Genomic DNA, 72,089 nt, shown 5'->3' on the forward strand with positions numbered 1-72,089 from the left:
AGACGCATATATTATATAGAGTCATTACACACAGAGTGATCTATTTCAAGTGTTAATTTAGGTTAATGTTGATGATTATGGCTTACAACCAATGAAAGCCCAAACGTTATCTCAGAAAATTAGAATATTATATAAGACCAACTGAAAAATTAATTTTAAACTCAGAAATGTTGGCGCCTACTGAAAAGTCTGTACAGTAAATGCACGCAATACTTGCTTCTTTTGCATGAATTATTGCATCAATGAGGCGAGCAGGGAGATGATCAGTCTGTGGCACTGCTAAGGTGTTATGAAAGCCCAGGTTGCTATGATAGCAGCCTTCCGCTTGTCTGCATTGTTGGGTCTGGTGTCTCTCATCTTTCTCTTGACAATACCCCATAGATTATCTATGGTGTTTAGGTCAGGCGAGTTTTCTGGCCACAGTGATACTGTGGTTATTAAACCAGGTATTGGTACTTTTGGCAGTGTGGACAGGTGCCAAGTCCTGCTGGAAAATTTAATTTCCATCTCCAAAAAGCTTGTTAGCAGAGGGAAGCATAAAGTGCTCTAAAATTTCCTGGTAGATGGCCGCACTGGTCTTGATAAAACACAGTGGACCTACACCAGCAGATGACATTGCTCCCCAAACCATCACTGATTGTGGAAACTTCACACTAGACCTCAAGCAGCTTGGATTGTGTGCCTCTCCACTCTTCCTCCAGACTCTGGGACCTTGATTTTCAAATGAAATGCTAAATTTACTTTAATCTGAAAACACCTTGGACCACTGAGCAACAGTCCAGTTCTTTTTCTCCTTGGTCCAGCAGCAGTCCACTTCTTGTGAATCTCCCCCAAATTTTTGAATGGCCTTTTCTTAACAAACCTATCAAGGCTGAGGTTATCCCGGTTGCTTGTGCACCTTTTTCTACCACACTTTTTCCTTCCACTCATCTTTCCATTAATATGCTTCGATACAAGTCTTTGAACAGCCAGGTTCTTAGTAATGACCTTTGGTGGCTTACCCTCCTTGTGGAATGTGTCAATGACTGCCTTCTGGACATCTGTGAAGTCAGCAGTCTTCCCCATGATTGTGTAAACTACTGAACCAGACTAAGGGGTACTTTACAGGCTGCAACATCGCTAACGATTGCTAGCGATGTCGAGCGCGATAGCACCCGCCCCCGTCACTCGTCCGACATTTGGCGCTCGCTGCCGTAGCGAACAATATTGCTACGGCAGCGTCACACGCACATACCAGGTTAGCGACGTTGCTGTGACCGCCAAAAAATCCCTCCCTACAGGGGGAGGTGTGTTCGGCGTCACAGCGGCGTCACTAAGTGGCCGGCCAATAGAAGCGGAGGGGCGGAGATGAGCGGGACATAACATCCCGCCCACCTCCTTGCTTCCGCATTGCCGGTTGACGCAGGTAAGGAGATGTTCGTCGCTCCCGCGGTGTCACACATAGCGATGTGTGATGCCGCAGGAACGACGAACAACATCGTACCGGTGGCAGCACCGATATTAAGGAAATGAGCAACATGTCAACAATCCCTGTTTTTGAACGATTTTGCAATCATTGATCGTCGCTCATTAGTGTTACACGCTGCGATGTCGCTACCGGCGCCGGATGTGTGTCACCAACGACTTGACCCCGACGATATATCGGTAGCGATGTCGCAGTGTGTAAAGTACCCCTAAGGGCATGTGCGCACGCTGCGTTCAGTATCTTGCAGAAATGAACGCATCCTCTGGCAGAATTTGTCTTTGTCAAATTTGGTTTTGACCACAAAAACGCTGAAAATACACATGCGTTTTTACCGGGTTTTGACCGCGTTGTACATGCTTTTTCATTGCTTAAATTCAGATGCGTTTTCAATACAAATATACTACTAAATAAAGTTTAAACATTCAAACACTATGAAAAAAAGGTAAAAAATAACATGCTAATCATGCTTAAAATCCTACACAAAATAGCTAATTTTAATAAAATGATAACGGTGATCTAATATTTATGGTTAAAATAACGTTAAATTGTTTTTCATTAATTTAATTATCGGATTATATGTGTGTGAAAAGGGACACATCATGACCTCAATATAATGTCAAAAACGCATGCATTTATTTTGTCAAAAAAGCATGCGTTTTGCATCAAAAAAGCATGTAAAACGCTAGGATTTTGATTTAGGATGCGTTTTGAAAGTTCTCATTGACTTTAATGTTAGCAAAACGCTGCGAAAATGGCAAAAACAATTGACATGTTGCTTCTTTAAACGCAGAGATTTTGACAAATTTTCTGCAATTAAAACGCTGCATTTTTAAAAGCATTGTGCGCACAAGAAAGACCTATTTCCCATACACTTTGCCTGGAAATCAAAACGCATGCATTTTTGCATTAAAACGCTGCAGTTGAAAACGCTGCGGAAACGCATGAAAAAACGCAACGTGCGCACACAGCCTAAGGGACCATTTTAAATGCTTAGGAAGCCTTTGCAGGTGTTTTGTTTTAATTATTCTAATTTTTTGAGATAATGAATTTTGGGTTTTCATTGGCTGTATGCCATAATCAACATTAACAGAAAAAAACATTTGGAATAGATCACTCTTTTTTTAATGACTATATAATATGTTTCCCTTTTTGTATTAAATTACTGAAATAAATAAACGTTTTGATGATATTCTAATTTATTGAGAAAAACTTCTGGGCTATGGGGCGTGTGCTGCCCGGAAGATAAGCTTACCACCAGACTTCATTATACAGAATTCCTCCTCCCCTTTTCTTCCTTGGTAGCCCGGTGACATCAGGTGTGCGGCCGGAAATCTTGTGCCTGTGCATTATGCTTGCCATCCCTCCCTGCACTGTTCCGCCCTTCTGTGGGCACAGACTTCAATTTTGCTGTGCGCAGGCACCAGGGAGTCACTGCTGCATCACAGTGCAGAAGAGAGATGGCAGGCAGAATGCACAGGCGCAGGATTTCTGGCTGCACACCTGACATCACAGGAACTCTGAAGAGTAGGGGAGGAGGAATCCTGTATAATGAATACTGGAGGCAGGCATATCTTCCGTGCAGCACACGCCCTATTGCTCGGAAGATAAAAGAGGATTTTTGCCAAATGACTCATCACCCAGGAGGCATACAGGTATGGCTAACTTCACCTATATGCCACCTTTATGCCCATATTAATAACTATAAAACCACTAAAGGAAGATAGATTCCATTTAAGATCTCGAGTAGATATCCAGCTATCTAATCTATTGGTCTTTTGGGAGTCCCTTATCATCAAATATTTTCATATAGAAGAAAGGATATTTTAGACATTTTCAAATACAGGGTATCCATTCTTCTATCTTTTCCCAATGGATGAAGTCATTTTTTAGAAGGGTTACTTTCTTTATTTGTGTATTACATTACAGGGGAACTTTCTTTTGAATTTACATTCTGAACAGCTTTGGATGGCTATATATGAGATATCCAGCAGCAGGACATCAAAGGTATAGAATTTTTTTTTTATAAGTGTGAGGGGAAAAAAAAAGTATCCTGAAAACAAGGAGTCATTGTCTCTTTAAGATGTTGACGTCCCGCTTGTGTGATTACTTTAACTGCTGTAACAAACTCAACTACCCTGCACCTCTATACAAGAAACTGTCTGCCTCCGTACCTAAAGTATTCCCTTGTAGAATGGCAATCACCAACTGCATTGAGGGACAAATGGTGTCTGGCCACCTCAGTGTCTACAGAACATTGCAAGCCCGTGGCTGCCTTTTCTACTAGAGGACTTCAAGATGTAGCAACCAACTTGATACCTGACACGTTACAGTAGTATCGTAGGTCGCCTTGACGCAGTGTGTTATCTGTATAGCGCTGCTGTTCTCTATAACATTGTGAGTGGTTGTTTATGTAGCGCAGCGCAGCAGTCAAGCATGTCTAGAGCCCAAGCCCTTCTAGACACTATACCATATGTAGAAGGATGTGGGTGGGGGGGTCATTTGAAGGCTAATACAGTGAAATAACAAGCTTGCCTTCAACTTCACACTGGATGTATCTTCTACCCATCCTCATCCAATGCTTGGCAGTGTACATGGTGCTGTAAAGCTTCCATTCAGCTGGTCTCAGATGGGGTAGCAAAAACCTGGTGACAGAGTCCCTTTAACTAGAGATGAGAGAACCCGTGGAAGATTGGTTCATTGGGTTCAGCCGGACTTTAGATAAACTTCGGTTTGGGACATGGACTTGACCTAAACCTCAATGGAAATCATTGATTGGCTGTTCAGGACTCTGCCCACATGAAGCCAGCCATAAACAAAGCCTTTCTGAAGGCAGGTGGGTGGGATTTTTCCATTTTTTTTCTGTTTGGTACACACCACATCCGATCACACTATTATTACCCCCAGTGCAAGCTATTCAAACACTGCAAGCAGCTCACACTGGGCTGAGGACCGAGCGTACCCGAGCACAGCAATGCTCGTGCAAGTGGTCAGCATACGTAAAACACCCAAACAATTTTTTATTTTTAAATTCTGTGTTTGGTACAAACACAGAACCTCAGTTTTGATCGACTCTAATCTTAAAGGGAACCGGTCACCAGTTTTTTGCTCTATAAGCTGCGGCCAAGACCAGTGGGCTCTTATATACAGCACTCTAAACATGCTGTATATAAGAGCCCAGACCACTGTGTAGAACATAAAAAACATTTTATAATACTCACCTAAACAGGTCGCTGTGGTGGATATGGCTCAAATGGGTGTCTTCGTCCTCCTTTTTCGGCCATCTTTGTCCTCCTTCTGAAGGCTATGTGCATGACACTAGAAGGCAAAGGGCCACATAATAAGAGTAGGAAAAGGACAACATGATACACCTTCCTACATGGCACACTCAAAGCATATAAGAACAAGGAGAACAAACAGAGTGTATTGCAGAAATAACAGAATTTATTAAAGCACAGGACTGGCACAATGAAGGATGAGCGGCAACATCAAAGGCATGTGTGTGACAAAAAAGTGTATGAATGATGTTATAACATACAATATGGTATCAATGAGCCACCATGGGATGAAAAAATAAACATGAATTGCTGTGGAGATGGCAACAGAATTGTATATATATGGCCAATATACACATGCAGTAACAGCCAGATACAATGATAAGTGGAGGTAATAATATAAGCACAAAATAAGTGCCCCCCATTAATCATGCATCGGGCATAGCCAAAGCCATCAGCACAACACCCATGATGAATTATCACGTAGCAATTGCAAAGGATGAAACATAAGTGCTTATGGGGAAGTCATAGTAAAATATGTAACCAATGCTAATACGCATAAATGAAGCAGGAGTCATAAACTGTGAAGTAAATACAACAATCCCACATTGCGTAAGCATCACACATAGCCCATAAAAGCACAGACAATAATGCTATTGTAAGCATAGAAATTGCATTTGCATAACAAAACCAGGTGGCAATTACACTGAACCTAAGTCAGACATAGGGTAAAGGCAATGGGCGCAGAACCAGGATGAAAGGCATACCCATAAGCACACACAGCCAGTGAGTGGCAGCAAAGAGGTCCCCCTGGAGACCCCGACGTATACGTTTCACGATCCTATGAGTGTGATCATTTCATCAGGGGGATGACCACGCTGTGAATAAGACATGCTTTTAAGCATGGCGCCATACCTCCCTGGTCACTCCCCCAGCAGCGTCAGCACAAACCGCATCACAGGAAGTCCCGGGCTCCGGAGTCCCCGGCAATCAACGCCCATCAAGACGGTATGCGCATGCGCGGAGATGAGGACGCGTCACTCATACCCAGCGCATGCGCAGAGGCGATTAAAGATGCCGAAGAGACCGGAAAATGTTACCCGGAGGTGCAGCTGTCAGACGCAGGGGGGAGGGACCAGGGAGGGAGCATGAGACAAAGATAATAGCATTGATCACATGGAAGGAAAGTACAATGCAGACGATCTTGTAATCTTGAATGTAAGTCCAGATCCGTGATCCCAATCATAAAGAATGTGAGAGAATGCCATGCAGAGGTGTTCAGCGCTCCTAAAGAAGTGCCAGGAAAAATGTATTACTGAAATTAAAAACGAAAAGATATATAATTAAAAACGAGGCACTTAAAACCAGGGAGACAGGAAAAAAGACAATGCATTATCACAAAAATGGTGCAAAGCTGAGATGTTCATTTAACCCCCTGGGGGACATTGTTCCCAAGGTGTAAATCCAGCGAGTTTCACGTTGGGCTAGAATTTTTCGTACATTCCCTCCTCTTGCGCCCCCATGGATAACATCTATACCCCTAACAAGTAGGGATTTAGGATCACATGCATGGAAGGCACGAAAATGACGTGGGAGGGTCTTAAGGCTGGAAGTATCAACCACCGTCCGGGCCGCAGCAATGTCCCTCACATGTTCCCTCACGCGTTTACGTAACTCTCTGCTGGTAAGGCCTATATATATTCTGCGGCACCCGCACGTAGCATAGTAAACCACGTTGCTGGTGCCGCACGATATATAGTGCCGAATATCGTAAGTACGGACTCCGTCAGCAGAAGTGAAGGATGAACTGCGAAGGACATTGCTGCAGGCCAGACAGTGGCCGCAGGGAAAACAGCCCTTAAGGGGGCTACCAAGGTCCAGAAACGTACTGGGCTGACGTGGAATGTAATGACTCCGGACAAGAATGTCACGGAGATTACGTGACCTACGAGATGTCAAAAGTGGATGATCAGGTAATAAATTACGGAGGGTAGAGTCAGACTGGAGGACCCCCCAATGCCTGTTCAGGATAGATCGCATGCTATCCCATTCATGATTAAATGTGGAGATAAACCGATTTGGACCAGGATTAGAGGAGATGCCAGACTTAGCCGCCCCACCATAAAGCAAGGTTGAACGAGGGGTATGTTTTGCCCGTAAGTAAGCTCTTTTTATGCTCCTGTTGCTATAACCCCGCTCTTGAAACCGAATTGTAAGATCCGCCGCTTGCTCCTCAAACTTGAGGTCGGAGGAGCAAATGCGCTTCATGCGCAAAAATTGACCCGTCGGAATGGCTCGAATAGTAGACTGATCATGGGACGACGAGGCATGAAGCAAGGAGTTAACCGAAGTTGTTTTACGGAAAACATCCGTCTGGATAACCCGATTGTCATCAATTTCGATATCAATATCGAGGAAATCCAAACATCTTGCATTACTCTTGTGGGTTAACTTAATATTACAAGAGTTCACGCCCAGTCGGCCCATGAATTCGTCAAGCTGCTCCGCCTTGCCCGCCCACAAAATAAACAAATCATCAATATATCGCAACCAGCACTGCACATGGGCATCGGCCGGCCCGCCTCCGTCACATAGCAAACCCCTCTCCCAGAACCCCAGGAAGAGGTTTGCGTACGAAGGCGCGCAGGCCGCGCCCATGGCAGTGCCGCGTTGCTGCAAATAATAATTATCTTTAAATAAAAAGAAATTGTGGGTAAGGACAAAGCGGAGCAACTCAAGGATTAAGTCACACATCGAGCCATCCCGACCTGAAGCCAACAAAAAATACTTGGTAGCCTCCAGACCATCCTCATGGCAAATGCAGGTGTAGAGGGACTCAACATCTGCGGTAACAAGCAGTGTCCCCTCATCCACAGAGATACCGTCTATCCTCCTGAGAACGTCCGTAGTGTCACAGACATATGAGGGGAGTGTTTCGACCAATGGTTTTAAGTAATAGTCGATAAATCAACATGTTGGCTCACACAACCCCTCAATGCCGGACACAATGGGACGGCCAGGAGGACAGAGGGCATCTTTGTGGATTTTTGGCAGTAGATAGAAAGTAGATATTTTTGGAAAACGTACTGTGAGTCCCTCTACAACCTGCTTACTAATGATGCCACCATCACATGCTTTGCCAAGGATGGACTGGAGTTGAGCGGAAAAGGTTAGAGCGGGGTTATAGTGGAGGCGATGGTAAGTAACCTTGTCACGTAGCTGGCGAAATGCCTCCCTCTCGTACATAGTAGTGGGCCAGATCACAATGTTTCCCCCCTTGTCCGCGGGTTTGATAACAATATCATCCAACTTGTCCAGGGACTCAATCGCCAATCTATCTCGGTGTGTAAGATTATCATGGCGACGTTTCCTGGACAGTTGTTCAAAATCACTAACAACGAGTTTAGTAAATATTTCCACAGCAGGACAAACGGACAAGGGGGGAAACCTGGTTGATCTGGGTAAAACACAAGATGGAAAGTTATCATGCGTAGTGGGCACGGCCTCGTCTAGCAGCTCCTCAAGATCCCGTATAGCCTGCTGTTCATGAGGGTCCAATGGTTCTCCAGAAAGGTTACGTTTATTATGAAGTTTACTTAAAACAACCTTCCGGGCAAAAAGGTATAAGTCCTTCACTGCTGTAAAGCAGTGAAAGGAATTGGTGGGTGAAAAGGATAATCCTTTAGACAGAACATTAATCTGAGAGGTGGAGAGGGTGTGGTTAGACAGATTTATTACCTGTAATGCTTTACGCTTGCTCGTATTGGGTTGTTGCTGTTTAGACTTAAGTCTTGTCAAGATGCCACTGGGTTGACCAATCTCCATATCTGATTCATCAGTGTCACTGGGAACCATATTAAGTCGTCCAGCTGAGCCAGCACCCCGTATCATGGAAAGTGAACGTGATCTAGATCGACGTCCTACAGCATTTGATCGCCATCTATAGACGCGGTCTTGATGGGAGTCGTTTTGATCCCGTTGGAATTTTTTAATTTTTAAGGTTTTAATTTCTTTTTCCAGGCGTACGAGGTCAGACTCGTTCTGACTAGTAAACTTGGCCAAGGCTTCAACCGACATACTCTCTTTGATTACGGTCAAGAGTTTCTCCATCTCCCCCTCCATCTCCGAGATCGAGGCACTGTCCAATTCACTCAGAAGGCTGAGAAATCCCCTTGAACAGGCATTAGAAAGCTCCTCCCAGCGAGATTTAATGGAATCATTATCCACCTGAAAAGATGGAAATATTTGGACCCTTAGGCCCCTTGGTATGAGCCCCCTCTGTATGTATTTATCCAGAAACGCCCGGTTCCACCAAACCTTGGTGCGTCTGTGGAGCAAATTTCTATAGCTTTGCACATGCTTAAAAGCATGTCTTATTCACAGCGTGCTCATCCCCCTGATGAAATGATCACACTCATAGGATCGTGAAACGTATACGTCGGGGTCTCCAGGGGGACCTCTTTGCTGCCACTCACTGGCTGTGTGTGCTTATGGGTATGCCTTTCATCCTGGTTCTGCGCCCATTGCCTTTACCCTATGTCTGACTTAGGTTCAGTGTAATTGCCACCTGGTTTTGTTATGCAAATGTAATTTCTATGCTTACAATAGCATTATTGTCTGTGCTTTTATGGGCTATGTGTGATGCTTACGCAATGTGGGATTGTTGTATTTACTTCACAGTTTATGACTCCTGCTTCATTTATGCGTATTAGCATTGATTACATATTTTACTATGACTTCCCCATAAGCACTTATGTTTCATCTTTTGCAATTGCTACGTGATAATTCATCATGGGTGTTGTGCTGATGGCTTTGGCTATGCCCGATGCATGATTAATGGGGGGCATTTATTTTGTGCTTATATTATTACCTCCACTTATCATTGTATCTGGCTGTTACTGCATGTGTATATTGGCCATATATATACAATTCTGTTACCATCTCCACAGCAATTCATGTTTATTTTTTCATCCCATGGTGGCTCATTGATACCATATTGTATGTTATAACATCATTCATACACTTTTTTGTCACACACATGCCTTTGATGTTGCCGCTCATCCTTCATTGTGCCAGTCCTGTGCTTTAATAAATTCTGTTATTTCTGCAATACACTCTGTTTGTTCTCCTTGTTCTTATGTGCATGACACGTCTACGTCATACATACTCACCGGTCCCGCGCATGCGCACTACAATACTTTAATCTGCTCTGCTCAGGGCAGATCAATGTGCGCCTGCTCAGGACCTGAATGTCGGCGAGGTGTATGAAGTCGGATGCGTCATGCACCGCGGCTTCAGAAGGATGACAGAGGCGGCACCAAAGATGGCCGAAAGAGGCGGCGCCGGAGGACGAAGACGTCCATTTGACCACATCCACCGCAGTGACCAATTTAGGTGAGAGTATTATAAAGTGTTTTTTATATTGTACACAGCATTCTGGGCTCTTATATAAGGCATTTTAGAATGCTGTATAAGCCTGGTGGTGGTGGCCGCAGCTTATAGGGCAAAAAAATGGTGACAGGTTCCCTTTAACCTTTTCACACCTTCATATTCTGTTAATTTGTGTGTAATGTCCTACCCTAAATGCATGTATGCAAAGTTTGATATTGACAGTCAGTAAAAACACATTTTAAACATAACAACATCCACAAAGATTCATCAAAATATGACTTTACTAGGTCACTTGTTTATAAAGCAAATACAAAAATTATACAATAGAGATAAATACATATATACCATATATCTATCTCACTCACATTTATATAAAGGTCAGATGACAACAACCTCAAAATACAGATTAACAATCTTTATCTAGAAGCAATGTTCATAGCTCTTTGCAGTCATTTCAAAGAAACCATAAATGTGATCCTCAGGGCTAATTCTCTCTATATACAAAATAGCCGTGCAAAGCTAAAACATATTGAAAACTATCTACATAAATGCTCTTGGCTTGTATTTTAATGTCGCCATGTAATCTGTTGCCACTTTGTGACTTCTTCAGACTTCTAATGTTACCATTTGGGCTTAAATTGAGATAAATGTTTTAGTAAGACCGGGGAAGCATTATCATATAGTAAACACACATTAGTTTTAATTCTCAGGTCAGAAGTTCTGCATGTAGGACTTTGTTAAATATCCTACTGACCAACCATTAACAGAATGGTGTTTAACATAAAGGGTTAAAAAATGTTTTGTAGCTACGTGGATCATTTTATAGCATGCAGCCATACATTAAATTACCGTATATGTATGGTATCTCAAGGATTTCCCAGTGTAAACAATGAAATACCTTCTTGGATCCACTAAAAAAAACATATTACATATTATTACATATCACTTAAGTGGTTACTAATGAGAATGTGAATTCACAGTAAATATGACTTATGAATCCCCAGAAGGGCACCAGATATTTGCAATGTGAACAGCATTGCACATTTGGCTCATTTGAAATCTCCTAGACAAAAAGCAGCTTTTCATTAGCCTCCTAAAGTAGGCAATCAATTTGTAGACCAGCAGCCGGCTAGCATATGTGTATTGCATTTTCCAAATAATACAGTACTCTACATAAAAAGGTCAAAGATTCTGCATACCCTGTTCATACAGAAAATGCTGAAAGACAAAAATGAAGATCTGATTTTAAAAATATTTATAGACAATGTAGTTGCGCAGAACATAGTCTGCAGATTGTATGAATAGAGATGAGTGCAATGCTCCTAACTACAATATCAGTTACATATATTGGTCTACTTCTATAAGCTAAGAGGGTCTGATGTAGATTTACAGTGAGTGATTGGTGACACCTCCATTATACAGCTCAATGAAGGCAATATATAGCAACCAACATGGGATCAAATGAGTCATGTAGAAGATATTGGAAAAAGGCACGCTGGTTTTCACATCAAGGGATTTGCTGATTATTTTGGCAATGATTTTGGCAATAAACACACGGCTCCACAATAGAGGTATGCATGATCAAACCCATTGTGCAATACAAACATAGGTCCTGAAAATCCACCAAAAGGGATGCTGTGAGGTGCCTTATGCCCTCCAATCCAAGAGCATTCACATCTGTATGACTACATTCCCTGCTTAATCAGCCCTGTATTCCCTGTCTGACCAGCTCTGCAAAAATGAGTCGCCCGTATGTGCGAGATCTCCATTAGTTGGCGTTGACGCTGGCTCATGGAAATGATGTTATCACGCCTAAAGGGGTGTGATAACATGGAAAGAGGGCTGACTAGTCTGGAGAACAACGCCCCATCGACTAGTCAAGGCTCTTATTAGCATAGAGAAAGTGGATCTTATAAATACCTTTTTAAAATATTGGAGCTATGTAAATAACTTTATACAGGGCTGGATATGCAGGGCATTTAGTCATACAGATCTGAATGCTGCTGGGTTGCAGGGCAGAGAGGACTTGAAATGTATCTTTTTAAGATACAAAAAACCCCTACGAAAATGTAAAATATATATATTCCGTATCTATCTATCTATCTATAGATAAATATGTATGTATGTATATAAAAGAAAAAATACGGACACTTGGGAACATCATAAATACAAACAGTATCTAAATTGATCCTGTCAGGCATTTAGCTGTAGTTCTTGGGAACTTATGTCTACTTCTTGCGGTGTGATGCCAGGACGGAACTACCGTCAATCAGGGATCCTCCCACCACAATGAATAACCTGCAAGTATCCCGAAACTAAAGCACATTGATACGTAAATAACAGTCACTGAAATCTGTCACAACTTTATGTTGACAGGTTTTCTTTACGATTTCTGGTTGAGATTCATAGCTTCAATTATATCTGTATTACTTTGGCTGTTAATAATTCAGGGGGAAAAAAAAAAAAAAAAGCACCACTCTATTTGATTGGTAATGTCTAGTATTAAATACCAGGCCCAATTCAAGTGAGTAGTGTCTAGGCAATACCAAATCCAGTTTATGGGCAAGAGTGGTGTGGCGCCTCCAGGAATATATCGTATTTTCTTTAAAAAAAGAGTAACTTTTTTTATGTCTTTATCCTCCTGGCATTGCAAAGTTATGCTTCTTGTAAAATGCTACATTACCACATTTTGCATCAATCTACCCCAAAAACTACTGTATGCTGTATAAACATCTAGTTTATGCTCCTTTAGTAGCTCTTTTCAACTGCTGCTCAGCTAGATCTGTTCACTATATTCAAGCAGTCTGTCTACAGTACAGGTGCTTCCCTATCTGAGTCTCTCTGCTTCCCTCGCCCATGCTCAAATAGGGAAGTTCCCATACTCTTATTGTTTGAAGATTATTCAGATTATAGTACCTAATGGAAGAATTGACAGGCTATATATCTTAAATTTGCCCAAACCGAATTGATTCATCAATCCATTCCAATGGCTGCTGTACCAGTAGTAAAAATCAATTATAATAATGACTAACGTATCTGAGTGATCTGAACAGAGAACAACCCCCCACACATAGAAATATATACAAAGTAATTACAAAACACAACACTAGCTGCACAGAAGAATATTCAAGTTTTGACATTAAAATATGCACCAGATATTGCACAGTATGGCATTGGTCCAATGAACCATTATCTCATGCACTTTCATGGACTAGAAAATGATTTTTTTCCAAAAGTTGTTCAATTAATAAAAAAAAAGTCTTGTGTTTCAAGTACAATCGTCCAAACCCATAACATCCAGAACAGACTACACATACAACTCTTGGAGATGACCAAGCAAACTGTACTTTGTAGCTATCTGATGGTAGCTTCTTAGGAAAACCCTCAGCGACTTGCAATATCAATCTTATTTCTTCTGTTAACATACTATATTGACCCTCTGATGTGAAAAATAGGGAATGCAAAGTAAACTGACAAGTCCCTAAATATCTATTTACCTGCTTGCGTCACTGCAGTAAATAAGTGCTATTTGACATTACACATGTAAAAATTTGGGGGGAGAGTAAAAGTTCTAAAAAAAAAAAAAAAAAAATAATGAAAGAGGTAACTGAAAACTAACAGATTCCCCTTGCTTCGTAGAAAACAAAGTTCATTATATCCCAAATTGAAGGTGAAAACCCAATCCTTGTGTGGTCATTTTTCTTCTAGTCTTGTGGAATGCTGGAACTACTGAGATGATAAACTGTTGAACTGGGCAAACTCCACAACTGCTTCTCCCACACCAAGAAAGTAGACAACTTGAGCGATCCCAAAAAGGGGTGCAATAACTAATGCCCGACAACCAGATCCCTTCAGAAAGGCTGATGGACCTTCTTTTATCCAGATTTTCCTGCAAATTAATAAAACATACAAGATTAGGTCAGTTCCGCGCATAGGTGGAAGGTGATTAAACAATGGGCCGCACAAACAATCTCCTTACCGGACACAATCTACTATTCCACTGTATGCTTCTTCATTAGCTCCTTTGTTCAATGATTGAAGACGAGTTTTTATCACTAAAAAGGGAAATTAGATTATGGGTCATATATGGTTTGAGTGTAAATAGACATGCACAAATAGGAAAGACATCCCACTATGATAAAAATAGATAAAGGGAGATCTTACCGTCACAAGGATTGACGGCCACAGCTGCCGTGGAGCCAGCAACACAGCCAGCAAAGAACGAGTGATGAAAAGGAGCCTTCCCATCTGGAGAGGACATTCCCAGCTTATTAATGTTGGAGAACAATGGAAAATAGATGACTGAAAATGGAACATCCCTGTAAGAAAAGAGGAACACAACACAAATTAGCAGCAATTGGGCAGTCACCATGCTTTTAAACAATGTAGACGACTGTTGTAATTGAGGCAAAATTATCTGCAGAGAACAAGCTCCATGATCTAAACAACATACACCACAAATTTTACTTTAGTACTTTAGTAGATTTGTGTACATTTGTGTACATTTTTGTGCCAATAGCGGCCATTGACAGCTGACCAGATGCGGGGACCCATTTCAGTGGTCCCCGCTCCCTGGTCGCGGTAATCGGTTAGTCAATTTGACTGAACGATCAAAGCGACCAATCTTTCTGATACCTCCCCACACTCTCCCTGTTGTGGCTCACTAATCTACCACATGAACTGCATCTTTCCTCACCTACTGTCTTCTTCCTCCCCTTCCTTGTTACATATAATTTTATTCCTTATTTCACTATGAAAAACAAGTATGTCAAGCAATGAGAAATAGTAATATGATCTCCAATTGCATACCTCAATAACGTTGCCCCCAGTCCTTTATAAAGGCCTTTTATACCCTGTGTTCTGAGAAGTTCAGAAGCAATCTGTGTAGCCGACAACTTTTGTGTCACAAGCGTTGGCCCAACATTATAAGCCCGAGAGAGCACAGGAATGGTATTCAAATGCTTTGCAGTCTGAGTAAGGCTTTGTATCCCAGTTGCTGTCTTCTGGCAAGATGCTGAAAAAAAGTCATATTAAATTAGTTGAAATTATTTTTCTAAGACAAAAAATAAAAAATAAATAGCAAGGGAGTGGGGACAAGGATAGTTAATAATCACCATTTCAATTTTCAAAACACATTACAGCTTTTAACCAACCTTAGCAGTGCAGGTACACAGAAGTATTACATGTTTATAAGTACATGATAGTTAAAAGAAACAGCCCAGTTAAATGGATATACATGTTTAATGCATAAGGCCTCCTTTACACATCCCTGCAAAACACTAACGTTTTGTATCGTTCGTGATGAAGGTACGCATGTGTGGTGTGTGTTGTTCCGTGTGCTCTCCCTGTGCTATGTGACATCCGGATAGGACACGGACAGCATGTGCTGGTGTACTTACCTGTCTCCGTCGCTACAGTCTCCGGCACTGCTGTTACATCCAAATCCACAGTGAGTACAGTGAATATGCATGAGCATAATGAGCGGGACCCAGAAGCAACAGAAGCGCCAGAGAGAGCAGAGCTGGAGACAGGTAAGTATAACAATTCTTTATTTTTATGTTACCTGTGTTTTCTCCGTTACGTGTCACACAGATTACATCAGTGTGCGGTCTGTCTGACATCTGTGCTTTCGGCAGAAAACAAACATTTCGCCATGTGGAGCACACGGACATGCGTGAGTGCCACACGAACACACGGTCAATGGGAAAACACTGATGTATGACCAAGCCCATTGATATTAATGGGTCTACATGTGTCTGTGTGTCCAGTACATATGAAAACGGAAGTCACATGTGAAGGAGGCCTAAGTCAGGGCCTTAGGAGGCAGCACATACAACAAGAGTTCTTTCAATCACTTAGTCATGAACTGCACCTGCACAAGGTATAACCAAACATAAGTAGTATTTTTTTTCATGTACATTTTGCAGAACTACAACCTTGTACAACCTTCCTAAAAGCGTTAGTGAATACAAATCAATCACATTGTGGGGAGAAAAGATACCTAGTCGTCCTGCATCCTGAAGCTGAATCTTAAGCATTTCCATAGGAGTGGTTATAATAACCTGACAGGTCCCGGCACCACATCCTGCTAACATTTCTTTGATCAGTGTGATCTTCTTGCTAAAAAGAAGAAATAAAATACTTAAACATATTGATATGACAAGTCCATCCAAGGTGTGATTTTATCAGTGCTCTTAGGTGTCAGATAAAGTATACACGGTGATGCTATTTTTGTTCTGGGAAGGAAATCCTAAGACATTTAACAGATGGAGATCGCCTCCAATTTCCCAGAGTGGTAAAAATCCTAAAGGTGGCTGTCAAAATATACTTTACAATGTAGGGAATGGTCAGTTTGGTTGTAGTCTTAAAGGAAAAAAAAAAGAAAGAAAAACCACCACACAGATATAATTCCTCAGGGTAAAGGAGATCTGAAAGCAGAACACAACTTCCACCCCTCACAGCTCACTGCCATTGACTGACGTCTATACGAGTTACAGCATGTCTTAGATTAGAGCCGTATTCCTAACTTTGCTTTTGATCCCACCATGAGCCAACAGCCTGTCAGACACCTAACAATATAGCCAAGCTCCTATTAAGCACCACTCTAGGGTTTCTTGGCAATTTAGCGCCATTTCTGGAACTTGATGTTCTACAAGAAAAACAAACAAACCAAACTTTCCAGAAAGCATACCTCCAGAAGAAATTATTTGAAGTCATTGAGTCTGCCAGGATTGCTTGGTGATTTCAGTTCTGAAACCTGGACAAATATGGTTGCAGCTCTGGAAAGTTTAATGATTTGATGGTATATTTCTAGGAAATGAAATCACTTTATGAATGGTGAGTTCTCCCCTGGGAAACCTCCATTGAGCGCGAAAATAAATGGACTGCATTACTGATTCAGTACCCAGAGTCTTGCACTATAGTATCTAAGCCACCTGCCGTAGCAGTAATTGATACAGAGCTGCATTCAGACTCCTTGTACAGCTGGGTGCACTGGTGAGTCAGGAAGAATAGCAAAAGGTCTTCTTGCTTCTTTATTCTCAAGATAAGGCCTTGTTCACATTAGTGTACAGCATCTGATGTGAGAGCAAAGGATGATATAAGCTAATGACACGCGAGTTGCGAGCGTGAGCCAAGTGTCATTTTACTGTGCTCTCTTGCATGCGAGAGAAGATGGAGAGAGTAATCCCTCCATCGTCTCTATTGCCTGTCTGAGCCTATTATGCTGCACTCTGATGTCAGCTGAGTGCAGTCCAAAGTTTCAAATGCACCCATAGACTAGTTTGATGTACGGTTCCAAACACAGCATGCTGCGATTTTTTTTTCTCATGCCGATTCAGCATGAGAAAAACATCGCAGGTGAATACTGCCTTATTGTTTAACATTGGTGTGAGTGCAATCCGATATTTTATTGGATTGCACTTGTCCGTAGTAAACGCAAGTTGGAGCGAGGCCAAAGACGGGGTATGACATCACATTATAAGGTGGGAATACTTCTTTAATGTAGGTTTTGATTCAGCAACAAAAGAAGATGGAAAAACACAACATGATTTATAAAGGTTACCTGTGTTTAAGCAATATAATACCTATTACTTAGCTATTTAACCTCTTACCCTCCAGTGCCTTTGTTTTGGTGGGTCCTACTAGTCCTATAGTGATGACATGTCCATCACTGACCGCTGCAGTTGACTAATAAACACTGGCTTTAGTAGTCACATGCGAAGCATGCCAGCACCAATGCTGAGGCCACTGATTGGCTGCAACAGTCATATGCGTCATGGATATGATCGGATGACCGGATTGATTGCACCAGAACAGCAAAGGGAATAAGTAGCCGAGTAATATTTGACCGGGAAAATTTTAATGAAACAATCCTTAATTTCCAAATACTTACCCATCTTGAGTCAAGTGGTGTCTAAAAAAGTCATTGGCGGCTAATTTAATGGCCTTCTCTGGAGTTACTAGAGTCAAATTCACTGCAGCACCTATAAAGAAAGACGTCTTGTTACAAAGGGTAATGCGGAGCTGATTTATAGGCAGATATTACAGCAGTGACTGACACTACAACTAAAACAGAATATCTGAAACATCATGGATTTAGATGACAAACTATATAGACACATAAAAGCTTTAGTGCTTTAGGTTGTGTAACTATCAATTTACTTTACAAGTTACATGAATGGTCAACTGTTTTATAAATTAGTGCTCACATATGATATGTATGGTTAGGCTATGTGCGCACGTTGCGTACAGTCACTGCAGAATTTTCTGTAGCGATCTGAAGAGCACATGTGCGCTTCAAATCGCTGCAGAAAATGTCCGTAGAGAAAAAAAAAAAGCAGATTCCATGCTCTCTGCCTGCAGCTCCTGCCATAGACAGAGCAGGAGCTGCCGGCAAAGCGCACGGAAGAAGTGACATGTCACTTCTTGAACGCAGCGCTTCGGGCAGCAGCCGAATCGCTGCGCTCTAAGACGCCACGTGCGCACGGCCCCTGCACAATCTCCATAGACTGTGCAGGGGACGCAGGACGCATGCAGTTACGCTGCGCTACAAAGCGCAGCGTAACTGCATGAATTACGCACACGTGCGCACATAGCCTTACTGTGTAATAAAGCAGTGCAGAAATTGTAATGGTGTTCAGTATAATCTACTCTGTACAGATTATGTGATGTGAATTAGGACACTGCTTATAAAGCGGACCTCAAAAGTCTATCCTCACAGTGTATGCTGTTCTATGAGACAATATATTATCCAGTAAAGGTTAACATCTGAGGGGTTAACAGTCATTACTTCGGCAAGATCCTAAGGTGCAAAGAATGGAGCAGATAATTACATGCCCTAGAGTGCCGACGGCGAAATGCGCTTCAAGGTGGAGAGGTAGTCAGGCTATTGTAATGTGGCATGTCTCAGCTTGGAGAATAATTTATTTTAGTTAACTCTTAATTTTAAAGCTTGCACTTGGCTTGTTGGGAGATTACTATTTAAAGGGTTATTCCCATCTCTAAGATACTATCCTAATATGTAATAGGTGTAATACTAATAATAATATTAGCAAATACCTCCAATTAGAAATGAAGTATAGTTCTTCTGATTCATTATGTCAGGGCATGTGCTGGGCATTGCACGACCTTAGGTAACCGTGGATACAACCACGCATATAGTGACAGTCAGTTAGTTGCTAGAGGTCCTAACCATGGATACCTAAGGTCCTGCAATGCCCTGAACATAAGGTAAGCGACAGTGAATCAGAAGAACTATACTACATTTCAAATTGGAGGTATTTAATAATATTATAATTACACCTACTATATTTTGGGATAGGATCTTGGAGGTAGGAATAACCCTTTAATACTTTTCTGTCACTTTCTGGTTATGACCTAATATTTTGTTTATAAAGTAGCTGCACTTTAGCGAAACAATTTTTGTAATCATTTTTTTAATCATGCAACAAAAGCTGCTGTGATCACCGATCATGATGTTTTTAATCATGTTCAGTTATATTTCTTTTGCTGCATTTATTTATATCTTGTGTATATATTATTTGGTCATATTGTATGGGCATGTTGACTTTTTCGGGAGCGCTTTTCTTTCTAGGGTTATAAGTGATAACATGGACCTGTTGAACAGCAAATGAACTTTAGGGACGATAGAAGAAGAAGCAAAGTAAGATAATAGACGGCATTGAAAATACACGAAACAGAGAAGAATAAACAGCGAAAGCAGAATGGAGCGTGCAAAGTTACTGCTATCACAGGACTTCTATCAAGACAGTTCATGAGTTCAAGTTCAATACTGATGACCATAGTTCAGATTTAGTCTACAGGGGGGAGATCACAAAATTGGAAGAAAAAAAAAAGAAATGATAACTTTATAAAACACATAGATCTACAATGTGGTAGAAAAATACCCCTCTCTCCACCCAATATTAATAACTTGCTATTCTACTGTATCCCCTCCCCAAACTGGAGTTAAGGAGGCTGTCTAATGCTTCTGACGTGCACAACAGCATTCATTGTAATGTCATTTACATACTACCCTTAAGGTCCAGTCACACTAAGCAACTTACCAGCGATCCCAACAACGATAGGGATCGCTGGTAAGTTGCTAGGAGCTTGCTGGTGAGCTGTCACACTGCGACGCTCCAGCGATCCCACCAGCAACCTGACCTGGCAGGGATCGCTGGAGCGTGGCTACACGAGTTGCTGGTGAGCTCACCAGCAACCAGTGACCAGCCCCCAGTCTCCTAGTTACAGCACACATCAGGTTAATTAACCCGATGTGTGCTGCAGCTAAATGTGCACAGAGCAGGGAGCAGCGCACACTGCTTAGTGCTGGCTCCTTGCTCTCCTAGTTACAGCACACATCGGGTTAATTAACCCGATGTGTGCTGCAGCTAAATGTGCACAGAGCAGGGAGCAGCGCACACTGCTTAGCGCTGGCTCCTTGCTCTCCTAGTTACAGCACACATCAGGTTAATTGCCTGATGTGTGCTGCAGCTAAATGTGCACAGAGCAGGGAGCAGCGCACACTGCTTAGTGCTGGCTCCTTGCTCTCCTAGTTACAGCACACATCAGGTTAATTGCCTGATGTGTGCTGCAGCTACATGTGCACAGAGCAGGAGCCGGCACTGACAGTGAGAGCGGAGGAGGCTGGTATCAAAGGTAAATATCGGGTAACCAAGGACAGGGCTTCTTGGTTACCCGATGTTTACATTAGTTACCAGCCTCAGCAGAAGCTGGCTCCCTGCTCACTGCACATTTAGTTGTTGCTGTCTCGCTGTCACACACAGCGATCTGTGCTTCACAGCGGGACAGCAACAACTAAAAAATGGCCCAGGACATTCAGCAACAACCAACGACCTCACAGCAGGGGCCAGGTTGTTGCTGGATGTCACACACAGCAACATCGCTAGCAACGTCACAAAAGTTGTTCGTTACCAGCGATGTTGCTAGCGATGTTGCTTAGTGTGACGGGGCCTTAGATATGAGTATTTACCAGCTATACACCTAATTATCTCTTATTACTTATCTTGGTGAAATTTACTCACTCCTAACGTTCAATGAACTGTCTTGAAGAAGAAAGACATAAATTAACAAACAAAGGGGTAAAGCACAAAACAAAAACAAAGAAGGCCTAACCGATAAAGTCCTTTAAAATAAAAATATATAAAAGTAAAACAAAAAAAAATAGAAACAAAAAGGTATTTTCCTAATTACAATTGGAGTACATTTAATGATCCATCGTGGCTTCGCCACATCGGCTAGCCCTCAAAATCCACGGCGATAGTTCTGCAATATGAAAAACACAGATGCAACAAACAACATTCTACATACAACAGTCTGGCATAGTAAAACTGGACTACAGAAATACCCATGGAATTAAATAACGGCCAAGAAACATTAGCTTTTTAGCAGGGTAAGCAGATTTGGTTTAGAAATTAATTTGCCTGCTGTTACTACTAGTAGTTCTACAATGTAATCATGTAGAATATAGAAATATTAATACCCTGTTTCCTCAAAAATCAGAGCTACCCTGAAAATAATCCCTAGTGGGATTTTTGGGGCTTCTTGGAGTATGCTTAAAATATAAGCCCTACTTAAAAAATAAGCCCTAGTTGCAGTTCCATAAGGAAGTGTCCAAGCAGCTAAAAACTTAAATACAGCTGGACCCTTCATCAAAGAATGAATACACCTCGAAAAGTAAGCAGAGACCCCCAAAAGAAAAAAAAATTGCACTCACCAGACCCTAAATGATAATCACAGTTGGCAAGTTCCGATGGTGCATGGGCTCTCACACAGAAATCTGCATTGCTGTCAGGTCCCTCACCGTTCCAGCTGCATTGCACTGCAGCTCTCACAAACAGATTGGGTACCAGTATAACTCCATGCGAGTGATCCTGCTTCCAGTCACCAGGGGGAGCCAACCCCTGTAGAATGCAGGGAGACTTGACAGCGACATAGATTTGTATGTAGGCGCCCATTCACTTGCTAACTCTAATTGTTTGGGGACTGGTAAGTGCGATTCTTTTAGGAGGTGTCTGTTTTCTTTTGGGTGTAATAAAACAATACATAAAGAATAATAAATGTAAACAGGTAATGTAAACCATTATAAATATGGTATGTACCCACTCCTAAAGGACTGAATCCTAAGAATAATTGATCATATAAGAAAATGTGTATCTGAATCAGCAATAGGATTAACACAATCAAAATGTATTCAAGTATAATCAATCATTCTGGAACGTGATGATATGATTATACTTGAATACATTTAGATTTTTTTTGTTCAAGAATAAATGTGGATAGTTGTTCCTGAGAAAAGACATCCCCTGAAAATAAGCCCTAGGGCATCTTTCGGAGTAAACAATAATATAAGACTTTAGGTGGCTTTACACGCTACGAGATCGCTAAAGCGATCTCGTTGGGGTCACGGAATTTGTGACGCACATCCGGTCGCTTTAGTGATGTCGTTGTGTGTGACACCTATGAGCGATTTTGAATCGTCGCAAAAACGTTCAAAATTGCTCATCGGTGACATGCCCCCCTCTTCCCAATTATCATTGCTACTGCAGTAACGATGTTGTTGGTCGTTCCTGTGGCAGCACACATCGCTATGTGTGACACCGCAGGAACGACAAACATCTCCTTAGCTGCGTCCACCGGAAAAGGAGGAAGGAAGGAGGTGGGCGGCATGTTCCGGCCGCTCATCTCCACTCCTCCTTTTCTATTGGGCGGCGGTTCAATGACGCTGCTGTGACAATGAACAAAGCGCCCCCTTAGAAAGGAGGCGGTTCGCCGGTCACAGCGACGTCGCAGAGCAGGTATGTGCGTGTAACGCTGCCGTAGCGATAATGTTCGCTACGGCAGCGATCACCACATATCGTGCCACCGATGGGGGCGGGTACTATCGCACGCAACATCGCTAGCCGATGCTAGCGATGTCGCAGCGTGTAAAGCGGCCTTTTGTCTTATTTTTGGGGAAACATGGTATATACTTTAGCAACAAATAAGCAGGATTGTTTTATTAGGCTGCACATTTACTCACATCTTTATATCAGCATGCATTTCTTAAGGCAACATACATGAACAGAAAACAGGATGCATTAGTAAATGCTCCGTAGCAGGCTTACGTTCAGTATATAATATATCACTATAAAGAGCAAAATGGTCTCTTGCACAAAATTACCTAACAAATGTCTTTATTTTCAGCACTGTTAGGTACTAGCAGGTTTATTATGTATACTGTCCACTGTATTTGACTAGTAAAGTCTATGTAATCATATCGATCTATGACATACCTCTATACATCCCAAAGTATCCTTCTGAGCGTATAGTCTTCCCCAAACAGTCCCATCTGAAATACACATGTAAAAGGGTTTAGGGACAATCTGGATATAACAAACAATCTTTTGTTTCATTTTATTTTTAAATCCTTTTTACTCACATGCTTTTATATATTTGTTGACCGTTCCTCTGGTTTTGGAGACGCGTCTTGGTCAAGTCAATTGGAAATACGCAAGTCACACCAATAATTCCAGCAATGCCGCCATTGAGGAGCTTAGCGGGCAAGCTAAAAGTAAAACAGTTGGTAAAACTTAGTAATGGCTGCATTATTTAAATACTTTATTGCCCATAGGTTTGTAGACATCTGACTGTTATATATAGGCATCACATTACATACCACTGAAAAAAAGTTCCAGTTAGCTTCTCATCAGCCTAAATTGGCTTAAACACAGATTGCATATGACTGCACAGCAAATTCAGTAGCCAAAATTAAAGTAGTCAACCAATTCAGGGTGTTAACACTATAAAGTAAACAAATCTAGACACTGGCAGAGGTATATTATAGCTGCTTTACAAAGCTCTATATCAGGTAGGCGTCTAGTGACCCCCGGAGATACTATACTTATAGGGGCTTCACCTGTATTAGTCTGACAGAGAAATTATTCTACTGACATCTTAATATCCTGTGACTTTAGTCACATAAATCACACTTGCTTCCAAAATAGGTCAAAAATTTTTAACAAACAAGAAACTTTTCAACACATCAATAAAAAACGAGTTTAAAAGACTTTACCTAATCTGCTTCTCGGCCATTTTCAAGTATCAGTGTCTGGAAGATCGGTTTGGTCACAGGAGTGCAGGCTCTCTACAGCACAGAAGCCCAACTGAGCTCTGCAAAGAGACAGCACAGATTAAAATACATCAGCTGTTGATCTATAAATACTCCACCGGCCTCCGCTCTTGTAGAAAGATCAATGATCGCAAATGACTCGTTTCCAGCTCACCGCACAGACCACTCAACGGCATGTGACGCGACGAATAAAGCACTTGTAACACCCAGCTTAATAGATAAAGGGGTCACATGCCTTCCATTAAGTGCATGAAACACAAATGTGCTGGACTTGGAGTTTACCACGAATAGTAGGAGTGTGGGAAGGGGCTCCATCACAAATCCATAGAAAGATTTAAAGGATATGATCGCATTTGGCAGCATTTTTTGTCCACTTAAATGTATGTAGTTGTGACTAAAAAAAACCTTTTGTAATTTTGTTTCATTAACATTATAAAATCATTTAGCTTCTACCGCCTCAATGTAACACAGTGCATAGCAGAATGAGCTAAAAGTGAAGCGAGCACTGAGCATACTCTGCTTTGGCCTGCAGCCCTAACCTCTGTCCTGAACCCTAAGCCGATATATAACCACATCAAAGTTCAGCTCAACTTTGACATAGTCATAGATAATCTAGTATGGTCAACCATCTAATGTACATGGGGGCTATATACAGATGATGACAGGTGAGGTATGGATGGGCAGTTTGAACTTATTCGCCTGATCGATCTGTTCTTCAGGGCTGATAATTTTCTGTGGCTTACATAACCAAACATTGAGCTGTTTGAGGAAAAAGGAAATGTGCTGTACTTCTGATGAAATTCAATGGCCACAGAACTATTGTATTAACAGCCAGTAAATGACCTGTGATCGACTTCCATATGACTGATCAGCGGTTATTTAACAGCTTTGATTGACCTGTCCAAAGGTGCCATAGCATATACACTGTGAGCCCGATTCATCAAAACTTTTATTACAGAGTTCTGAGGTAAAAGTGTTAAAAAGTAAAAAAAAAATTAAATGCGGTTAATGTTGGGCCTAAATTTTGCGACTTTTGGCATTTTCACACCAGTTTCTCCTAGGTTTAATAAAAGGGGAGAAGCTGGGGCAAGTCACCATAGCTAGGCTAAGTCATGATGAGCTGCAGAGTACCGTACACCAAAAATCGCATTACATTACCCGACTGGAGATTTCTAGCTTAGTGCACTTCATCTGTCAGATGCCTCAGATTCATGAACAGGCATTGTCACGTGGTGTCCGGCAATAGAAGGTCACAGAGTTTAGCTGCACAAAATGCTCCCTGACTTCCTTTTATTCCTGCTGTTAGTATTCAGTGTACTAGGTATAGCATCTGCTTTGTTTTCATCCCTTTCCCTCTAGGACCCTGCGGAGCTCCTCTTCCTTTTTGCTGCTAATCATTTGTATTTCCACTTGGGTTTAAATACTCCCATTTTCCCTGGACTTGTGCTGATGATATTCAGTTCCTTCACAAGCTCTGGATGGAAGCAGGCGGCTTGCACTCATCTCTAGGATTGTTGCTGTTCTTTGCTGAACTTCTTCCTGAGGCATCTGGAGATAAGTTGTTCATGTGTTTTCCCCATGTATGTGTGCTCCTTGTGTCTTCTTTAGTGTCTAGTAGGCTTGATAAGAGCTCACCCACCCGTTCCCCATCTAGTGCCCAGCTCTAGGGTTAGGTATCTGGCTCATCGCAGAGGTGAGGAACCTATCTTGGGTGGTGAGGGACCCCAGGGGCCAACGATAGGTTTAGTCAGGGGTTACCATCTCTCCCCTTCCCTAGAAGCAGGGTTTCCCTTCCCTTTTGCTTTGTACTCCCCCGCACAGAGTGACAGGCATGCAATAAGGCCTCCTGTTCAGAATTAAGTAACTGCGTATTTTGACCATATCATCATTTTTATGCAAATTTTCCAACTCCATGCTGAATAAAATTGAATGCTTACTGGATGAGGCATATCAGGTGATGTGTATATGTGTAGTGATGGAGGATGTAGTCTAATGATATTGACACCATTGATTAAGGTGTGTAGAATTATTATGCAGCTTCTTTTCTTCAGACATAAAGGGCTAAAAAAGAGATTCAAGTGACCCTGAAAAGTTAAAACTTGTTACAAGTCTTGTCTTACACAGGTATGCAGAACTCTGCACACATAAATATTCGAAGACAAAATCCCACTTTTTCTTTCTTAAATAATTGGGTTTTAGGTTTTTTAACCTTTTGAATGACCAACAGCCCTGTAGTTGTAAAATAATAAAATGAATCATCAAAAATACATATTGCTAAATAATTATGCACACAGTCTATAGGCATCATTAAGTTTCTTAAGCAATATTTCTCCTGTCGCTTGTCAAGAAAGCAAATGCAATACATATGTAGTAAACTAAGCATATTACCATTTTACTCTCTATTCTTAGGATTGGATGGAATAGAATGAGATACTGTATTATACGAATCTATCACAGAATTGTATTGGTTAAATCAGAGCGACTGGTTTGCGTGTCCTTATCCTAATACCATATCAATGAATGGAATTTCTATCAAATCCACCGTGAATAGGGAGAACTGAAAACTGCATGCAAGCCCATATAAAGCTTAAGCGTCACATAAACGCTATAAAAACAATGGAATATCACAATTCATTTAAAGTAACATCATCCACTGAACCAGAGACCTAATTTAGGCTTTTCTAGTAAACCTTTTGTTTGGGCCAGTAAAATAAGCCTGTGTTGGGAATGAGGCCCTACATATCTGTCTGTTGAGGTGGAAGAGTAAATAGAGGTGGTCACACGCATATGAGCAATCCCCCGTTCTCAACATAGGAGCCAGGTTACACTGGAATATAAATGTCTGAGATGTAAATATCTCTTTAAAGCGCACCAATCACCAGGATTTTCATATATAACCTAAAGCCAGTGCTATACTGGCACTATCAGGCTGATTGTATACATACCTGTAGTAGTCAGCTCGGATGTTTAGGTTTTGAAATCCGAGAAAATAAAGTCTATAAAATCGGCAGCTTCTTGAGTGACAGCAGCTGAGGATCGGATAATATCTGGGGGGATATTCAAAGTTGTCCCCTCCCCCTGTTAGAATTAGCATAAGAATTATACAATCGATTTACTTTTTCACTAGCAGGACCTGTGGTGAGGTCATATGTGATCAGAAGGGGTGGGGCCTCAGCCAAAGGAAAAATGTTGCTTCCTGGTATCAGCTTTGTTGGCTGAGGCCCCGTCCCTTTTGGTCAAATGGGTATGACCTCACCACAGGTCCTGCTAGTGAAAAAGTAAATCGATTGTATAATACTTATGCTAATTCTAACAGGGGGAGGGGATAAGTATCAATACCCCCCCACCCTCCGCTATTAGCTGCTGTCACTCAACAAGCCGATGATTTTACAAACTTTACTTTATTTGATTTCAAAATCTAAACATCTGATCTGACCACTAAAGATATGTAGAGAATCAGCCTGATAAAGCCAGTGCAATACTGGCACTATGTTATATTTGAAAATCCTGGTAATTGGTGCACTTTAAGGGTTATTCATAGAATCCTATTACTTTTTATAAAGCATGGTAGATGCATACTTCTAGTTAATATGCAGAATAAGGCCATCATAATGTTTCTTTCAAGTACCTGTGTGTTTTGGTTTTTTTTTTCATGTCTTTCTGTTCCTATGTGCCAAGCTTCAGTTAGCAGAATGGGCAGTCCAATCCTTCCTGAATGCAGTAACCAGGATCATATTCCTCTCCAACCATTACACAGATGCCTCCACCTTGTGCCAGTCGTTGCACTGGTTGCCCATGCACTACAGAGTACAATATAAACTTATCACTCTCACCCACAAAGCTTTCGACAGTTTTGCACTGCTCTACATCTCCTCGATCATCTCTATCACCCTACCTGTGCCCTCCGTTCTGCTAATGACCTAAGACTGACATCCTCTAAAATTCAAACCTCCCACTCCCGTCTAGAAGACTTCTCACGAGCTGTGCCAATTCTCTGGAATGCACTGCCCAGAACAATTCGCTACTCAGTTTTAAGCGTGCCCTAAAAACGCATTTCTTTAGACTAGCCTATTACCTCACCTATCTAATTATTCCCGTTTTTCCTTTTTTAATTCAAAATCTGGTCCTTTTTATCATCTGTTTATACATTTTCTATGCACTTAATAGCCCTCTATAGCTGTCCTTGTACACATATTGGCTGGTGACAATTCATGCAGCATTATGTGAGTACTCTATTGATGATTGGACCATACAATACAAGCACTTTTTACCCTTTATCTTTTGTGATTCCCCTATTTCCTCAAAGATTGTTAGCTTGTGAGCAGGACCCTCACTCCTCTTGGTATGTCTGATATTGTATGCATATGTCCCCTTTCAATTGTAAAGTGCTGCAGAATATGTTGGCACTATATAAATATCATCATTATTATTATTTCCCAGCAGCACTTGCTTCTCAGAGCTGCAGGCCCTTCCCCTCTCTCCTGTGTCCTTGTCTAGTCCCAGCTCACTGAGCTTATCACCAAGCCTATAGGTCACTTTATACGCTGCAATATCTCTATGGATATCACTAGCGAGCGTACCCGCCCCCATCGGTTGTGCGTCACAGGCAAAACACTGCCCGTGGCGCACAACATCGCTAAGAACGGTCACACGTAAGGGTGCTTTACACGCTGTGACATCGCTAGCGGTAGCTAGCGATGTCGTGCGTGACAGCACCCGCCCACGTCGCTGTTTCGTCATGGGGGTGATCGCTGCCGTAGCGAACAATATCGCTACGGCAGCGTCACACGCACATACCTGCTTAGCGTCGTCGCTGGAGACCCCGAACAATCTCTCCTTTAAGGGAGCGGTTTGTGCGGCGTCACTAAGCGGCCGCCCAATAGCAGAGGAGGGGCGGAGATGAGCGGCCGGAACATGCTGCCCACCTCCTTCCTTCCTCATTGCCGGTGGACGCAGGTAAGGAGATGTTCGTCGTTTCTGTGGTGTCACACATAGCGATGTGTGATGCTGCAGGAACGACGAAGAACCAACGGCATGCAGCACCACCGATATTTTGATAAGGAGCAGCGTGTCAACAATCAACGATTTTTGACGTTTTTGCGATCGTTGATCGTCGCTCCTTTTAGTCACACAATGATATCGCTAACGGCGCCGGATGTGCGTCACGAACACCGTAACCCCGACGATATATCGTTAGCGATATCGTTGAGTGTAAAGTATCCTGTACTTACCTGTCTAGCGATGTCGCTGTGGCCGGCAAACCTCCTCCTTTCTAAGAGGGCGGTTAGTGCGGCGTCACAGCGACATCACTAAGCGGCCACTCAATAGAAGCGGAGGGGCAAAGATGAGCGGGAGGAACATCCCACTCACCTCCTTCCTCCCTCATTGCCTGCGGCCGCAGGTACAGTGATGTTCCTCGTTCCTGCGGTGTCACACATAGCGATGTGTGCTGCCGCAAGAACGACGAACAACCTGCGACCTGCAACAGCAACAATAATTGGGAATAGAACGACGCGTCAACGATCAACGATAAGTACTTTCACGTTTCACACGCAACGACTTCGCTAACGAGGCCAGATGTGCATCACGAATTTCGTGACCAACGACATCTCGTTAGCGATGTTGTTGCGTATAAAGCGGCCTTAAGTGTAGGCAATCTAAGTGTAGAGCTCACCTAATGCTTTGTGCTCCTACACAGTACCCTGCCTCACAGATTTTATCTTCTGCCATCGACACCAGTATAGCTGCAGTGTGGTTTTACAAGATTAGCTGGTTCAAGCAAAGCTCAACTCTCCTACATTCCACCACAACTGCAGTGAACACTTGTGTTTGTTGCCCGCTACAGACAGATTAGTGATGTGAAACAGTAAATGCTGCTCTGTTGATTAATACGAGAATACTTTGTCGTATACATTAAGAGACATATTTGGGGGGCGTGGCTTGCTGATGGCCGAGTGAGCTGCACTTGCTGGGAGCTCTGTCCTGAACTTCCCCCATTAGCCTCTATTAGAGCACATTAACATCTCCCTGCTTATGGGCAGATCCAGGAAAGTCACCGGACACCGAGGTGAGATAAAGGAGACAGTGAGCAGCATGGATCGTTTCCTCAGCCAGAGCACCTCAGCAGCCGTCAGGAACACTAGATCAATGATGGCGTCTGCCTCCCTCATGGAAAACTCACAGCCCCGGGAAAGTCAAACACAGACACAGCAGGAGCTGGGGAAATCACAGCAGGACTTCTCCAGCTAGGAGGACAATGAGGGAGATCTGCCTAATCTACATGAGATAAGTAAATCTATCAAGGCTTTGCCTACAAAAAAAGATTTGGACAGATTTGCTAGCAGGCTTGAGAATACTTATAAGAAAGAGCTGCAGGCACTGAAATCTGAATTCACATACAGGGTAGAGGAAGTGGAGAAGTCCCAGGAAGCCATCACTGCTGAGTTGTCCCTACAAAGGAAAATATTACTTAGCCACTCAGCAAAGATTGATGAGCTCACTTCAGGGCAAGAGGACTTAGAGAACCGCAATCGGCGAAATAATGTCCGTATCCGTGGTATCCCTGAAAGTATTGGCACGCCTGAACTGGAGGCCATGGCACAGAAGCTCTTTGCTCAAATTCTGGGAGAACAAAGCTCTGGGCCGATTGAGTTAGACCGCATACATAGGGCCCTGGGTCCCAAATCCCCTCCAGATTCACGTCCAAGAGACATAATATGTAGAGTCCACTTTTATAAGGTAAAGGACTCCATCATGTCCGCGGTGCGGCAGGCAGGATCCATCAACTACCAGGGGTCCCAGGTCCAGATATTACCGGATCTGGCTAGACGCACTCTGCAGCTGCGAAGAGCATTAAAACCCCTGCTCCAACACCTCCAGGACAGAAACATTCCATATAGATGGGGTTTCCCCTTCCAGCTGACAGCGCATAAGGATGGGAAATCAGCAATCTTTCGCAAACTCGGAGATCTGGCTAAGTTCTTGGGGACTTTCGAGCTTCCTATGGTAGCACTGCCGGATTGGCCCTCAGGCCCCCAACTCCCTGTGGAACCCCCAGTATGGCAGCCAGTCCGTCGCCATGGGAGACAAAGAGGTCCTGACAAGAGCAATCCGACAGGGTAGCGGTCCTGTGTAGCACCCCTGTTTCCTACTGGGGATAACCTTCATGGGCCCTTCCAGCATGATAGCCAATTATCCCTGGAGCCACAGGGGAGGGCCTTACCATGAAACTGCATCAAAGGCATCGTTGCAAGTTACTGTGATTTGTTGAAAGTCTTTCTCCTGTCACCTAATATTGCTTCTTTCCAGACTAGCATTGTGTTATTTCACAGGTGTTATCAGAGGTTCTGACATTGGGTCAAGTACTACTTAAACCTCATAGGAGGAAGCAGTAAACTGTTTGTGTTATACATCCACTTGGACCCTCCACCTGGTGGACCTGGTTTGGAGTGTCTTCCCCTAGCCTTTACTGACTGGACCCTGTGGGGCTGGACCGTCTAGAGGCGAAGATTTGGGCCTTTTGAGAAATAAGCCCGGGAGACCCATGTGATTTTCTTGTTTTTAAAGCTGGTGTCACACTAAGCGACAGCGACAACGACGTCGCTGTTACGTCACCATTTTCGGTGACGTAACAGCGACCTTGTAAGTCGCTGTTATGATCGCTGCTTAGCTGTCAAACACAGCAGAAGCAGCGATCGTAACGTCGCTGTGCTACATGTGCAGAGAGCAGGGAGCCGCGCTTAGCGCTGGCTCCTTGCTCTCCTAGGTACAGTACACATCGGGTTAATTAACCCGATGTGTACTGCAGCTACATGTCACAGTGCAGAGAGCAAGGAGCCGCGCTCAATGCTTAGCGCTGGCTCCTTGCTCTCCTTGCTACAGTATACATCGGGTTAATTACCCGATGCATACTGCAGCCACATGTCACAGTGCAGGAGCCGGCACTGGCAGCAAGAGCGGAGGCTGGTAACCAGCGTAAACATCGGGTAACTAGGGAAAGGTCTTCCCTTGGTTACCCGATGTTTACGCTGGTTACAGCTTACCGCAGCTGCCAGTGCCGGCTCCTGATCGCTTCATTTCGTCGCTCTCTCGCTGTCACACACAGCGATGTGTGTGTCACAGCGGGAGAGTGACGACCAAAAAATGAAGCTGGACATTCAGCAACGACCGGCGACCTCACAGCAGGGGCCAGGTCGTTGCTGGATGTCACACACAGCGACAGCGACGGGACGTCGCTGCAACGTCACAGAAAATGGTGACGTAGCAGCGACGTCGTTGTCGTCGTCGTTATGTGTGACACCAGCTTTACAATTACTAGAATCTTGTCCCTGATCTGAACACTTTGCTCACCTACCGGGAATGCTGATTGGGGTCAATGCCTAGAATAATAGCCTGTTATGATGTTTACTTTTCTTTAGATGATAAAGTTTTAGCGGGAGCATATAGTTAATGCGCTTTATAATGATATATCATATTGTATTAGAGGCGGGGGGTAAGGAACGGACTCGCTGCCGTTCTTGGCTTCCTCTAACCCCCCTTAGTGCAAATGGCAATCCATTGCCATGGAAATTTTGCACCACTTAATACTAGGGTTCCTTACCCACCTTTTAGGTCCTTTGACCTAAACCTTGCTCTTTCTTTTCTCTGTCTTTCTTTCTTCTCTATCCTTCCCTCTCACCTGACTGGACCAGCCCCCAGATACCACATCATGCTTCCAGCTGACCTGCATTATGGATAGTGTCAAGTTTTGCTCCTTCAACGTTAAAGGTTTGAATGTCCCTGAAAAAAGAAAACAGATAGCATATTCCTGTCATAAGCAACGGGTGGCCATCTTGATGCTTCAGGAAACTCACTTTAGGTCAGATGCAATTCCTAAGTGTTCCTCGGCTTACTACCCGATTTGGCACCATAGCTCGAATCCTGATGCTAAGTCTAAGGGGGTTTCCGTGGCATTTCATAGGTCCTTCATACCAGAGGTGTTAGACTCCTGTATCGACCCCAAGGGAAGATATATTTTCTTAAAGCTTTCTTGGAAAACCAATATCTTTGTTATTGCTAACATGTACTTTCCTAACCAGGGGCAGGACAGATTCTGTGCAGACGGGAGGAAAATTCTGGAAGATTTTGCGGACTCCTCTCCGGTGATATTAGGAGGCGATTTTAATCTACCAATGAACCCGGCCCTCGATGTGTCCTCGGGTAAGTCGTCCTATCCGGCCTCAGTCATACAAAGGGTCAAAAAGCACATGCATGGTCTGAGATTGGTGGACATATGGAGGATTCTTCATCCGGACACCAAAGATTACAGCTTCTATTCCTCGGTCCATTCTGTCTATAGCAGAATTGACTCCTTCCACATTTCTCATGCCCTCCTAGACATGACAGTAGAAGTGACCATAGGTAATATAATATGGTCAGACCACGCTCCCATTTACTTATCGATTCAGTTAGGGCCTCGTGTCAAATCAAATTTCACCTGGCGACTGAATGAAAACCTATTACAGGATCAGTTATGCAAAGCGGACCTTACCCAGTCAATTCATAACTTTATTAGAGATCATGAATGTGATACCACTTCTCCTGCAATCCAGTGGGAATCACTGAAATGTGTATTAAGGGGCATTTTGATCTCACATGGTACCCGCCTGAAAAAAGAAAGAGCCATTGAAATAACGCAGTTATCTAACCAGATTGCCTCACTAGAAAGCAAACACAAACGGGACTCATCTCCTACAACCTACGCACAACTCTCTACAACCAGACATAAATTACTAGAGGTATTAGACCAGAAATCCAGGGGCTTAAGAGAACGTCTCAAAAGCCGCTTTTATCAACTGGGAAATAGAAGTGGGAAGCTTCTTGCAAGGGCCCTCCATCCCCGCTCCATGAATACTTACATCCCTTTCATAAAAGACCCAGGAAGTGATGGTCATTTGCATAGCAACCAGGACATTTTAGCAGGCTTCCGCACATACTACAAGGCGCTTTATGATATTAGGGGACAATCGGGACACATAGCGACATATGGGACTCAAGATGATGTTAAAGCTTACCTGAAATCCCATAATCTCCCTTCCATCTCAAATGATACCTTACTGGAGCTGGAAGAGGACTTCTCCCTGGAGGAGGTCAATGCGGTAGTCTCAGATTTGAAGTCAGGGAAAAGCCCAGGTCCAGACGGGTTCTCAGCGGGTTTCTATAAACAATTTTCAGAACTTCTAAATCCTCTGTTCCTATCGGTCTGTAGATATATATCTGCAGGGGGTGCGTTCCCTCCCCAGGCGTTGATGGCCCACATCACAGTTATACCAAAACCAGGGAAGGACGCATCTCTTTGCTGCAACTATAGTCCGATCTCGCTCATAAATCTAGATATCAAGCTTTATTCTAAAATGATATCAAATAGGTTACGAGACCTTCTTCCCAGACTGGTAAATCCAGACCAGGTGGGTTTCGTGCCCAGAAGAGAAGCCAGGGACAACACCCTGAGGACCATCTCCCTGATTGACGGCGCAAGATGTCACAGGATCCCCATGTGCATCCTGTCGGTAGATGCAGAGAAGGCGTTTGACAGGGTGCACTGGGGTTTCATGTTTCAGGTCCTTAAAAGCATAGGGTTGGGAGAGCACATGATGAACAGAGTTACAGCACTCTACTCTTCACCCACAGCACAAATCAAAATAAATGGCTCCCTCTCAGATTCCTTTACAATATGTAATGGAACAAGACAAGGGTGCCCCCTTTCCCCATTATTATATATTCTGACCATGGAACATCTGGCGGTGGCATTGAGGAGCAATATATCAATTAAAGGGGTTACATTTCACAAACAGGACCATAAATTAGCTTTATTCGCAGATGATCTGCTCCTGTACGTTACCTCTCCACTCATTAGTCTACCCAACATAATGGCTGAATTGCGGAGGTTCGGATCTCTGAGTAATTTTAAAATAAATACTCATAAATCCGAAATACTGAATATATCTCTTCCTCCAATGCTGGTGACTCAGCTCAAAGCCTCTCTCCCCTTCAAATGGCAGGTGGATTCATTGACATACCTAGGAATTAAACTGACGGCAGATCCCCTTGACCTCTTTAACCCTTTAGTGACGGAGCTAATTTTCACCTTAATGACCAGACCAAATTTTGCAATTCTGACCAGTGTCACTTCATGAGGTTATAACTCTGGAACGCTTCAACGGATCCCGGTGATTCTGAGATTGTTTTTTCGTCACATATTGGACTTCATGTTAGTACCAAATTTAGGACAATATTTTTTGTGTTTATTTATGAAAAAAATTGAATATTGGCAAAAATTTTGAAAATTTAGCAATTTTCAACTTTTGAATTTTTATACCGTTAAACCAGAGATTTCTGTGACACAAAATAGTTAATAAATAACATTTCCCACATGTCTACTTTACATCAGCACAATTTTGGAAACAAAATTTTTTTTTGTTAGGAAGTTAGAGGGGTTCAAAGTTTATCAGCAATTTCTCATTTTTACATCAAAATTTACAAAACCAGTTTTTTAGGGACCACATCACATTTGAAGTGACTTCAATAGGCCTAGATGACAGAAAATACCCAAAAGTGACACCATTCTAAAAACTGCACCCCCCAAAGTACTCAAAACCACATTCAAGAAGTTTATTAACCCTTCAGGTGCTTCACATGAACAAAAGCAATGTGGAATGAAAAAAAGCAAAAATTAAATTTTACCTAAAAATGTTGCTCTAACCCAAATTTATTCACTTTTAGAAGAAATAACACAACAAAATGGACCTCAAAACTTGTTACCCACTTTCTTATGAGCGCGCTGATACCCCACATGTGGTCAGAAACCTCTGTTTGGACAAATGGGAGGGCTCGGAACAGAAGGAGCAATATTTGAATTTTGGAAAGCAAATTTGGCTGAAATAGATTGCGGGCACCATGTTGCATTTACAGGTCCGCTAAGGTACCTAAACAGAAGAAATCCCTCACAAGTGACACCATTTTGGAAACTAGACCCCTCAAGGCTTCTATCTAGGGGTATAGTGAGCATTTTAGATCCACAGGTACTTCACAGATTTTGTTAACGTTACGTTGTCATATTGAAAATTTTAATAATTTTCTCAAAAATGTTGCTTTAGCATCAATTTTCTCACTTTTTCAAGAGGTAATTCCAAAAATTTGACCTCAAGGTTTGTTAACCACTTTTTTATGAGCGCGGTGATACCTCACATGTGGTCTGAAACCTTTGTTTGGACAAATGGGAGGGCTTGGAACGAAAGGAGCAATATTTGAATTTTAGAAAGGAAATTTGGCTGAAAAAGATTGCGGGCACCATGTCGCATTTGGAGGTCCTCTAAGGTACCTAAACAGCAGAAACCCCGCACAAGTGACCCCATTTTGGAAACTAGGCCCCTCAAGGAATTTATCTAGATGTTTGGTGAGTACCCTGAACCCTCAGGTGCTTCACAGAATTTTATAACGTTGAGCCATGAAAAAAAAAAATAAAATTTTACCACAAAATTGTTATTTCAACCAGGTAGCTTTTTTTTTTACAAGAGTAAAAGGAAAAAATTCAGCATAACATTTATTGTGCAATTTCTCCTGAGTTTGGTGATACCTTATATGTGGTGGAAATCAACTGTTTGGGCGCATGGCAGGGCTCGGAAGGGAAGGAGTGCCATTTGACTGCAAAATTGGCTGGAATCAATAGCGGACGCCAGGTTGCATTTGGAGAGCCCCTGAGGTGCCTAAACAGTGGCGGTCCCCCAAAAGTGACTCCATTCTGGAAACAAGACACCTCAAGGCTTTTATCAAGGTGTATAGTGAGCAGTTTGAATCCACGAGTACTTCACAGAATTTGATAAGCTTAGGTTGCCATATTGAAAATTTTCATTTTTTTCACAAAACTGTTGCTTTAGCATCAAATTTCTCACTTTTTCAAGAGACAACAACAAACCGTGGACCCCACAGGTTGTTATCCAATGTCTTATGAGCACAGGGATACCCCACATGTGGCCAAAAACCTCTGTTTGGATAAATGGGAGGGCTTGGAATGGAGGGAGCACCATTTGAATTCTGGAAAAGCTGAAATAAATTGCGCGCACCATGTCACATTAGCAGGGCCCCTTGGGTACCTATACATCAGAAAACCCCCACAAGTGACCCCATTTTGGAAACTGGATTTTATTCAGGAGTATAGTAAGCATTTTGAATCCACAGGTACTTCACAAAAATGTTGCTGTAGCAACAAATGTCTCACTGTTAGGCTATGTGGCCATGATCCAGCGACACGGCATCTAGTACACAGTGTCAGCCTTCCTGCAGAGATGTGAGTGTTGTCCACGGGAGAACGCAGCTGCCCAAGCCCACGATTTGGGTTCAGGCCGCTGTGGAGCTCTATGCTACCTGCAGAGAACACTCATCTCCGCAGCATAAATTGACATGTTGAGGCTCGGCTAGCTGCGCCACAGGTCGGTTTATGCTGCGGAGAAAAGAAGCACATTGGGCATGGGATTTCTAAAAATCCTTCCACTGTGCTTCTACTGCACAACGCAGCGCTATGGACGCAGGGAAAACACTCTGCGCCCAAAACGCTGCAAACCCTGATTGTGGGCACACAGCGTAAAATGCTACAATGGATGAATGGATAGATGTCAAACAAATATAACGTCCCATTCCCCTGCATATTCTAAGCTGGCGCCCTTTAGTGCCTTTCATGTGGCACTAAAGGGTGCCTAGCCTTGTATTTAGCCCCCCAAAAAATTAATAATTAAAATAAACGACGTGGGGTCCCCCCTATTTTTGATAGCCAGCTAGGGTAAAGCAGACAGCTGTAGCCTGCAAACCACAGCTGACAGCTTCACCTTGGCTGGTGATCAATTTGGAGGGCTCCCCAGGCGTTTTTTAAAAAAAAAAAAAAACGTGGGGTCCCCCCCAAATTAGATCACCAGCCAAGGTGAAGCGGACAGCTGGGGTCTGGTATTCTCAGGGTGGGAAGAGCCATGGTTATTGGACTCTTCCCAGCCTAAAAATAGCAGGCCGCAGCCGCCCCAGAAGTGGCGCATCCATTAGATGCGCCAATCCTGGCGCTTCGCCCCAGCTCATCCCGCGCCCTGGTGCGGTGGCAGACGGGGTAATATATGGGGTTGATACCAGCTGTAATGTCACCTGGCATCAAGCCCTGGGGTTAGTGATGTCACGGCATCTGAACAGATACCCGACATCACTAACCCAGTCAGTAATAGAAAAAAAAAAGACAAAAAAAAAATTTATTTGAAAAAACACTCCCCGAAACATTCCTCTTTTACCAATTTATTGAAAAAAAAGAAATTCCGGTCGCTGTAATCCATTTTGGAGGTCCCTCGGCGACTCTGGATCTTCTAGAATATGGGGGGCACGTTCAGGGAACGTATCCCCCATTTTCTGGAAGAGCAAGCTCTCCATGAGCAGTGTGGGTGCAGTAATCTGAGAATACTGCACTCACACTGCCCCGGTCCAACCTAGGGCAGAGTGACCTGCAGTAACCTCATTCCAGAATATGAGGGGCACGCTCACAGAACGTACCCCCCATTTTCTGGAACAGCAGCCTCTCCATGTGAGGAGTGTGGCTGCAGATCACTGCACTCACCCTCCCCCGGTCCACAGTGGAGCCTGTGCATCAGCGACGTCAGCAGGATCCCTGCTTCCAGGGATCCAGCTGACAGCCGCTGTCTGCGCATGCGCCGCCAGCATTGAAGAAGGAGGCGGCGATCGCGGGCCCGGAGCGGCAGACAGGTAACGTATAACCGGGGGCTTGGGGGGGGGGGGTGACGGGGGGTGACCTAGTGGGACCTGGGGACACCTTTCTGCCGCATGTGACGTGTCACATGCGGCAGAAAGAGCAGAATGAAGGCGGCCGCGCGCTGTGCGCCGCCATCTTCCACGCTCCGGAGGGGGGAGGGGGGTGGTGGCTCTGGAGAACCGGAGGGGGCTCCGGTGACCAGAGGGCTCCGGTGGACCGGAGGAGGGGTCAGGGGGAGGACATTTCCCTCCGATCTGAAATGTTTGATCATTTCAGATCGGAGGGAAATGACTGCAGAGCCGGTGGCGGCTGCAGTTTTCTGTGCGCTTCGGCGCCATTTTGGATGTCCGGTGGGGGTAGGGGTGGGGGTGGGGGGACTCTCCGGTACCGGGGGCTTTGGGGGCACTAGGGGGTTAGATTTCTTTCTCATCTGACATGTTTGATCATGTCAGATGAAAAAGAAATCAGTTTTACCGGCCATTTCTTTTTTTTTCATGTGTTCGTCGGTATACGGTGTATACCGGCGATCACATTAACGGGGTCCAAAAAAAACACCCCGATTCATAATCTGGGGGGTCTCAGCTACCCCCGGTAGCTGAAACCCCCGAGATTTTCGGTCGCTGGGGGGCGCTACAGGGTTTTTTCGGGCCGCCGCTTTAAAGCGGCGGAACAGAATAAGTACCCTGTTTTGCCGCCGCTTTAAGTCGTACGGCCGTCGTTATGAGGTTAAATCAAATCACCGCCACATTTCCAGGAAGTTAGAATTAGACCTCAATAACTGGAACAAACTCCAGCTTTCATGGTTTGGGAGGATAAATGCGATCAAAATGGACCTGTTACCGAAGCTGCTTTATTACTTCCAAACCATCCCCTTAGTATTGCCGGCCTCTTTTTTCTCACGTCTGAAATCTAGCATAACCAAATTTGTCTGGGCACATAAACGCCCACGTATTTCCCACAAAATATTGAGTAGATCAAGGGATATGGGAGGAACTGGACTCCCTAATCTCCTTTTGTATAGCTACGCCTCTTAAGGGACGTGCGTTCTGGATCTATTTAACTCAGGTGAAACGAAAAGATGGGTGGAAGCCGAAAGCGCGCAATCTGATGTTGATCCGAAGGTAGTTATTTGGACCAGAGCACCACCCAGCTCCAGCTCTATCACAGTACCCTTTATCACAAAGCAATTGCGGAATTTTATGTCCCGAGGTAATAAATATCTTGACTTGTCCTCCATTCCAGGCCCATTGACACCGGTCCATAGTAATTCAGATTTTCAGGCGGGTTTCCATAGATCAACATTCCTCCATAAAAGGAAGAGTGACCATCCTATTATTCGTGACTTTATCTCAGACACAGGTATTACACCCCTAGATAATTACTCTTCAGATATCAACAAATCTCAAGATATGTGGTTCTTCTTCGAACAGCTGAAAAGTTTTATAGTGTCTATGGCTAGGAGGGTAGACATCTATAGGGCACTCACACCCTTTGAGGCCCTTTGCCTAGAGAAGGATCCTCCAGGCCATACCATTTCGACCTTGTATGACTTGTTTCTCAGATGCAGAGGTGCGAGGGACGGCTTGCCTGGGTACTTTGGGAAATGGGAGAGAGAGTGGGGGAGGTCATTCTCGGCTGAGGAGCGGACCAAAATCCTTCTCTTTATTGGTAAAACTTCGCTGAATGTGATATCACAGGAAAGGTGCTACAAGATCCTATCTAGGTGGTATAGGTGTCCTGTGAGTATCCATGCTGCCTTTCCATCAGCCTCTGATGTGTGCTGGAGATGCCAAAAGGAGAGGGGAACCCTCACTCATATCTGGTGGTCATGTCCCCCGGTGAGATCATTCTGGGAGAGCATTTTCCAGTTACTCAATAAACTCTCTTTGAGGCAGATCCGGCCCACAAAAGAGTTAGCTCTCCTGTCCCTCGGGAATGTTTCTGCTTCAGGGTTTAGGAAAGGTTTATTAAGACATTTTTTAACAGCTGCCAGAAACCTAATTCCAAGATATTGGAAGCAAACTAGAATCCCATCACGGGATGAATTCATAGCAGAGTGCAACGAGATCTTCAGGATGGAGACCTTGATAGGTCAGACACTCGGCAACAAGGACAAAGTTGATGCTACGTGGGCCCCGTGGATTATGTTCAGGGACTCACCGGATATGGGTCTATGGATTCACGGGGGGGCAGGTATGTAGGTAATTTTCCATTCTCTTATTTCTGTACCTAGAAGGTTAGCCTTGAAAATGTGGTTTTGATGTAGGAGGGCGCGTCCACTCGGGTGGGAACTCTTTGTACCCTTCCCCTTTCATCTTACTTTCCCACGTTTCTGTTGTCTTTACTGTCTCTAAATTCTTCTTCCACCTCCTCTTCTTTATCTCTTTTTTTTCAACTTGTTCTTCCTATTTCAAACACATACGAATTGTACTTGTTATTTTTGGTCGCCAGTGGCGCAGGTGTAGTCAAAGAACTGTTGTGTTTTTAGCAGCTAGCTTGGATATATACCCTCAGCCTGCGCGCTGTGCAATTGTTTGATTATCTTCTTCTATTCTAATAAACTTTGATTTGAACAAGAGACATATTTGCAGATTTCTCATCACTGAACATTGATCAGGAGGCAACAAAACACAGCTAAACTAATCCGTACACACAGCCCCAAATACTGCTTCACACAGGCCCCTGAATATACAGCTCATCCTGCAGTATATCTCAAATTTCTAACCCTTGTGTTAACAGCCCATTCTGAAGTATAGTATACAGGGACAGTAAGGCTGCTTTCACACATCCGGTTTGAGCAGTGCGGCTCAATCCGGCTGTGAAGCCTATGCAACAGATGCGGTGAAAACACCGCATCCTTTGCATAAGTTTTTTACATGCGGCCGGTCCGTTTTTTGCCGCTTGCGGCATGCTACTGAGCATGCGCAGTGGCAAAAACCGCATGCGGCGGCCGGATACGGTTTTTGCCACATCCGGCATCCATAGGGATGCATTGGGAAAAGCGCCGCATCGGCTGGATGCGGCGCAATGCGGTTTTTTTTGCCGGAACAAAAAACGTGCCAGGGAACGTTCCATCCGGCCGCCGCATCGGCTAAATCTGCCGCATGCGGCAAAAACCGGACCAAACGCAAGCCCATGCGGCACAATGCGGCACTAATTAAAGTCTATGCAGGAAAAACGCAACCGGCAGCAAAAAAAAATGGTTGCGGTTTTCCTGCAAAGTGCCGGATTGTGCCGCATTGCAAAAGCCGGATGTGTGAAAGCAGCCTTAGGCAGGGATTAGCAATATGCACCCAGAACTGCTTCAGCTCCTGGGTGCATATTGTACCTGACAGGCTCACTTTAAGCGTTCAAAAACCATGAGTTTTTCAAGCAAACACCATTTCATGAAATGCTCTTTCATTGGGCTATATGCACAAGAAGTCTTTTTGCTGAGCTTTCGAAGGAGAAACTGTAGAACCTCAAACGTTTTATTTATTTATTTTTTTTAAAGGACGATTTAGAGAGTTTTGCTCAACAAAGATTACAAAAAACCCAGTTGTGTATATACCCATGGGTAGTTTTTCGCTTCCTGAAGCAGTTTTGAAATCTTGAAACTTAATTTGTAGCCTTTTAATTTGATAGTACTTAGTTTGAAGCGTTTTCCCTCAGGCATCAAAGAAGGGACATCCACGTGTGGTTTTTTTGAGTAATTTGACAAAAAGACTTCTAAAAAGGCTCAGTGTGCACATACCTGTGTTCTGCTATTTTTTTTGCATAGAAAGTGCTGTAAAAAACATAAATAAAAAAAATCCAACACTATAAAAGGGTTGATGGGTCTAAATCCACAAGTCTGCAGACCTGTGAATCCTTACATCACACGCACTGTGCACTGTGAGGATTCACTGGTTTCAGAGCCAGGAACAGCAATTACTTGGCTGCAAGCATGTGACATGCATACTTCCGGCCACATTCCAACTAGATAGCCTTGCTGAAAACACTTGCATGTGACCGCCGTTCACGACTCTAACATTGTTGAATAATCATAGCACACAGTGTGTGCGATGTGAGGATTCACATGACTGCAGTCACAGAGAGTGACACAGAGAGTGACACAGAGAGTGACACAGAGAGTGACACAGAGAGTGCAGACTTGTGGATTTAGACTGGACAATCTCTTTAACCCTTTCACGACCGGCCGATTTTTCGCTTTCCGTTTTTTTTTTTTCGCCATTCTTTTTCTGAGAGACGTAACTTTTTTATTTTTCAGTCAATATGGTCATGTGAGGGCTCATTTTTTGCGGAACGAGCTGTACTTTTAAATGAAACCATCAGTTTTACCATATTGTGTACTAGAAAATGGCAAAAAATTCCAAATGCTGAAAAATTGCAAAAAAAGTGCGATAGCACTATGGTTTTTGAGATATTTTATTCACTGTGTTCACTATATGGTAAAACTGATGTGTGGGTGTGATGCCTCAGGTCAGTGCGAGTTCGTAGACACCAAACATGTATAGGTTTACTTTTATATAAGGGGTTAAAAAAAAATCGGAAGTTTGTCCGAAAAAAGTGGCGCACGTTTTACGCCATATTCCGTGACCCGTAGCGTTCTCATTTTTCGGGATCTTAGGCTCAATGGCGGCTTATTTTTTGCGTCTCGAGCTGACGTTTTTAACGGTACAATTTTTGATCGCCTCTTATTGCATTTTGCGCAAAAGTTGTGGCGACAAAAAAACGTCGTTTTGGCGTTTGGAATTTTTTTGTCGCTACGCCGTTTACTGATCAGATTAATTGATTTTATATTTTGATAGATCGGGCGTTTCTGAACGCGGCGATACCAAATGTGTGTATATTTTTTATTTTTTTAACCCTTTAATTTTCAATGGGGCGAATGGGGGGTGATTTGAACTTTTAGGTTTTTTTGTTTTTTTTTAATTTTTTAAAACTTATTTTTTTACTTTTTTTTTTTTATTTTACTAGTCCCCCTAGGGGGCTATTGCGATCAGCATTCCGATCGCTCTGCAGTATCTGCTGATCACAGCTGGAAGGCTGTAAACAGCAGATACGCTGTCTTTCTCTTTTGCTGTGCCCCGGGCACAGCGAAAGTGAAACCAATTCATGTGTAGTACAGGAGTCATCACATGACCCTGTGCTACCATGACAACTATCGGGAGTCACGTGATCGCGTCACGTGACTTCCGGTTTCGGCGGTAAGTAAAACTTTACCGCGATCGCGCTTATAATGGCGCTGTCATGTATTGACAGCGCCATATAAGGGGTTAATCGGCACGAGCAGATAACGATTCTGCTCGTGCCTAGCAGGCACACATCTCAGCTGTGAAAATCAGCTGAGATGTGTGCCGATCGCGGCATGCTGCCGCCGGAGGACCGCGGGCAGTAAGATTATGTCATTTAGGACGTAATTTTACGGCCCGCGGTCGTTAAGGGGTTAAGGCCACATGCACAGGATGAGTATATGTATTAGGCCTAAAATACACTTCCGCAAAAAAAAGTACGTGTCTCGCGGTCCGTTTTTCAGGTCTGTGTTCCGTTTTTTAGGGGAGTTTCTCCGGTACGTATGGCATCCGTGTGATGGCGTATGCGAGCCGTGTGTGCGTGTGGAATGTCCGTATTGACATAAAATACGTACGTGTGCTGTCCATGTGCTGTCCGGTTTTAAAGGCCCGCATTCTTACCCAATTAACGATTTTAATCATTCATCATGAGATCCTGGTGTTGTTGTTTGCTTTCAATTGTCCTGATAGATTGGAAACAAGTGTTTCAGATTTCGTGATGAAAAACGGACACTGATGATACATGCTGAACACGGACATACTCCGTGTGCGGTCCGTGCAGGCACGGACCCAAAGACTGAAGCGGGTCCATGCCTGCGTGCTGCCGGCCAAAAACGGACATGTCGTCCGTGTAGAAAAGCACACACACGTACTTACGACACGGACACACGTTCCGTGTGATTTTACGTGTGTGTGCGCCATCTACCATTGAATAACATCTGTCTCCGTGTGTACGTGTCTCCGGTACGTGCAAATACGTACCGCACACGTACAAAAAAAAACAGATGTGTGTTGCGGGTCTTAGACTGTTTTAAAGGGAACCTGACAGTAGATACTTGCCGTGAACAGCATGTATCAGGCAGTGGCTGTATGATCACAGCCAGTTATGTTCGACTCTGAAACGCTGTGGCGTTCCAGAGAAACACATACTTTTATGGTATTTTCAGACTGGCATATAAAAAAAACAATTGGCTAATTGTTATCCAAAAAAGTGGGACGAATTAATTTGTTTGGTATTGTTTGTCTTGCAAGTGCGCAATATATTCTCAACTAGTATCTATATACAATGCATTTTTCTCAGCAACTATTATTCTACGGTCATTTGTAGTGCTCTATGCTAAAGAATAGTAATATATCCATAAAACAGACATCACATGGACGCCACAGTGACGTTTGTTTTTTTATTTCTTACCCATTGACTTGCATTGACGAGTCATGTCCGATAGATGAGTGCAATTGCAGCATGCTGCAATGTTTTCATCAGTCCAATCTGAGCTGAGGAAAAACTCGCAGATTTGTTCTGCCTCACTGACTAACATTGGACCAAGTGCAAAGCACTTTTTTCTCAAAGTGCACTCGTCCATTTTGTACACAGTGTGAGGATAGCCTTAGGGGTACTTTGAACGCTGCAACATCGCAAGCCGATGCTGCGATGTCGAGTGCGATAGTCCCCGCCCCCGGTACAGCAGCGATATCTTGTGATTGCTGGCGTAGCAAACATTATCGCTACGCCAGCTTCACATGCACTCACCTGTCCTGCGAAGTCGCTCTGGCCGTCAACCTGCCTCCTTCCTAAGGGGGCGGGTTGTGTGGCATCACAGAGACGTCACACGGCAGGCGGCCAATAGCAGCGGAGGGGCGGAGATGAGCAGGATGTAAACATCCCATCCACCTCTGTCCTTCCATCCTCATTGCAGCCGGGACGCAGGTAGGAGATGTTCCTCGCTCCTGTGGCTTCATACACAGTGATGTGTGCGGCCGCAGGAACGAGGAACAACATCGTACCTGTCGCTGCACCGGCATTATGGAAATGTCGGACCCTACACCGATGATAACGACGCTTTTGCGCTCGTTAATCGTATCAAAAAGGATTTGCACACTACGATATCGACTGCGATGCCGGATGTGCGTCACTTTTAATTTCCCCCACCGACATCGCACCTGCGATGTCAGTGTGCAAAGCCCGCCTAAAGAAGCCAGGGACCGAACTGAAATGTACACAAGTTGTACAGGCACATCCCTGGCAGCTTCTACCCGCCCGCTGACAGTGACTGACAGATCTCTGCCTATGCGCGCACGATGGCAGGGACCTGTCAGTTCAAGCAGTGGACGGGAACAAGCCACCGGGGATCTGTCTGTACGATTAGTGCACAATGTGGCTCAGTCCCTGGCTTCCATTAAAGTATGTATTTCTCTGGAACGCCGCAGCATTTCAGAGTCAAACATACCTGGCTGTGATCATAGAGCCAGAGAAAAAGCAACTGTTGTTGCAATGGTACAGTTGCTAAAGAAACCCTGACACCTAATATATGCTGCTCAATCCACAGGCAGCACATATCAGCCTCTGGCTGTGTGAACTCAGCCAGGTGTGTTTGATTCTGAAACAATGCGGAGTTTCAGCCAAAAACATGCTTTTAATAGACGCCAGAGACAGAGCAGCACAATAGACTTGTCGGACAGGTGGGTCCCACGAGCTTCTCCCCGCCCACTGCTCTGGAATGATGGGTTTCTATTTGTGTACAAAGGCAGAGACCAGTCAATACTGGACAGTGGGATCCACCTGTCCAACTAGTCTACAACACGGCTTGGCCAGTGGCAGCTATAGAAGTATTTTTCTCTCTGAAACACTACGTTTCACAGTCAAACATACCTGGATGAGAAAACGCAGTGGACCGCACAGAATTTGCTGCCTGCGTTATTCCCTGCGGGATTTCATGATTAACATTGGAGTCAATGGAGTGAAATCCCGCAGCGATGTGCGGAAAAGAATTGACATGCACTTGTTTTTGCTGCGGGATTCCCGCAGCAAAACATGCAGCTGTCAAATTCCGCCCAGTGCGCACAGGATTTTTTTTCTCCATAGGATTTGCTGGTGATTCACTGCAGAGATGTTATGAACATTTTCTGCAGCGAAACACGCAGCAAATCCGCGGAAAATCCGCGGCAAAATCCGGTAAGTGCGCACATAGCCTTATACCATCGTTGGGGTTTCAAAGTTACAAAAATTAGAACATAACATTAATTCCTAAGAAAGTACATATCATGGCAAGGAATGATTTCTTCACATTCGAGTAATTAGCTTCCATGCATATCTGTATACTAGAAGAACGCGGCAGATTTTGCCATGTCAGTTGAATAATGTGTACTTATGTATTCCTCAGCATTTAATCTATTCATTCACAGCTCTAGTTCTTGGAAAAGTTACATCATTCGGTGAAGGAAGCATTGCCAACCTAAGTGACGGCACACATCCAGACCGTGACTCAGCATCTGCCAATTCATGCTTTAGTCAGCGACATTAGGTGATGTAGGAGATACAGGACACAGACCTGACAGAAAGAAGCCTTGGGGAACACAGGGACTAATTCAACATCTGTATTTGTTCTCCTTTTTTTGTCTTGTAATATTGGTTGATGTTTTTTGTGCCAAAGATGCTACAAAAGGTTCACAAATTTGTCTTTAACCTTTTTTTTTTTACATTTTTTTTTATACAAAAAGTTGTATAATATGCTAAAATGTTGCAAAATTTGCATGAAAACTCCAGGTGTACTTAAAATCTCTCGAGGGTGGGGACTGAAGTACATTTGCACAAAAATTTAGAGACTTTTTAATATGTTGCAATTGAATCACCTGAAAACATTTGGAAACCTCAAACTCTGCCAACAATGGCGAGAAACCTAAATTTTTTCTAATATTTGTTGAAAGCTCTACCCATCAAAACTATGTGGGTATTGTATCAGAAAGTCCAAATACAACATCTGCAGTCAAAGAGAGTTGGGAGGCCCACATGTACATTAGGTGGTCGGTTGATCTGTTCAGCCTTGGTAGTTTCTACATCTGATATGTATTGCCTGCTAAAGGAATAGGTAAATTGGATAGAATGTAGGAGATGAATTGTACCACTGACCGCTACCAACAAATTAAAGGGTTTGTCCACTACGAGGACAATCCCTTCTGATTCCTCATGTTTCGCCTAGGTAAAGTAAGAAAGCCTATATTTACCTTGTGTGTCGGCACCATTCCAGCGCTGTCAGTACCCACATTCCTGGGGCTCACGTGATGTTGTGAGGTCATACGAGCCCCACGTCCAATCATCGCCAGCTTCTGCCTTTGGACAAAAATGAGTTAATTAACAGGCTTCAACTCATTTCCTGTTGATTGTTCCTGTGTTCAAAGGCAGAAGCTGGCACTGATTGGACATGGTGTTCACATGATGTCACAACAACGTTACATGACCCTGGGAACGCGAACCACAGCACCGCTGGAACTACATCGGCCGTGGAGGTCAGTATAGGCTTTTTCTTTTACCTGGGGGAAACAAGTGGAATCAGAAGGGGTTGTCCTAGAAGTGGACAACCCCTTTAATGCATTTGTCCAACCAGTTATGGATCAGAAAGCAAAAAGAAAAACAAGAGCGTAAAACAGAATACATAATAGAAAAGTGTTTGAGCACTAACTAGATATAGTACCATTTCTTACCAGTATTTGTTTAGATGTCAGGTGTTTAGTCTTGAGCACAGTCCTAAAAGAAACAGAAATCATGATTAATATTTTTGTATGTACTCCTGAAGTATAGAAACATTTTTGTCTATTCACATTTATGCTATTATTTCCATTGCAAATGGAACTCACGGCAGTGCCGTCATTCCATGAAACATAATGTCAATTACAATGACAAGGAGTCTAACATGATAGGCAATTGTCTCAATTGGCTGTATATACTTTGACTGCTTAAAATGGTTGCCCAGGGTCAGAATGCAAGTCTACAGTCACTTTATGCCACTGCAGACTTGTTAGTCCTTAATGCGTGCACTGTCCGGGTTCTCTGGTGCTGGGAGCAGCAGGGTTAGTGACCGCAAATATTTGATTATGTGCTGACTAGACTCCGAGAGAATGGAGTGACGCCGGACACGTCTAGCCAGAATGTTGCCGGATATATGCAAATTGCATACTTGCGTTAACGTGACCGTCCGACCCTGATACCAGAGAATCATAGTGACTGGAGACCTAAGCAGGCTTTTACAAGCAGCGACATCACTAACGAGATGTCGTTGGGGTCACGGAATTCATGACGCACATCCGGCCTTGTTAGTGACGTCGTTGCGTGTGAAACGCACGAACGATCGTTAAACGATCAAAATTACTCACCTAATCGTTGATCGTTGACACGTCATTCTAATCCCCATTATCGTTGCTGTTGCAAGCAGGGCTGTGGAGTCGGTAAGCCAAACCTTCGACTCCGACTCCTCAAATTCTCTTGCACCGACTCCGACTCCAGCTCCGACTCCTACATATATTGCTTATAGTTAGGTGAAAAATTTATTGTAGTACATGAATATGTGTATGTGAACATCAGACATTTAATAATTTTTATGATACAATAATCAAGATATTTGGATAGAACATAAAATATATTTATTGGAATACAACTTTAGAACACAAAAAAACTGTAATAAATTGTAAATAAGTAATACACTATGTAATATACAGTAGATTACATATATATCTTGTGTGTGTATATACACTGTATATATATATATATATATATATATATATATATTTATTACATATTTACAATTTATTAGTTTTTTGTGTTCTAAAGTTGTATTCCAATAAATATTTTATGTTCTATCCAAATATCTTGACTATTGTATCATAAAAACAATTAAATGTCTGATGTTCACATTGTACTACAATAAATTTTTCACTTAAATATACGCATTATACTAAATGTTATTATTTAGTAAAATATTCAGCACATTCTGCATTGCACTCCTGTCCCCAATTTATTATATATTTTAAAATTTTTTAAAATAAGTACAGTTTGGAATGTTTAGTGCTGTAGTGCACATTTGGTGCTGCTTTTTGTTTTTTCTTCATTGAATTGGTCGGTGGTTGACCTCCACCTTGCTTTGCACCCCAATTTGGGATGTATTCCATCTGTCTAGATTTTGGCGGTTGGTGACTGTTCACATTAAGTCATCAGGCTTTGTCCACAGGCTATTTACTTCATGCAGCATTTGCTTGGACCTGTCCCGCCCACAGCCATGACTCAGTCATGGGTACGGGATTGAAATAGACCAGGTGAGTGCTGCTAAGAGCAGTTCTACTATTCATATGTGAGGCCGTATGGCACATTTTATAAAAATATTTTAGTGTAGGACTGCTTCAAATGAGATTTGCCGTGACGTGGCGAAGCAGCTCAAGAAATTGCAATTTTTTGCCAAAAATCTCAAAAATTTTTAAAATAAGTACAGTTTGGAATGTTTAGTGCTGTAGTGCACATTTGGTGCTGCTTTTTGTTTTTTCTTCATTGAATTGGTCGGTGGTTGACCTCCACCTTGCTTTGCACCCCAATTTGGGATGTATTCCATCTGTCTAGATTTTGGCGGTTGGTGACTGTTCACATTAAGTCATCAGGCTTTGTCCACAGGCTATTTACTTCATGCAGCATTTGCTTGGACCTGTCCCGCCCACAGCCATGACTCAGTCATGGGTACGGGATTGAAATAGACCAGGTGAGTGCTGCTAAGAGCAGTTCTACTATTCATATGTGAGGCCGTATGGCACATTTTATAAAAATATTTTAGTGTAGGACTGCTTCAAATGAGATTTGCCGTGACGTGGCGAAGCAGCTCAAGAAATTGCAATTTTTTGCCAAAAATCTCAAAAATTTTTAAAATAAGTACAGTTTGGAATGTTTAGTGCTGTAGTGCACATTTGGTGCTGCTTTTTGTTTTTACTATGTAATATACAGTAGATTACATATATATCTTGTGTGTGTATATACACTGTATATATATATATATATATATATATATATATATATATTTATTACATATTTACAATTTATTAGTTTTTTGTGTTCTAAAGTTGTATTCCAATAAATATTTTATGTTCTATCCAAATATCTTGATTATTGTATCATAAAAACAATTAAATGTCTGATGTTCACATTGTACTACAATAAATTTTTCACTTAAATATACGCATTATACTAAATGTTATTATTTAGTAAAATATTCAGCACATTCTGCATTGCACTCCTGTCCCCAATTTATTATATATTTTAGGAGTCGGAGTCGGTGCATTTTATACCGACTCCGACTCCACCAAAATGAGCTCCGACTCCGACTCCGACTCCACGACTCCGACTCCACAGCCCTGGTTGCAAGACGCAGATTGTTCGTTGTTCCTGCGGCAGCACACATCGCCATGTGTGACACCGCAGCAATGAGGAACATCACCGTACCTGCGGCCACCCGCAATGAGGAAGGAAGTAGGTGGGCGGGATGTTCGTCCCGCTCATCTCCGCCCCTCCGCTTCTATTGAGCGGCCGCTTAGTGACGTCGAACGAACTGCCCCCTTAGAAAGGAGGCGGTTCGCCGGCCACAGAGACGTTGCTAGGCAGATAAGTACGTGTGACGGGTGTAAGCGATGTTGTGCGCCACGGGCAGCGATTTGCCCGTGACGCACAACCAACGGGGGCGGGTGCTTTCACCAGCGACATCGCTAGTGATGTCGCTGTGTGGAAAGCACGCTTTAAACCACAACACTAGACAAAGCACTCCTAAAGCCATGTGGACACATAAAAATCCAGAATATGGTAAAACACGTTAGTGAAAGCATTATACAGGCTGTGGAGAATTTTACCACTGATTGCAGATTCTGCTCGCAATTCCATGTAGTAAATCCTCCCTGCTAAAACATGCAGATTCACTTCAGGTTTCAAGGTTGTGTACCTATAGTCTGAACCTAGGGGGATGTGCAACACGATTTCTTTTGCTGAGTTTCTGGAGCAGAAGCTGCATGGTAACCCTCTAAAATCCCCCTGAAAATCTTGGAGTTACTTGTTATTGACTGTGTACATGAGGTCTTAATGCAGAGTTTTTTAAGAGAAAATTGAGCAGAAGCTCAAAAGATTTAGAATTTTTCATTTTTTTGGGGAATTACAGTATTTGGAAAGTTTCAGCTTAGTTTTTACCCAGGTTTTTCCTCAAAAAGGTTTTTGAGGTGATTTTAAGAAAATTTGGAAATTTTCCGCTCAGTTTCTAAATAAATAACAAATGTGACAGAAAAATCCAACATGATTATCAAAAAATTAATGTGTTCTGTTACTCTTTTCATGAGATTTTCAGATCGGACATGGTTTTTTGAAGAGTGTTTACTGCAAGTATTTTTTTGCCGACTTTTCAAAAGATTGTTCAAAAAAAAAAGAACTTGTTGCACAGGAAAAATTCTATGTAAGAAAACGGTGTAAGATGCTGGATGATAGGCATGTGTCACCAAGATGGCTGGCCTCGGTGATGTAAGTTCAGGGAGAAAGTGCACAAGTAACAATAGGTTACTGAGATGGTTTTTGTGTTGACTGCATTTTGGGTCCATGATTTAGCAGTGACCAAAGGAGAGGTGCGAAAGGTTGTTATATTCCAGTCCAGGCCTTGTAAGCCTAATAGCAGGCAGCTGGGTTAGCTCAGCAGAGTGTGTTGTGTTAGACTGTTCATGGGGTACAGGATGCTAGAGACTGAGAAATGCAGGTAATATCAAGTTGGTGAGACTTTTTGATTTACTTTGCCATAGGCCTCGCTCCCACTTGCGTATGGCATTTGATATGAGAGCATCGGATGCCATATACTACTGATACTCGGCTCAGGCCCTACTGAAAGCCTGAGCCGAGTGTCGTACAACAGCAATCCGATCCTGTGATCGGGTCACATGTGAGGAGAAGATGGAGAGATTAATATCTCCATCTTCCCTGCTGCCTGTCTCTGCATATATCGGATGACATCCGAGTGCAGTCCAATGTTTCACATGCACCCATAGACTTGCATAGATGCGTGTGATACGAGACTCGCTGCCAAACGCAGCATGCTGTAATTTCTTTTCTCATGCCGTTTCAAAATGTGGATACTGCCTCATTGTTTAACACTGGTGCAAGTGCAACCCAATGTTTTATTGGATTGCACTTGTCCGTGTTAAAAGCAAGTGGGAGAGTAGCCTTACTCAAACAGAGGGCTATTTTCTTATTCCTTTGTGGTGAAGAAAGGCAATCCCAGTACTTTACCCTGTTCTTCCCGATTGCCCTGGTGAAGTGGCAATCAGGGTAATATAAAGGTTAATGGCAGCCCACAGCTGCCACTTAGCCCTATATTAGTAACAGGATGCGTCTATGAGACCTCACCCCCATCACTAATCTGTAAGGGAAAGTAAATAAACACAAACACTGAAAATAATCCTTTATTTGAAATAAAATACAAAAAAAAAGCCGTTTCACCACTTTAACCCCAAAAATACCCCTACAAGTCCGACATAATCCACACAAGGGTACATGACTCTTCTAGCTCTGCTACATCTAAAGCTCACAGCAAGCACCATAGAACATGACAGCCCGCTGTGAGATGCAAGCAGAGACTGAGTGAGCTGCATGATCAGCGGTGACTTCACTCAGGTGATTTAAGGTCACATCTCTAGGTTCCAAAGTTCCTCCATTTGTGTCTGCAAATAACCTGAGTGACATCACTGCTCATCGTGCGGCTAACGCAGTCTCTGCTTGAACCTCACTGCGGGCAGTCAAGTTCTTTGGCACTCACTGTGAGCTTCAGATGTAGCAGAGCTCGAATTGTTGTGGGACCTCATGTGGATTACGTCGGAAATAGATGAGGGAATATAAGCACACAAAAAAACAGTAAATTGCTCAGTCAGGAAAGGCTAAATGCTCATAAATATGCTTTTTATTGATTTCCAAGGGAAAAAAAAAAACTCAGTGGGGGCATAATGCTGTTTTTTGTCCATGTTTTCTTCAGCATGGAAAAAGCAGCAGCATGTAAATTCTCTAGGAGTTTCTGCCTTAAAAACAAGCAAAACTAAAAAAAAAAATACACAAATATAAGTTGCCAACAAAATGTGCCAAAAACGTTTTTTTTGCAGTTTTTTTAATGCAGATTTTTCATCTAGAAAAACTAACATGGGGCAAAAAAGTTTGTGTGAACATACATACCTTAATAGAAATTTCCACCATATGGCCACTGTCACGCTCCCCGGCTCCTCGGCCATGCTCCCCGGCTCCCCTGCCATTCTCCCCGGCTCCCCTGCCATGCTTCCCTGCCACGCTTCCCCGCTGTCATGTCACGCTCCGTCGCTCCCGTGCCATGCTTCCCGGTCCCCCGCTCCACAGCCTCCATGCCCCATCACCTGCGGTCTTCAGGCAGCCCGGTCCCCGCTCCCGGCGCCCGTCGGCAACTCTGAGCCAGCCTGGCACTCCTGCCTCCTGTGCACCGCTCCCCGCTCTGGCTTCTGGCACCCGGGCCTCGCGCATGCGCATTAGGGCACGCGCGCGGTCATTGACCCTCTCTTAAAGGGCCAGTGTCCTCCAACAGGATATTGAAGAATCAGGTACAGGGTATATAGGGGGATCCTTTCCAAGTGGGCGGGGCCTGTTCTTCGTGTTTGCTAAGCTAGGAGTCAGGTCTCCCTGTGTCTTGTTCCATACATACCTATCTCTCTTGTAGAGTCAATCCTGTCTCGCCAACCGGTCCTGACGATTCCCGAACCCCGAACGGTGACTGTCCGCCATCTCGTCAGTCCATACCATCTCCGATCCCTGGATCCGTGTGGTGACCCACCTCCTCGCTCCGTTGGTTCCGGATTCTGCCTGACATCATCTCGGCCTCTGAACCTGAGCTCCGTCACCCGGACTACCTTCAGAGACTCCGTGGTCCCAGGGACTTCTTCACTCCACTCCTCTGAACGGACTGTCCTGCTACCCGTAGTGCTCCGGCTACCGGGCACCTTGCCCTCGGTGAGGTGTTCAGCCCAGTGGATCCACCTCCTGGGCCTACCCGTCCTCCTGGTCCTAACAGCCACAAAGACCTCCAGAACGCTTGAAAAAATATACACTGTAATATTTTACAGACTGAAGTAAATTTTAATTACATCCTTCGTCATTACTGGTTTTGTACCTATGTTAAGAGAATGGTTAGTGGGCTTTCCTGATTCTACCAGAGAGTCTACTGTAATCCAACCCTGTTGTATTATGCTGGTCTGTTTGGTTACTGTACCCCAAATTCCCAAAATGCTTCCCAGCTCTATATATGGTACTCCTCTGGAAGTTACATGGCACATTCCAACAGAGTATACATCAGGTCACTGTTACACTTATGTATATACGCTTTACTACATTCAATGTGACACACATGGAGACTACTCTGCCTATGGTGTACAGTAAGTCCCTGGGTCTTAGGACATAGTCATGAGAAATCATTTTACTGCAGGAAAAATTTGCAGAAATCCACAAGATTATAGTTAATAGAATTAAGTAAATTTTATGTCTTTCAATGTACAATGCACAAATTATAAGACGCACCCCAAATTGAGAGGAAAAGGGGGGGCAGTCTTACAATCTGGTGGTGTCTTACTTGGAGCAGGCAGCAGCGGTGGTGGAGCGGGGTTACAGGAGGTAGAGGTGGAGTAGGGCAATGCTGCGGGTGGTGCGGCGAGTGTCCCTGATGCTCACTGCAGACGCAGTGAAGCAGGCAACTTCCAGAAACTATCAGTTGTGCGGGCTTCAAATAATTGGCACCCGGAGTCAGCGCATACGCAGACGGAGCTCTCGGCTCAACATCTCATCTGCACATGAGACACGTTCGGTCGCCATTTTCCTTAAGTCTGCTGCTGGGAGATCAATGGGCCGGAAGCGGCGTGTGCACAGATAAGATCTTGAGCCGAGAGCTCCATCTACAAACGCGCCTACTCTGGGTGTCATAATTTGAAATCCGGACCGCTGACAGTTTCAGCACAGCATGGCGCCTGCAGCCCCAGCAGAGCACCCGCGGCCCACAGCATTGCTCCTGCAACTCCTCTCCACCACCTCCGGTAAACAACATTCAGATTATAAAATGCAGCCCTCATTTTCCTCCCAAATTTTTGGGAGAAAAAGTGCGTCTGATAATCTGAAAAATCCGTCAATTGGTAAACTATATGACAATCACAGCAAGAAAAATGCAGCATGTCCAGATTATCTGAATGAGCCCCAAAGCACAATGCTAGATAGATAGCAGCCGTTATCTGGGTATTTGAGGTTCTCCAACCCTTGAGGTAGAGAACAGGAAGAATGCAGAAGTAATTATTTTTTAGGTCGTCTTCCCAAGTAGCAAAACATTGCGAGCCAGATTCATTAAGCAATCAGTCGTCTGACGTAAAACTGCTTGAAATGTCATAAAAATTATTTCTGCAACTCACTGTAGCTTACAAATTTGACATGTTTTGGTGTTTTTATATCAATCCCGCCGGTCGGCTCAGTCAAGTTTTTAAAAAGTGGGTGATTTGTCAGGAATTGGCAAGTTACCGTAGGTTAGTGAGTTGAAGTGATGGGTTTTGGTTGGATTGTCTTTAGTAGTGCATTCCAGAAAACTGGCACAGCACGAGAGAAGCCTTGGAGGCGCAAAGTTTGCATTCTGAAGGCTGATAGTCTTAGGGCTCCTGCGCACGTTGCGTAATAGCATGCATTTACGCTGCGTATTGCACTGCAGTGTAAATGCATGGGGGCTGTGTCCCCAGAACAATCTATGTAGATTGTGCATAATTTGTGTGCACGTTGCTTTTTTGAATGCAGCGATTTGGATGCAAAACATTTTACCCAAATCCGTGCGTTCAAAAATGCAGCAAGTCAAATGCAGCAGCTGCCACTCTGTCTATGGGAGAGCCAGCATCCATAGCGCATGAAATCGGCATTTATTTTGCTGAAACACTGCACCCATTACGCAGTGTTTCTGCAGCTACAGTATTTGAAGCGCACATGTGCTGCCAAATCGCTGCAGAAATTTCAGCATTTACGTGTGAACAAGGCCATAGATCAGTTGCAGAATGGGCAGTGTGGGTATGGTGACAGAGGGAGGAGATATAGAGTGGTGCAGAACTGTGCAGAGCTTTGTGAGTGAGAGAGATAAGTTTGCTTTGTAGGCTGTAGCGAATGGGTAACCAGTGCAATGACTGGCACAAGGTGGAGGCATTGGTGAAGTGGCTGGACAAAAATATCATTGGCTGTTTGAATTCAGGACGATCCTGTTGCCGCACATAGACATTTATCTTCATCATGTATGGCATTATGTAGAAACGTGCTAATCGGAGGCTGGCTGACATGGGGAGTATCACCCTTTTTACAGTAAAACAGCATTTGAACCATGTGACTAGTCTTGGCCAATCACCAGGGGATTCTATAAATTCTGTAAGAAACAACTTACCTGATGACAGCTCCGCTTTTTGTCACATTTAAATGTCCAATTGTTGTGGCCAATCTATTTTTAGTTTTTTTTAAAAGATAGTATAAGCTCACATCATAGCCTATGGGTGCATCCAGCAGACCCGAGTTTGATCATGTCCCAGACATATCTGACTTTAGTCTGTTTCCTGAACCAAACTCATACAATTATGTCTGTGAATGGGTTTTTCTTATGTCACCCTCCCCGGGTTCAGCCCTGAATTTCCCCATGCGTTTGTTATGGTCTGCAGCGCTGATAACACATTGGTAACACTGCTGCCAATCAGTGAGCTCAGAAAAGCCAATCAGTGAGCTCAGCAGCTTGTGACATAAATTCAGGGATAGCTGCTGAGCTCAGTTATTGGATGCACCACAGACCATGACATACAGCAGCAGACACTCAGGGTTGGACCTGGGGAGGGTAAGTAAAGAACATTAAAAAAAATGTAAACTAATTACAGGCAGAAGAGTGCAATTCTCTGAAATCAGAAAACCCCCTAAACTTTATGCAGAACTCTGAAAAGAGAAGAATAGTCATTCTGAAAACTGTAGAAACATGTCTTCTGCATACATGAGACAATAGGAGTCTGAAGTTACAACCTTCTGCTCACTGCTCCTACAAGATGTGGCAGAATTAACCCCTGGCGTCCCATGGCTATACAGCAGTGACAGAAGACGGGAGGTCCCTGCGCTCATGTAATACAATACTGGGCCCTTAGGGACCCGCAGAAGAGTTTACATCACCCACAATGCCGCAGTGACAGAGGACGTCCTCCGTGTACCTGTTGTGTGGAGCTCCGCGCTGCTCGGTGGTATATGGCAGAAAGAAGGTGTACAGAGGACTCCAGAACTCCTCACTGCTGGGGGCGGGACTAAGAACTGCTGGACCAATCCGCGGTCCGTAATCTTGAAGTTAATGCGTCAGCATCCAATCAACAAACCTGTCATACTGGTTAGAACACGCCCCTCAGGGTACGGAATTCAAAGTGTCACCCAGGGCTGTGAGCAGCGCTGAGGGAGGGCGCGGGGAGCGAGGGGGGAGGGGAGGGGAGCGGGGCTGCGCCTCAGTCAGGGCTCATTTTGGGACATGGAAATTTCCACTAAGTACAAGGTGATAAATGAGACTTTTTTTTTGTCTTGAGCTTCACCATGAAAGCGAGTGGCCGTATAGCGACTATACCGTGAACAGTGCAGCCCTTCGCCAGCTACTATATACATAAGTTTTCTCTAAATGTAGTGATTTTCGCTGTGCGGCCATTATTACAGTGCTGTACCAGTTAGGCTACTTTCACACTTGCGTTCAGCGCAGTCCGTCACTACGGAGAATAGCGCAGTCCGTTAATGCACTGCGCTATTCTCCATAGACTTGTATGGATGACGCACTGTAACACAAGTGTCAGCGTTGCATCCGTTGGACAACGCAGCGTCGTTATTTTGACGCTGCGTCGGGCGGAAGGAACGCAGCATGTAACTTTTTTTGAGCAGCGCAATCCATAGGATTTCACTGCGCATGCTTTTTTTTTTTTTAAAATCACAAACTTTATTTTTGTTGTCTCTCGGTGGCCAAAGCTGAGCGGCCGCCCGCTGACATGCCCGGCCGCCGGCAAGTGACAGCGCTCAGCTGAGCGCCCGCCCGCCTTCATGCCCGGCAAGTGACAGCGCTCAGCTGAGCGCCCGCCCGCCGACATGTCCGGCCGCCGGCAAGTGACAGCGCTCAGCTGACCGCCCAAGTGAGAGCGCTCAGCTCAGCAACCGGCCGCCGGCAAGTGACAGCGCTCAGCTGAGCAACCGCCCGCCGACAAGTGACAGCGCTCAGCTGATCGCCCGGCCGCCGGCATGTGAGGGCGCCCAGCTGAGCGCTCGGCCGCCGGCTATTGAGAGCGATCGGCTAATCGTTCACAATAGTCGGCTGCCGGTAAACTGTAAAGAAGAAGAAGAAAAAAAAAATAAAGCTTTCCGTTGTTTTGTACGATCCGTAGCATTGCGTTGTGCCACTATATGCAAGGCATCCGTTGCATCCGTCACACAATGCAATGCTACGGAAGCCGTCCAACGCAAGTGTGAAAGTAGCCTTAGCACAGTCTTCTGAGAACAAATCCCACAAGTTTTTCAAGCACATATCACTTCATGATAAGCAGCTATTTTTTGGGAAGTTTTCCTTTTCTGAAGTGATTCTTGCAGCATTTTTTTCCACATGTTTTCTCGAAATTTTGAAGGTTTTTTTGCAGCTTCGGTATAGTTTTGAAGAGATTCTCCTAATATCTGTTTCTTAGGCTAGTTTCACACTTGCGTTGTTTTCCTTCAGTCGCAATCCGCCGTTTTGGAAAACAGCAGAATCCATTAAAGTGCCACTATATGCAACGCATCCGTCACACAACGCAATGCAACGGATGCCGTTCAACGCAAGTGTGAAACTAGCCTAAGATGTGACACGCACCTTTATCCCCTGCCCACATAGGATGTCTTATCATGTCTAGTGAGGAGTGAGAACTAAAATGCTCATGAGCTTGTTACTCGATTGCAGCAGGTCGGATACTTGGATGGGCTTGACTTGAGTAACGAGTATAATGGAACTCAATGGGAAATGCAGCATGTTTTCAACAGACCCTCCAAAGAGGTCTGTGGGTCAAGGAAATCGCTGAAATGGATAGATACTACCGAGCCTCATCTCAGCGCATATTGGGTGATAATGAGGATGAGATGGAGTAAGGTCTTCCTGGTGGGGACAGGAAAGTCTTGCCTGTTGGGAGTCTGGCACACATGGCTGACTTTGTCCCGCAGCCTTTGCCGTGACCCACACATTATACACATTTTGTCCAACACTAATTACTGGCTGTTCACCTTTCTCGACCCATGCTTTCTTTAAAGGGAAAGTGTCGCGGTTTTTTATTTTTGTATTAAAAATAGTGATGATGAAATCAAGTATTTCTAATACAAAATGAAAATCGCTGCTTATTTAGTTTTTATGTAATTCTTATTTTACTGGAGGCACTGGGGGCTGCCATGCTGGATTTGCCGTGTGTGTAACGACAGTAACTCCTTCCTTTATGGCAGCCCCTGTGCATAGACTCTGATAGTCGGGCTCCGACCCCATGAAGTAAGTTACAGTGGGCGTGTGCTGTGACCTGGACGCGCCCCCTGGGCTGTCCAGAACACAACAGAGGGAGGAGTTCAGCGCCATTATTGTGGAGCTCACAGCGTGTGCTGTTTGCTCCACTTTACCCCTGTCACCCGCCGGGATGTGTGAGTACGGGCCGCCTCCCCTCCCCTCGTTACTGTCTCCGATGACATCCCATCCCTCCGTTCTCCCCAGCCCCTGCTCTGCCCCAGCTACTGACGCCGCCCCTCCCCCCGCCGTTACCGTCTCCAATGACACCCCCCTCCCTCCTTTCTCCCAAGTCCCCGCTCTGCCCGCTGCCGCAGCTCCCCCAGCTCTGCCCGCCGTTGCTGTGTGTGTGTGTGTGTGTGTCACAAGGTCCCCATCAGGGGTGATTGTGTGTGTCGGCGCTTGCGATGCTGTGCAGTGAGCTTCCAGGACCTGCGAGAGGATCACATGGGAAGCATGTGATATCTCCGGATATTGTGAGTGTGTGCGCGCGATTGTACAGGTATGTGCCATATCGTGAGTGTGTGAGTGTATGCGATCGGATGTGTGAAATGTCGGCCGGACGCAGGGGAGGATGGCATGCAGCACAGCTGCCTGGAGCGCCCACCGGAGGTCACCGGGAGGAATAATGTGAAAGGTGTGTGTGTGTGGCACAAGGTCCCTATCAGGGGTGATTGTGTGTGTGTGTGTGTGGCACAAGGTCCCCATCAGGGGTGATTGTGTGTGTGTGTATGGCACAAGGTCCCCATCAGGGGTGGGTGTGTGTGTGTGTGTGTGTGTGTGGCACAAGGTCCCCATCAGGGGTGATTGTGTATGTGTATGGCACAAGGTCCCCATCAGGGGTGTGTGTGTGTGTGTGTGTGTGTGTGTACGCGCCACTGCATGTAAGTACCTGTGTATGTACCGGTGATAATGTCTGCAGGGTTGTGTATCTAATCCTCTCCTGTGTGATACTGTCTGTACGGCTGTGTATCTAATCCTGTCGTGTGATACTGTCTGCTGAGCCGTGTATCTAATCCTATGTTGTCTGATACTGTCTGCAGGGTTGTGTATCTAATCCTCTCCTGTGTGATACTGTCTGTACGGCTGTGTATCTAATCCTGTCGTGTGATACTGTCTGCTGAGCTGTGTATCTAATCCTCTCCTGTGATACTGTCTGCACAGCTGTGTATCCAATCCTATCCTGTGTCATACTGTCTGCTGAGCTGTGTATCTAATCATGTCCGGTGTGATACTGTCTGCTTAGCCGTGTATTTAATACTCCTGTGTGATACTATCTGCTGAGCCGTGTATCTAATCCTATCCTGTGATACTGTCTGCTGAGCCATGTATCTAATCCTATCGTGTGATACTGTCTGCTCAGCTATGTATCTAATCCTATCCTGTGTGATGTCTGCAAAGCTGTGTATCTAATCCTCTGCTGTGTGATATGGTCTGCATGCCTGTGTATCTAATCCTATCCTGTGTGATACTGTCTGCAGAGCCGTGTATCCAAACCTATCGTGTCATACTGTCTGCTGAGCTGTGTATCTAATCATGTCCGGTGTGATACTGTCTGCTGAGCCGTGTATCTAATCCTATCCTGTGTGATACTGTCTGCAGAGCCGTGTATCCAATCCTATCGTGTCATACTGTCTGCTGAGCTGTGTATCTAATCCTATCCTGTGTGATACTGTCTGCTGAGCTGTGTATCTAATCCTATCCTGTGTGATACTGTCTGCAGAGCCGTGTATCCAATCCTATTGTCATACTGTCTGCTGAGCTGTGTATCTAATCCTATCCTGTGATACTGTCTTCTGAGCTGTGTATCTAATCCTATCCTGTGTGATACTGTCTGCAGAGCCGTGTATCCAATCCTATCGTGTCATACTGTCTGCTTAGCTGTGTATCTAATCCTATCCTGTGATACTGTCTTCTGAGCTGTGAATCTAATCCTATCCTGTGTGATACTGTCTGCAGAGCCGTGTATCCAATCCTATCGTGTCATACTGTCTGCTGAGCTGTGTATCTAATCCTATCCTGTGATACTGTCTGCACAGCTGTGTATCTAATCCTATCCTGTGTGATACTGTCTGCTGAGCTGTGTATCTACTCCTATCCTGTGTGATACTGTCTGCAGAGCCATATATCCAATCCTATCGTGTCATACTGTCTGCTGAGCTGTGTATCTAATCATGTCCGGTGTGATACTGTCTGCTTAGCTGTGTATCTAATATTCCTGTGTGATACTGTCTGCACAGCTGTGTATCTAATCCTATCCTGTGTGATACTGTCTGCAGGGCTGTGTATCTAATCCTATCCTGTGTGATACTGTCTGCTGAGCTGTGTATCTAATCCTATCCTTTGTGATACTGTCTGCTGAGCTGTGTATCTAATCCTCTCCTGTGATACTGTCTGCACAGCTGTGTATCTAATCCTATCCTGTGTGATACTGTCTGCTGAGCTGTGTATCTAATCCTATCCTGTGTGTGATTTTCCTCAATTCATGGGCAGTTATTTTGCGCCTTTTTTGCCCAACACGCTTCTTGCGACCCTGTTGGCTATTTGCCATGAAACACTGGATTGTTCGGTGATCACGCTTCAAAAGTTTGGCAATTTCAAGACTGCTTCATCCTTCTGCAAGACATCACATAATTTTGGACTTTTCAGAGCCCATCAAATCTCTCTTCTGACCCATTTTGCCAAAGGAAAGGAAGTTCCCCAATAATTAAGCACACCTTTTATAGGATGTGGATGTCATTACACCCCACCCCTCCTCATTACAGAGATGCACATCACCTGATTTACTTAATTGGTAGTTGGCTCTCAAGCCTATACAGCTTGGAGTAGGACAACATGTATAAAAAGTATCATGTGATCAAAATACTCATTTGCCTAATAATTCAGCAGACAGTGTATATTTTTTGGTTTGCCGTTCCTTACACCAGCACATGTCTCATAACTAGAGAAGAGCAGTGTTCAAAGCGAACCGTTCGCCAATTTCAAATTCGAGTTGTTTTGGGCGGTGTTCGAGTCATTCGACGAACTCAAACGATTTACTTCACGTTCGACCGGTCGAGTTACCGTTCGCTAACGGTTCGATCGCCAAAAGTGTAGCAAGTTACTAGCTAGCTTTTCACTGTAATACTGTCAGTCACTGTTACTAATGATATTATCAAAATTCCAAAATTCAGCATATAGTGTGCGGGCGGGACGGGGTTTAGATCAGTGCTGCTGACTGCTGAAAGAATGGCGATCGCCATTTTTTTTTCCTAACCGCGCGTATAGTGGGGCAGGCCAGGCTGTCAGCCAATCACAGACACACGCACAGCAAAGTGGATTTTTGCCAGACAAGCAAGCACATGTTTCATTGGCTGTGTATGTCACATGTCCTTGCCCTATAAGAGACGGCCATTTTCCCCATCGCCGCCATTATCTCAGTGCTGCGGGTGTGTGACAGCTGCTGCTGCTGCTGTGGGCGCTATAAAGTGCAATCGAGACATCGGTTTAGGGAGTAGGGACTAGTTTTAATTTCAGACCTTTTCAGGGCTAGATTAGAGCAGTTCATAGCCATTTTTGCAAGGCAGGTCTGTGCCAGCGCCGTGCAAGGGTTTTTCACAGCATCTGTCTAAATCATCTCAGGCAATTCCTTGGGGCATAGTATCATTGTCTTGGATAGTCAGTGGCGTTCCTCTGCTGACAAAAAAGCTACACCACCTTTGCATTCTACACCACCTCTACATTTCTGCTAGGCAATTTTAACTGCAAAAAGTGCAGGCAATTCTTTGGGGCATAGTATCATTGTCTGTGATAGTCAGTGACATACCTCAGCTGTCAAGAAAGCTACACCACCTCTGCATGCTACACCACCTCTACATTTCTGCTACGCAATTTTAACTGCAAAAATTGCAGGCAATTCTTTGGGGCATAGTATGAGTGTCTGTAAAAGTCAGTGACGTACCTCAGCTGTCAAGAAAGCTACACCACCTCTGCATTCTACACCACCTCTACATTTCTGCTACGCAATTTTAACTGCAAAAAGTGAAGGCAATTCTTTGGGGCATAGTATGAGTGTCTGGGATAGTCAGTGACGTTCCTCTGCTGACAAGAAAGCTACACCACCTCTGCATGCTACACCACCTCTACATTTCTGCTACACAATTTTAACTGCAAAAAGTGCAGGCAATTCTTTGGGGCATAGTATGACTGTTTGTGAAAGCCAGTGACGTTCCTCTGCTGACAAGAAAGCTACACCACCTCTGCATTCTACACCACCTCTCCGTTTCTGCTACACTATTTTTAACTGCAGGTAGTCCAGCCAATCTGTGAGGAAGGTGCAGGCGTAGATATAATGTTGCCTTCATCCAAAGGTGGTGCTCTTGATGTCTGAGAGAGCTCAACACCAGCAGCTGTTTCCACTTCCAAAACAACTGACGACCTGCCAATCACACTGCCTGTTGCGGTTAAAGGGGTGGAAGGTCTGCATCCAAAAGTATGTGTAACTGCTGTCCCCACAGTCACAGAGGATGAAGAGCACTTGATGCACTTGATGGGGCAGACAGTTGCACTGTCCCGCCAGGCCGCATTGTAGCACAGTGACCTTCCCACTGCGATTTATGCTTCATTTAAAGTTATGTACAGAGTGGGCTCCCAAGTATACAGCAAAACCACGCACCAGGAAAAGGACTCTAGACAGTTGGTAAATGATTGTTTAACTTTCCCAAAATAAACAGCATAAAACAGAAAGAATAGAACAATCTATTCACAAGTCCAAAAGCCTACACCCCTATGCTGCGCCACTTGTAATGACGATTGATACCCCCTTCTCACCAACCTTTGCCTAACCAAGGGACTGTCTAAACAGTCGCCTAATACCTGGTTGTCATGTAAAACACTTGAAGGGTCCTTACCCCCCCTCCCCACCATCAGCCACAGATCGTCATGATGATTATCTGATCGGCCTGAAAGTTTAGGAATTTACGACTCGTGTGAGGGTAAATCTACAGCCAAAGGATGCATAGAAAAGACATTCCTTTGTTCTGTTGGAAGGAAAACTCCTAATACAGTTTTTTATGTGGCCCATTAATGCTAGAAAAATGAAAAACATACTGCCAGAATCCCTGTGGAGCGCTAAACCCATCGCACCGTTTAGCTTGACTGGGAGATCGCTGGTATCACGACAAATTAGTATTGGCCAGGAAAATCATGCTATATGCATTGTGTTTGGTATCTATGTAAATGTAAAATCGAGATATAAAATATGACGCTAATATCTTTCACCTGTGTGGCCCAGGGGCAAAGATATGTGAAAAGCTAAAATTAAAGCACTTTGTGACAATCTTGGCACAGCCCACAAGAGATTGTAAAATGAGGTCACAGAGAGGGGGGTTACCTGAGGGCATAAGAGCGATTAGCTCCTTGCTGGGGGGAGTCAGTACTGAAGGGCATCAGTAAGTGGTGATGCTGGCCGTCTTTCTACCATCTTCTTCTCTTGGAGCCCCTCCCTCCCTAAATTCGGACGTCACATCTATGGCACAACTTTAGTAAGTCTCACGTTTATACCTTTTATTTTTATGTAACTGTCTATACTGTATTTGTATTGTTCCCTTTTGTAAATTCTTGTAAATTTTGTAAACACTGCCTATTTTCGGATTAAATATATAAAATTTAATAGTTTGTTTCCTTCTGTTCTATATACGAACCCAAACTCGTCCGAAAAGCCTTCCGCTATCTGAAATGGGTCCCAGCTACCTGTAGAAAGTCTGGGTGGTGGCAACGTAATTATTATTGCATAAAATTATTGGAGTGCTATCATTAAGAGTACCGAGGTATATATATATATATATATTCCATTAGCGAGAATCAGTGATATATACATTTACCCTTGCTGTGAGACCTCCAATATTTGGCATTATTAGCTCAGCAGCCTTATTTTATGCATTGTCCTGCAGTACCAAAAGTAGCCTGCCGACAAGGGGGGCGCTAGAGAGTAGTTGTGTTCGTAACAAATTAGTGAATAGCTGCGGGATATTTGAGTGACTCCCCCGGCTATTCGTGACAAATTGGTGGCAGCGGTGGGATATCTGAGTGACACCCCCGGCTGTTCGTGACACTGGTAATCCCTCTATGTAGCAGGAGTAATTGTGTGTGTGTGTGTGTGTGTGTGTGTGTGTGTGTGCGAACACGACCTACCAGTGGCGCAGCACAAGAGCTTACAACTTATCTACCTAAACATAGACGAAACCCATTAAACCCCTGAATTGTTTGCTGAAGCCTCACAGATAAGGCAGATGATAAAAGTGGTAAGGCAAACCACACAGCTCAGCAACACAGTCCTGGAAATCTTGTAAAGCAACAGTCAATGCAAACATGTGTCGCTGTCCCTCTAGGATTTTAACTATAACTGACAAACTGACAGAGCAGAGGCAGCAAGTCTTATTGTCTATGTAGTCAGCCTAAGCAGAACAGATATGTGTTTAGTTACCAAAACAAAGTTTTGCGTGCACGCAGTCCTGGCTAGTCCCAGCCTACTGTACCCGGGTACTGGGGTGTCCAGCTGACATAAAGACAGACTTGACGATCCTCTCACGGTAATCAGTATAGCCAGCAACTGAAGAATGGTTGTCTCCGATATAACAGGATGCTGCTCACACGCGTTACTGTCCTCCTCACCAAACTCAACACGAGTCTCCTCACAATCCACATAAGAGTTTCTGTGGCAGCTCCTTTCTATTATGCACACCTTTCGCTTTTCCTTCAGCTCACAGACAGCACCTCCTCCGGTCTCCAAGTCCACAGCCGAAGACCATTTTGCTGTTGCTATAGTGACCAAACAGTCAAAGGCAGATGCAAAACAGCGGCCCCTGGTGGGTGGTCAGCAACAATGCACACAATGAACGGCAAATAAGCATCTTGCATTCACAGTGGATAAAGGTCATCAATACACCCTCATCCTATCACTTCATATCCATGTTACGGTTCATGGACGAAGTACTCAAACTAGTGAGTTTTTGGCCTCTACTTACAGATTGGTGACATATCTTACAGATGACATGAGTTGGGTGATCCTTTGCGATGTCAAAAAAGGCCCAGGCTAGGCAAGGCTTACAGCCCATGGGACCTGCAGAGCCATCACGACTTCTGCTCAGAGGCAGAGTTTTAGCTGAGGATGCAGTTGTTGATGTGGTTCCAGTACTCCGTCTCTGTCCAGGAAGGCGCAACCTAACCTCGTCGTCAGTAGCATCCTCCTCCACCTTCTCTGCTGATCTCATCGACTGGCTGACTGTGGGTTGACAGTAAGTGGGGTCTCCAACCTCACCATCACCTTGTGTGTTCTCACTCCCCTCGTCCTGGCTCCTCAGAGCCAACCTCTTCCTGCCCTGACCGAATAGTAAAGTTGTCGTTCCAATCAGGTATCTGTGTCTCATCAGCATGTTCCCCATTTTCTCCACCAAGAGGAGTTACAGTTTGGGAATGAGGGTCTACATTATGCTCAGAACCTTTTTCATCTGGGCCTGGATCCGACTCACAAAGCTTCTGGGTATCAGTGCAGATCATTTCCTTGTCCGGACTCACTGCAGCGTTGGAGCAGACCTCTGATTCCCAGGCTATAGTGTGACTGAACAACTCTGCAGACTCCACCATCTCTGTTACCCCATACTCAGCAGGGCGGGTGGAGACTTGAGAACTGGTAGAAAGCAAGTGCAATTAGGATGACACCTCAGAGGAATGGAGTATTTTGGATATTGAAGTTGAGGTGAAGGAGTGGCAACTTGATGGAGCAGTTGAGATCTATTCAAGCACCTGCTCTTTTGGTGCCTCATCTACATTTGGTAGCGATGGTCATGTCCGTAAACAAAGGGATCATATCAGATTATCCACGGGAAGAAGTAGACATCTTATTTTGGCTGAAAGTTGGTGTTACGAATCGGTGCCGCCGTAGCCGCAAGCAGCCTGCTGCGGTTTCAATTGCGCACAGGCGTCAGCTGCCATTTTTGGCCATGCCTAGGGTCGTCCAGCTGGCTGCTTCCTCCTCCACGTCTAAGTGTGGAGAGGCAACTAGTGCGCATGCGTGTGCCAATTTACCCCAGCCACAGCCTAAGTCCAGTGTTTCGCTTAGTGAGCATGCTCAGCCTGACTGTGTCATTCCTGAGGCTAAAGCGGGTTTTACATGCTGCGAGATCACAAGAAATCATACCCGCCCCCGTCGGTTGTGAGACACAAGCAAATCGCTGCCCGTGGCGCACAACCTCGCTTAACCCCATCACACTACTTACCTGCCCTGCGACGTCGCTCTGGCCGGCGAACCGCCTCCTTTCTAAGGGGGCGGTTTGTGCGGCGTCACAGCGACGTCACACGGCAGCCGTCCAATAAAAGCGATGGGGCGGAGATGAGCGGGACGTAAACATCCCGACCACGTCCTTCCTTCCGCATTGCTGGCGGCCACAGGTAAGCTGCAGTTCATCGTTCCCGGAGTGTCACATGGAGCGACGTGTGCTGCCTCGGGAACGATGAACAACCGAAGCACAGAAGGACGTTCGATTTTTTTGAAAATGAGCGACGTGTCAACGAGCAACAATAAGGTGAGTATTTTTGCTCGTTCATAGTCGCTCATTTGTGTTACACTCTACAATATGTCAAACGAGGCCAGATGTGCCTCACTAACGACGTGACCCCGACGACATATCGTTAGATATATCGTAGCGTGTAAAGCGACCTTAAGTCCTCAGTTCGGGCTACTGAGCATGCTCCCTCTTTGCAAAGGTACTTGGACTCCGTGCCGTGTCTAATTCCTGTGTTGTGCCTACTGAGCATGCTCAAGCTGACAGTCTGTTTTCTGAGACTGTTGTTCAGGCTACTGAGCATGCTCAGGCACTTAATACATCAGAGGCTAGGTCCAGTAAGGACCTCACTGGCCATGTCCGTGAGATGGCAGGCCCTGATAGGCCAGAGGGCATTAGGTGTCCTGATGATGTGGCCACTCCGGACTGGCTCGCAGAGGCCCGCCCCTATGACTTAGCACCTCATCATTGTTCGTCAGATGGTGACTGGTGAGGTATTTGGGGCATGGCTGTCATGACGTCATCAGTGAAGTGGCGGTTCCGGATAGTCCGCTGGTTTTGTCACTGATGACGGGGCACTCTGCTATTGGTTCCTGGAGGTGCATTGTGGTCCACCCTGGGTTAGGGCAGACCCAGGTTATAAAAGGGGCTGGAGACAACATGGAGGTGCGCAGTCTTCTATTATGCTCAGACAGAGCACACCTCGATGTGTTTAACCCATTGCGGCTTTAGGACAGAGTTAGGCAGGGATAGGGCATCAGTGCTGGACGCCACCACACTTGGTAACGCGGCACGGTTACGGCCAGCTCCTGTCCTACCAGTCCTGCTAGTGCAGCCCAGTGGCATTAACTGAGCTGCTGCTGCACCTGCTGTCCACAGGTGTGCCCTCTATGCACACGGACAGCTTACCCAATGGCCCCTGTGTTGTTAACAGGGAGTTCCTGGGCTGGGTGTGTGGACCCTGTGATGCTAACAGGGTTCACAGTCTCCTGATCCGAGTGTCGTCTAACTCGGGTCAGGCTACTATTAGTTTCAGAGCCACCCAGCTCTGAATCCTCCGCCTAACCTTCGGTTTGCCAGCATCTCCTTTTCCATCTGGGAGCACGGTGGACCCCGAGTGGCGATTGGGATATAAACCACCTTATCCTAATCTGCCAGTCCCCCCCTAACAGATGGTGTTTCTTCAGCAGATGTTACTGTTGCTTTACCACCAACCCCACGGACACAAACTTTTTTCCCCTTTCCAACACACCTGTTCCCCTTTCCACCAGTATCTGTCCTTTTTCCACTTATTTTGTAGATGACCAAATTTGAAACTCTGCACGGACACCCTACTCAACGCAGTCTCAGCACAGCAGCCAGCCTTCGGTCCTTCAGATGTGGAAAAGTAAAAGACCATTTCCTCCTAGCCATGACAAAGCAGTGAGATTCATTCTGTGCACCACTGGTGTTTAGTGGAAAAGCTGATCTAAGATTGTGTAACAGCTTCTGCTGACACTCCTGCATACGTGCATCCCATTCTGTGGCACAAATTATTTCACCAAATTTGGCCACAGACACCACTTAAGTGGCATCAATTTTCCCACAGTTGCAAACTTATAATGTTGATTTGCATGAAGCACAATAAAAAAGCCACAAGCCTTTACTCTCCCCAGGATGACACAGGGGTAGAAAAGTCTTTGCAGATCCATGACTTGTTCATCTTGATCATTGTCACTGGACAGACGCATGCGCTTATCTGTCAGCACACACTCAGCAGCAATGAAGTCACGTTCCGAGAGAACGCTGGCTGCGGGACACGACAAGATCTCCATGGCGTAAATGGCGACCTCAGGCCATTTTTCCAGATTGGAAAGCCAAAAATGAGCAAGGCTCCAGTTGCAGAGTCATGACATCGATATTCACTTGGAGATACTCCTGTATCATCCTCTCCAGGCATTGACTATGTGTCAGACTTCTTGTGTCTTGTGGCCTTGCAAAGGATGGTCTAAATAATTAATGAAATGGTTCCATAAAATTGCTGTTACCACCAGATACGGTGTTGCTGGTACAGTTTGAGTGATGATGACTCGATAGTCCCATGGTTGGCAAGAAAGAAATGTGAGATTCATTCTGTGCAGCACTGGTTTTTAGTGGAAAACCTCATCTAAGATTGCGTACCAGCTTCTGCTGATACTCCTGCATACGTGCGTCCCTTTCTATGGCAGGAATTAGTACGCCAAATTTTGTCTTGTACTGGGGATATAAGAGTGTGGCAACCCAGTAGTCAGCATTTCTGACAATCCAAGGGTCATGTTGTAGGTAGTGCAGCAAGAAGACGCTCATGTGTCTTGCGCATCCAGGAGGAACAAGTCCTTTCTGTGTTGTTGGCGGCAAAGTGAGAATCATGCTTCCTTCCTCCGTCCTCTACCCCCAACCTCGCACAACAGAAATGTGATCAAGATCTCCCTCATCTGCTGAGTCTTCCATGCCCATCGCCAGTTCGTCCTCCATTTCTTCCTGGGCTCCTGCACCTTCCTCAACAGTTTGGCTGCTACCATGCGCCCTTGTTAATCCCTCTCCCCCACCGTCCCATGTCTGCCGCCTTGGTGCTGCTGACCTTCTGGACCTTGTAGATGTTGTTATCCCTTGCGCATATGACTCCTCCTGTACTTCTTCCCATTCCTCTTGTCCCACCACCTGACTATGAATGCTGTTTAGAGTCTGCTCTAGCATGTAGATGACTGGAATTGTCATGCTGATAATGGCATCATCAGCGCTAAACATCTTCATCGCCATTTCGAAACTATGAAGAAGGGTGCATAGGTCCTTGATCTGAGACCACTCCAGCAGCGTGATCTGCCCCACCTCTGGATCTTGTTAGTCCAGGCTATATGT

General features: G+C 44.4%; 1 protein-coding gene across 1 annotated transcript; it reads right to left on the bottom strand.

The window, feature by feature from the left end:
* Nucleotides 1-10,391: 10,391 nt before the first annotated feature.
* Nucleotides 10,392-58,411, bottom strand: LOC142291215 (mitochondrial glutamate carrier 1-like). Its single transcript, XM_075335573.1, has 11 exons — nucleotides 58,349-58,411; nucleotides 48,791-48,833; nucleotides 24,206-24,303; nucleotides 23,573-23,698; nucleotides 23,427-23,482; nucleotides 18,023-18,113; nucleotides 16,130-16,248; nucleotides 14,938-15,142; nucleotides 14,293-14,447; nucleotides 14,108-14,183; nucleotides 10,392-14,017 (listed from the first exon to the last, which is right to left on the bottom strand). The coding sequence occupies exons 3-11, from the start codon at nucleotides 24,223-24,225 to the stop codon at nucleotides 13,855-13,857; spliced, it is 1,011 nt and encodes a 336-aa protein (XP_075191688.1). The 5' UTR covers nucleotides 24,226-24,303; nucleotides 48,791-48,833; nucleotides 58,349-58,411; the 3' UTR covers nucleotides 10,392-13,854.
* Between the last annotated feature and the right edge of the window lie 13,678 nt (nucleotides 58,412-72,089).

This window comes from Anomaloglossus baeobatrachus, chromosome 2 (assembly GCF_048569485.1).
Source record: "Anomaloglossus baeobatrachus isolate aAnoBae1 chromosome 2, aAnoBae1.hap1, whole genome shotgun sequence".
NCBI classification, from domain to species: domain Eukaryota; kingdom Metazoa; phylum Chordata; class Amphibia; order Anura; family Aromobatidae; genus Anomaloglossus; species Anomaloglossus baeobatrachus.

Bases quoted from the DNA above. Each gene is read 5' to 3' on its own strand.
- LOC142291215 (XM_075335573.1), bottom strand. From the start codon at position 24,225: ATGGCCGAGAAGCAGATTAG. The intron at 23,483-23,572 runs GTGAGTAAAAAG...TGTGTATTTCAG, and splicing joins CAACAAATATATAAAAGCAT to ATGGGACTGTTTGGGGAAGA. The intron at 15,143-16,129 runs GTATCTTTTCTC...ACTTTTTTTCAG, and splicing joins TCAGGATGCAGGACGACTAG to CATCTTGCCAGAAGACAGCA.